The sequence below is a fragment of the Chaetodon trifascialis genome, chromosome 13, assembly GCF_039877785.1.
Source record: "Chaetodon trifascialis isolate fChaTrf1 chromosome 13, fChaTrf1.hap1, whole genome shotgun sequence".
Classification (NCBI taxonomy): domain Eukaryota; kingdom Metazoa; phylum Chordata; class Actinopteri; order Chaetodontiformes; family Chaetodontidae; genus Chaetodon; species Chaetodon trifascialis.
Window position 1 is genome coordinate 24,440,497 of NC_092068.1, and position 70,035 is coordinate 24,510,531.

General features: G+C 43.3%; 7 protein-coding genes across 10 annotated transcripts in view; 1 reads left to right on the forward strand and 6 right to left on the reverse strand.

Annotated features, from left to right (window-relative positions):
- The window catches only part of LOC139341694 (echinoderm microtubule-associated protein-like 4), a 22,170-nt gene extending 3,403 nt beyond the window's left edge, over positions 1-18,767 (reverse strand). Inside the window, exons 1-22 of one of the 3 annotated variants that reach the window (XM_070978329.1) lie at positions 18,337-18,767; positions 13,483-13,668; positions 12,170-12,290; positions 11,197-11,382; positions 8,364-8,504; positions 7,704-7,729; positions 6,745-6,780; positions 5,785-5,908; positions 5,432-5,581; positions 5,269-5,338; positions 5,045-5,155; positions 4,653-4,748; positions 4,403-4,537; positions 3,620-3,755; positions 2,219-2,367; positions 1,682-1,807; positions 1,439-1,570; positions 1,276-1,343; positions 940-1,028; positions 738-835; positions 344-431; positions 161-259 (exon numbers count right to left, since the gene is read on the reverse strand). In XM_070978329.1, the coding sequence (XP_070834430.1) occupies positions 161-259; positions 344-431; positions 738-835; positions 940-1,028; positions 1,276-1,343; positions 1,439-1,570; positions 1,682-1,807; positions 2,219-2,367; positions 3,620-3,755; positions 4,403-4,537; positions 4,653-4,748; positions 5,045-5,155; positions 5,269-5,338; positions 5,432-5,581; positions 5,785-5,908; positions 6,745-6,780; positions 7,704-7,729; positions 8,364-8,504; positions 11,197-11,382; positions 12,170-12,290; positions 13,483-13,668; positions 18,337-18,361 (2,392 nt within the window). In that variant the 5' untranslated portion in view covers positions 18,362-18,767. The remainder of the gene's footprint in view (positions 1-160; positions 260-343; positions 432-737; positions 836-939; positions 1,029-1,275; positions 1,344-1,438; positions 1,571-1,681; positions 1,808-2,218; positions 2,368-3,619; positions 3,756-4,402; positions 4,538-4,652; positions 4,749-5,044; positions 5,156-5,268; positions 5,339-5,431; positions 5,582-5,784; positions 5,909-6,744; positions 6,781-7,703; positions 7,730-8,363; positions 8,505-11,196; positions 11,383-12,169; positions 12,291-13,482; positions 13,669-18,336) is intronic. The other 2 variants (XM_070978330.1, XM_070978331.1) reach the window with 2 other exon arrangements.
- A 307-nt stretch (positions 18,768-19,074) lies between these two features.
- Positions 19,075-25,800, reverse strand: tspan14 (tetraspanin 14). The gene is made up of 9 exons (XM_070978389.1): positions 25,634-25,800; positions 23,994-24,074; positions 23,400-23,450; positions 23,025-23,171; positions 22,719-22,889; positions 22,089-22,214; positions 21,934-21,984; positions 21,645-21,758; positions 19,075-21,283 (listed from the first exon to the last, which is right to left on the reverse strand). Exons 2-9 carry the CDS (start codon positions 24,072-24,074, stop codon positions 21,218-21,220), a joined length of 807 nt encoding a protein of 268 aa, XP_070834490.1. The 5' UTR covers positions 25,634-25,800; the 3' UTR covers positions 19,075-21,217.
- A 4,049-nt stretch (positions 25,801-29,849) lies between these two features.
- Positions 29,850-31,833, reverse strand: LOC139341221 (cytochrome c oxidase subunit 7A2-like, mitochondrial). Its single transcript, XM_070977613.1, has 3 exons — positions 31,664-31,833; positions 30,912-31,040; positions 29,850-30,175 (listed from the first exon to the last, which is right to left on the reverse strand). The coding sequence occupies exons 1-3, from the start codon at positions 31,730-31,732 to the stop codon at positions 30,035-30,037; spliced, it is 339 nt and encodes a 112-aa protein (XP_070833714.1). The 5' UTR covers positions 31,733-31,833; the 3' UTR covers positions 29,850-30,034.
- A 1,189-nt stretch (positions 31,834-33,022) lies between these two features.
- On the reverse strand, positions 33,023-38,092 carry LOC139341258 (voltage-gated potassium channel regulatory subunit KCNG3-like). Its single transcript, XM_070977674.1, has 3 exons — positions 37,895-38,092; positions 36,574-37,628; positions 33,023-36,431 (listed from the first exon to the last, which is right to left on the reverse strand). Exons 2-3 carry the CDS (start codon positions 37,146-37,148, stop codon positions 35,786-35,788), a joined length of 1,221 nt encoding a protein of 406 aa, XP_070833775.1. The 5' UTR covers positions 37,149-37,628; positions 37,895-38,092; the 3' UTR covers positions 33,023-35,785.
- Positions 38,093-41,110: 3,018 nt separating this feature from the next.
- Positions 41,111-57,265, reverse strand: LOC139341696 (protein quaking-B-like). The gene is made up of 6 exons (XM_070978335.1): positions 56,776-57,265; positions 51,761-51,897; positions 50,635-50,751; positions 48,475-48,618; positions 45,892-45,979; positions 41,111-45,789 (listed from the first exon to the last, which is right to left on the reverse strand). Exons 1-6 carry the CDS (start codon positions 56,915-56,917, stop codon positions 45,386-45,388), a joined length of 1,032 nt encoding a protein of 343 aa, XP_070834436.1. The 5' UTR covers positions 56,918-57,265; the 3' UTR covers positions 41,111-45,385.
- Positions 57,266-64,990: 7,725 nt separating this feature from the next.
- On the reverse strand, positions 64,991-68,522 carry LOC139341314 (uncharacterized). The gene is made up of 5 exons (XM_070977791.1): positions 68,275-68,522; positions 66,439-66,595; positions 65,990-66,357; positions 65,344-65,572; positions 64,991-65,263 (listed from the first exon to the last, which is right to left on the reverse strand). The coding sequence occupies exons 1-5, from the start codon at positions 68,335-68,337 to the stop codon at positions 65,142-65,144; spliced, it is 939 nt and encodes a 312-aa protein (XP_070833892.1). The 5' UTR covers positions 68,338-68,522; the 3' UTR covers positions 64,991-65,141.
- Positions 68,523-68,570: 48 nt separating this feature from the next.
- The window catches only part of prkn (parkin RBR E3 ubiquitin protein ligase), a 5,072-nt gene continuing 3,607 nt past the window's right edge, over positions 68,571-70,035 (forward strand). Inside the window, exons 1-4 of one of the 2 annotated variants that reach the window (XM_070977514.1) lie at positions 68,571-68,663; positions 69,217-69,380; positions 69,506-69,767; positions 69,858-69,973. In XM_070977514.1, coding sequence (XP_070833615.1) covers positions 68,654-68,663; positions 69,217-69,380; positions 69,506-69,767; positions 69,858-69,973 — 552 coding nt within the window. In that variant the 5' untranslated portion in view covers positions 68,571-68,653. Of the gene's footprint in view, positions 68,664-69,216; positions 69,381-69,505; positions 69,777-69,857; positions 69,974-70,035 lie in introns of both variants that reach the window. The other variant, XM_070977513.1, reaches the window with a different exon arrangement.

The following is a 70,035-nucleotide window of genomic DNA, read 5'->3' on the forward strand; positions in this document are numbered from 1 at the left end:
CTGGAGCTAACCCAGGGGAAACATACAAAAGTCGACTGAAGTATGTGCACAGGCTGTCCACATACTTTTGGACATGTAGGGTTGGTCATGTTGTGAAAACACTGCATTTTCCAAAAACACACAATATCACACTGGTGCACAGGTGTGCAGATGTACTAACCGAACACGTGGTATCCCAGCACGCAGGTGTACGTCGCCCAGTCGATGTCTTTACACTCTGAACGATTTCTGATCAGCTTACAACCGTTTGGAACGTCCCCTGAAAAGACAAAACTGTTACTACACAAGTACACAACAGTACAAATACTCAGCAGTACCGTGGTCAAGTACTGTGAGTACTCACAGTAGAGGATCTCATAGTCTCCGGAGTTGGACATGATGAAGTTGTTGTCCGGTGACCAGTCCAGGTGTGTGATGTAGCTGGAATGTCCCTGTAGAGACAATCAGGTAACTCATGTAACTCACACATCTGACCGTCATCATCACCTGAACACACACTGCCTGTCAGCAGCAGTGCATTCTGGGACATGTAGGTGTCTATAGTTTCTATAGTGTGCGGTTGATGAGACCTAAAGACCTCTGACTCTGTTAGTTAACCCCGTCACCACACCTGGTTCTGCTATAACCACCAGCTGCAGATGGCAGCACAACATGACATCAGGAAGAACAATTAAAAACTGAAGAAGAAGAAATTCTGTTTCTGATGAATGACGAGTCCGAACAACAAACAGACTCACTGTGCACTTCCCGTATCGGCTGTACTTGCGTCCTCTGTCGGAGACGGTGTAGAGGTAAATAAAATTATCGTGAGATCCGACAGCCAACAGAGTTCCATCTGCAGACACAGAGAGGAGCATTCTGGGACATGTAGTTCACTTATCTCACAGCGTTTTTTTCAACTTGTTTATAAACAGGACCATTTAACGTGACTCCACCCACCAACAGAGAAGCGCATCACTGACAGCTGCTCGTTCCCGTCGGTGTGGATCGCCACCAGGTCGGTGGTCTCCGCGTCCAGAACGTACCACCTGAGACAGGTAAAGCAGTTAGACCATGAACTCGCATATAAATGCAGAATCTGTAGCCAAAGGACGAGTTTTTCATATTGGAAGCGTTCTTGTTTCTTAAAAAACACAGCTGGCAACGGACTCTGCCGATATATTCATCCAATCACCAAACTCTAGACCATGCTGTCCCTGCAGATCAATTAACTAAGAGCAGATTAGAACTGTGGAGCTGTGCGAGGTCATACATCTATAAATGATCTGTACTGACTTTCCTGAGTGTGTTCCAATGGCAACCACGGCTCCGCTGGGATGGAAGTCCGCACAGTGTCCATGTTCCTGAGGGACAGACAGAGGTGTCAATCATCTGTCAATGTGCCAAAAATAACAAACCCACCAATCAGCTGTCAGTCAGTGACCCCCCCCCGCCTCACCTCCAGCGTTCGGCTCCATTGAAGACTGTGATCCACCGAGTTCCAGAGGCAGACCAGCCGGTCCTGAGCGCAGGTCAGAAACATCTGTCTGGACGGATGAGACGCCAAGCCCCATAGCTCGTCTGTGTGACCCTGAACACATCACAAGGATAGTGAGAGCCTGAACACATCACAACACCAAGGTACTGAGAACCTGAACATATCGCATCATGATGATGTCATGATGACGTCACGTGGTCTCACCTGGACCTCCACCAGGAAGCCATCGTTGAAGGTTCCTCTCAGGATGAAGTTACGAGACGTCCCGACCAGAAACTCTTCCCCCTTCCCCTCAGACACAGCTCTGATGGTTCCGTACTGATCCGGGACCTGTAAACACAAACATGTGACCTCAGTCATGTGACCTCGCCTGATGTGCAACATGAAACCAATAACACTGGTGGGTAGATCTGCTTAAATACTGTAATTAAGCCTAAATTTGAGGTACCTGTACTTTCCTTGAGTAATTCATTGTATCCTACTGTATACTTCTAGTCCACTATATATTATATATTTACTTTACAAATTTGTTAATCCATAAAGAGAAGATAGAAGAGAAAAAACTCATGTTTACTGCAACATGAGTACTGCTGTTAAGTGTATTAGTACCCTTACTGGAGTAAAGGATCAACATACAACCTGACTGACTGACGACAGAAACTGAATATGGTTTGGTGTGTGTGTCTGTCTGCGTGCGTGTGTGTGTGTGTGTGTGTGTGTGTGTGTGTGTGCATGCGTGACCTCGATGTCACGGTCGGCTCGCAGCTCGTGGTCCCACAGGATTATTTTTCGGTCTTTTCCTCCTCCAGTCAGCAGAGTGCCGCTCCTCATCTCACACATACAGAACACGCTGCCCTCGTGACCTTTGACCTGTCGACTGATCTGAAATGCTGCACACACATGCGCACAAAGGTGAGTCACACCTGTCATCTGCCAAACCAAGCTGCTTGTACAGATGGGGGAATGAAAGGAAAGTTTCCCGACAGGAGAAAAGAACATTGATTTTAGCATTTTGTGATATTTTTATGACAACAAATGAAACAATGTTTAAAGTTAAAGTGTGTGTGGTTGCTGGAGATGCTCGAGTCCACTGAAGAGAAACTGAACATGGTATTCTACATGTTTCAGTGACGCTGTGTTTGGCGCCTTTGGACAGCTCTTAGAAGCACCGTGAGCTGACCGAGTGAGAAACTTCACACTAAAGTGGATCTTCAGGTGCACTTCCAGCAGCAGCCAGCAGGAGGCAGCAGATCACACAGAGAACACGGTGTTTCTTCAGGTTTCCTCTGAAAACACTTCTCCTTCCTGTTCAAACAAATCTGCTGCTGGACTCAGACTTTCGTTTGTTCGGTGTGTTTACGACATGAACTCTCTCACTTCTTTAAAGCTGTGTGCAACACTGATCTGATCTTTCTTTCTGTCAGACACTGAACATGAACAGATCTGCAGGCGTTTGGCTGAACCTGATCTGACTCCAGCGCAGAACTTCAGCAGAAAAACGTTTAATTTCTGGCATCGCTCCTCTTGAAACCAGTTTAACAGCATGTCTCTAAAACCATTACTGAAACTGGGCCAGCACACACACACACACACACACACACACACACACACACACACACACACACACACACACACACACACACACCTCCCTTCGTGTTCTCCTGTGGTTTTTCTTCACAGCGTTAAACTGATCTCAGGTCAGATCCTGCAGTTTATTCTGGCACAAAGAGTAATCGGGCGTGTTTGCAGGTACGCGCTGTGCAGCTTGTTTTTGTTTCTGTGACTACAAAAAACACATTAAATTTCCTGTGAGCATATTAAATGTTTGACAGCGGTGATGGAACAATTAAGAATCTGTCAGTCACTCCCAGTTTGTCACCTGCCTGAAGGTCAGGATAACAGCCATGACTGACGTACAGATACGTGGTTTCACTCACTGTGAGAAAGAGCCTTCATATAATTATATCCAGCTGATAAGCGAGTATTCCTTCATGTTGTCTTCACTCATAAATATCAGCAACAAGGCCAGCCCTAACTGACCAATCACAGCTATGTGATGTTTCTGACTAACCCCAGCTCTTACACACACATCAGCTACGATGTAACGTCCCACTGAAGAACTGTAAATCAGTCTTTCCTCACCTCTGGGTCCCTTCCCAGTGGGGGTCTCTGCGGAACTCCTGGTCCAGACCAGCAGGAATCCTCCAGAGTCTCCGGTCAGGATGTCCCCAGTACTCAGGAAGGCCAGACACTGAACAAACTTTGGCTTCTCGTATTTCTGAAAACACAAGAAACCGGATCAGAGGAAGACGAGGACAACTAAGACTTTAACTAAAGCCCCGTCAGACAGAGGCAGACAGGCAAAAATGGACATATTACTGTGTTTTATAGTATTAACACTGAACTAGCGTGACATTTAAGTGTCGCACTGTTCACCACACGTTCAGCTGAGCACTTTGTTTTTCACACTTCATTCTGCTGAAATCTGCTGGATCTGAAACAGTCTGACAGGCTGAAAACAAACTGCAGCTGTAGGTTTTTATAATCGCAGTACTTTGAGTGTAAAACTTCAGATCTCGGGGTTTGTTCCTTTGTGTTCAGCCAGGTGGAGCTTCCTGTTTGTCTGCAGATCAAATTCCTCACTTGACTTTGTTTCAGCCTCTGCTCCACCAAACTTCATTCATCTTTTTGTCTATTTAACCCTTCAGGTCAGATTTTTCAACAGAAGCCTTTATTTTCCCAGATGATCTGTAGTTTTTTGTCAGTGTGATGTTTTTCTACGTTTACTACAACTGATGTAAAAATTCAGACAGAAAGTCTCAAAGAACTGACAAAAATCATCAGCTGCATTGATCAGCTCCATCTTTTCATCTGTTTATTAAAAATCAAAATCAAAGAACCAGAAAAATAAAAGTGTCTCCTCACCCCAAAGATTCCCTGTTTACGAGCCAGTGAGTTCCCAGTCCAGAGCCAGAAGAAGATGTGGGACTTTCCACAGGTGACAATGGTGTTGGGGTCTGTGGGGTGGAACTCCACGACCAGGACCACCTCGTTAGTGGTCTGAAACGGTTTCACTCAGTCAGAACCAGTTAAAACACTGTTATAGATGTGATTCTAAAAACATGATTCTGAATTTAACACTGCACAACGTTTTTGGTGCAGAGTGAGAGTTCACCTTGATCTCTGCAATCTTTGACTTCTTCTGCCAATCCCAAACTGTCAACATGTGATCGTTACAGTCGTCAATGACACTCAGGTGCTGACCTGAGTCCTGAAAGACAGGCAGAGACGTGACGTGAGACAGATACAGAGACATGATGTGAGACAGATACAGAGACATGATGCGAGACAGATACAGAGACATGATGTGAGACAGAAACCAAGACATGATGTGGGACAGATAGAGAGACAGATGTGAGACAGATAGAGAGACATGATGTGAGACAGATACAGAGACAGGTGTGAGACAGATACATCGCAAAGTCCTTCAACAACAAAGATCTGAGCAGTGTGCTCCATGTGTTACATGGTACTACAGTTCCCATGATGCACCTGGGAGATACTCACAGCTTTGGAGAAAGCCAGAGAGCCGACGCCTCGCTCAAATGTTCCCAAACCGACAACCTGCAGAGTGGACAGACTGACGCTGTCCCAGATACGAACGTGAGGCTGCAGCGCCTGAAAGCAAACGGGACATTATCATCATCCTCATCATCCTCATCATCCTCATCATCATCACTGTCATCGTCAGCCGACAGATTCCGTTCAATCAGAAGTGTTTTTAACCTCACCCGTCCGTCTTTGTCCACTCCCGCAATCTGTCCCGTGGCGATCCGGATCTTATCAGGATGGATGGCCAAACTGACAGAGAGAGCAACACAGATGTTGTTACCTGTCACCACAAACCAGCCAATAGGAGAGCAGCAGATTATTTATACAAAAGTGTTTTCTCACCACTTGACACAGTCGGTGTGTCCGAGGTAATGTCTCTGAGTTCGTTCTTCGTAGTTAAACAAAGCAACAACGGAGGCGATGAAGTAAACGATCTCTCCCGTTGGAAGGAGGTAAATGTTAGCTCTGCAGTCTCTGCCGCGGTAACCGTACCTGCGGGGAGTCAAGGAAGCACCTGGAAAACACCTAGACATTCAGCCTGTGCATCATTTCTCATCATCTGAGAACACATTGTTTGTAATGCTATATGCAGATGACACTCATGTCTCTAGATCTGGTGATCCAGCGTCTGATCGTCATTATTTTGCATTACTACGACTCGTACTGGTGCCTGCTGTGCACAGACTGTAGGATACACCCATTCCAGCTTGAGTCTTTCTGAAGGAAGTTCAGTGCGAACGTCCTCGTAGTTTTCCACGTCTGAAGGGATGAACATGGTGATCGGTCGACCGCGCATGAACATCTTGATGTGGTTCCCCTCTGAAACAGCACACATGTGCAGAGAGATGACGACGTGTTGCAGGAGAAAGATTCATTCATTAGGAAACAAACACAAACACTGAACTGGGATTAGTTTGGAGTTAATCAATATTATAAGATGCAAGACTCTTAATAAAAGACTGTGATCAGGATGGCAACATGTCTTCTTTAACTGAGCTGAAATGTTACCATTCACTTAAAAAAACGTTTTAACACTGAACACATTAACATGTTTAATCAGGATCCTTAAACCCTAAAACCAGTGTCAGCGCTTCAAACTGAGTGCAGATCATCGAACAGCTTCTCATCTTGTGAAACGAGCTGAGGCCTCAAACATCAGTCAGACAGACAGGTGAGGGAACAGGTGAGGAAGCGCTGATGCCGTGCAGGTGACGCAGATCAGACAGAAACACCTGCTGTGTCGTCGATTACCTCCACAGAATGACGTCTAGAAACAAACACGAACGTCCCAGATAAAGTTCATCTTAAAGGATCTGTCAATCATTGTGAGGCTGACAGCAGCATCCAATGACATGCTTTACATTTAGGTGGGTGGGTGGGGTGGGGGGGGGCGGGGGGCGTTCTATAAATTTCAGGTGACAACTCTTCGACCTTCTATGGAGGTAAAAGAGAGCAGGGGTGAAGCCACAGACAGGTGTGCTATCACCTGGTTTGGCTGAAGGAGAGAGAGCAGGTAGGTGAGCACAGCTGATGACATAAAGCAGAGAGAGATATGCGATTGGTCCAGAGCAGACGCAGGAAGTGCTAATTCAACTACTGTTAGCATGTTAGCCTGTTGTCAGCCTGCTAGCTAACTCAAACTCACGAGGACTTACCAGCTTGGCTGTTTTTCTCTCGGGTCGACATTTTGGCTGGTTTGAGACAAAGACATTGTCACTCAACAACACAAACAACAAAAACAACAACACAAACAACACAAACCATGAGCAGCAGAGAGACTCGGGTCTGTAGCACGGAGCAGGTTTGACTTCCTGTCCTGACATCAATGAGTTTTCTAATCCATCGTCCATTCATGTGACAGGAGTCGTTAATTTTAAACATCATCAGAGCCACGAATGAAAACTCTCTGCACAATGAGATGAAATGTGATACCTGTGGGAGCGACAGGAAGTGTCAGGAAAACTCAAAGCTACAGAAACACAACAAATATTTTCCAACTAGTAAAAGTAAGACAAAGGCGTGAATTAGCAGAAATGTCTTTAGACCAGACGATGTTTTGATTTGCAGATTAGAAGTTAATGTAAAATGTTTCTACACAGGAAGAGCCATAGAAAATTCTATTTCTCTTCATTTTGTATCATTGTATTCTAATCTCTTTTGTCCCTGGCAGGCTCCGGTTGTCACTACATTTTCAGTTATCTGATGGATAAGTCGAGTCGAGCAGTCGAGCTGCTGATCCTCTGAAATTAACCTGCTACTGTGATCTATGCCGAGTTAGGTCAAAAGAGAGCCGGATAACAAACCAATCTGGCTTCGTGGTACAGACCACTGAGAGGCAACATCATCATCATCATCATCACCTTCATCATACCAGTCACCCTGAGTCGTTATAGGAAAAACAATACTTAAAAACTCCAGGAAACCAAAGAGGATTCCTGCTGAAATTCTTGAAAATGTCTTAGAAGCTGTGTTGCTGGCTTCCTATTGGCTGTTACACATGATGATGATGATGATGATGATGATGATGATGATGACCATGATGATGATGATGATGATGATGACCATGACGACCATGATGGTACCTTCATGATTAAGATGAAGGGAAAATATTTACCTTGACTGACCACCGGGTCTTTGTGTCTGAAAAGAAGCAGACAAAAACAAACCACAGTTTATATCTGTGTATACAGTATATATGTGTATATACCTCATCTATACCACAGTGTATATCTGTGTATACAGTATATTTGTGTATACCTCATCTATACCACAGTATATATGTGTGTGTATACTGTATATATGTGTTTATATAGTATATATGTGTATGTACCTCATCTATACCACAGTATATATGTGTGCATACAGTATATATGTGTATATACCTCATCTATACCACAGCGTATATGTGTGTGTATACAGTATATATGTGTGTGTGTACAGTATATATGTGTATATACCTCATCTATACCACTGTATATATGTGTGTGTATACTGTATATATGTGTGTGTACACAGTATATATTTGTGTGTATACAGTATATTTGTGTATATACCTCATCTATACCACAGTATACATATATAGTGTGTAAACACATTTTGTGTGTGTGTGTGTGTGTGTGTGTGTGTGTGTGTGTGTGTGTGTGTGTGTGTATACAGTATAATTGTGTATATACCTCATCTATACCACAGTATATATGTGTGTGTATACACTATGTGTGTGTGTGTGTGTGTGTGTGTGTGTGTGTGTGTGTATACAGTATATATGTGTATGTACCTCTCAGCGTTCTTGACCACTTTGGAGAGCAGTTTCGAGGTGGACGCCGCTTTCACCAGTTTGTTCCTGTTTTCCTCTGACGTGTCCCAGGTGCTGCTCTGAGAACGCTCCATACCTGAGGATCGCTTCACACTGGGTCCCCTGAACACACACGGACACACACACAGTATTACAGTACTGCAGTAATACCAGGAGGATAATGAGGAGGAGGAGGAGGAGGAAGTCACGGTGAGCCACTGAGATTCGTCCAGATTTATTTCCAGATCAGTTTAATGTGTTTGACCGAATCTTTGCTGAGTTTTTTTTTTTTTTATTGATTATAGATTGATGTGTAGTTTTGAAGCCTGTAAACATGATTGATGAACAGACTATCCTTTCAGTGTTTTGGGTGTTGATGACACTGGTAAGAATCAAACTCAGTAGTTGCTTGTCACGTCCTCAAAGGTCCCTGACAAACGAGTTCCTACATCATAGAGTTCAGCATCCTGACTGGACGAGCCACTTTGGGTCGGGTCATGAGTAAGTCCGACCGCTTTGCTGCGTAAAGCTTCAGGCTTGAGTAAGATTAGTTTCAAATGCAGCTCAATAAAAGAGTTCTGTCTCTTCCTCTCTCTCCCTGATTTAGCCAAGTGTCGGCGTTGATGTGCATCATGTGTTGCACATCGATGACAAATAACAGATTCTCGTCTGCCTGTTGTTGGACTGGAAAAGTCTGTCCTAAGGATGGCGTTAGAGATTTGAGCCATGTGGTCATTCAAATGTAGAGTTTTAAGGACATTTCAGGACAATGTGACTGGTGGTTTTTCACATATATCACTCTGGACCAAAGTGACCCTGAGTGCAGGAACCAGATCTGGGTCATCTGACGACCACCAAATGGCTTCTTATTGGTCCAGATGGAAATATCTCAGCAACTATTGGATGGATTGTGATTAAATGTGGTTCAGACGTTCATGTTCCACAAAGGGGATGAATTTAAATAACTTTCTCTGATTCTCTGACTTTTCATCTAGCGCCAACATCAGGTCAACATTTTAATTTGCCCAATACTCTGATTTATCCAACAGTCAGTTCCTAAATGAAGATGAGGACAGTTTTTTCAAACTAATTATGACTAGACCACGATATAATTAATGTGCTAATATTATGATGGATGATTATGTCTTTACGTCCATAGAAACCATCATTTCAACCACTATCCTGCTTTTACCAACAAATTGTCACATATATGTCATCAATTTAAAATGATGGTTTAGTTCAAAGAGGTGCAGATTCAGTTTGTGATTCTGTGGATAGAAATCTCAATGACTCAGAGTAAAACATGACCCAAGAAGAGGTTAGTGAGCTCAGACCTAAGCCACAGGCTGTGAAAGGCCTGCTGGAAGAGGAGGAGGTAGAGGATGAGGTCCTCAGGTGAAGCTGGGAGGAGAACATGTTAGTAGGTTTGATAAAACACACGCAGCCCAGCCTGAGCTTTCTACCAGCAAAGAGTAAGGAGAAGACAGAGAGGATGAGTCAGGAGGCTCCAGCATTCCCAAAAAGCCTCAGGAAGCTCTAGGATCTCAGTTCTCAGGAAAGTCCAGGCAGAGCAGATGAGGTCTACTGGAGGAGGAGGGGGTCCACAGAGGAAGTTTGGAGGAGAAAATGGCAGTAGTTTGGATAGAACACACACATCTCAGCCCAAGCTTTGCAACAGGAAACAGTAAGAGGATCTGTGGGAGGCCTCAGGAGACTCCCAGATCTCCAGGAAGCTTCAGATAGGTCCAGGAATCAGACCTTCCTGACACCTTCTGGAGAGCCAGGATGCCCCAGGAAGCTCCGGGATCTGTGCAAGATCTCAGGAGACTCCGGGAACTCTGTGAGGTCTCAGGAGACTCCAGGAAGTCTCAGACCTAAGATCTCAAAGAGATTACAAGAGTTAGCTGGATCTCCATGAGACAGCAGAATCCAGGAGACCTCAGAAGACTCAGGAGACTCCAGGAGCCCCCGTGATCTCCAAAAAGTCACTCAGACCATCTCCTGAGGAACCACAATCCTGCTTGCTTTCCTCCCGCTCCTGTTCTACCCAAAGCTGGATCAGGTGTGTTCAGCCTATCAGGAGCACCTCTACCTGAGTTGGTCAGGTACTCAGTAGTGGGCAGACTGCGAGTCCTCAGGTTGGGGTTAGTAAACATTAACAGAGTGATGTCAGAGCAGCATCAGCAAGAAGTGAGGTTAGATGCAGCCGACAGATTATAAATGCCGCGTTTCCACCAAACACTTTCAGTATAGTACTGCTAAAGCCTGTTCATAACCAATACCTTCATGTACCTGAACCCTCAATCTGTTTTGTGTTTCTACTGCAGAGTACTCTTAAATGCAGTTGGGGTTCTTACCGAGGCTTCGGGCCATTCCCTTTCACTTTTCCAGCAGTTGGGAAACAACAGACAAGATTTATCTTGATGTTGAGAAGCTACAGCATCTATGAAGTGACACTCTCTAACCTTTATTGTTCATCAAATGTTTTGTGTTCTTTCTTCATAATATGTGGCTGTTTATTACAATAACGAGACAAGCTTTGTTTGAGAAAAGGCTGCAGGCAGCAAGACCAAAACACTGCTGAAAAAAACAGAATTTGGAAATCCTACATCACAGTAAAGACGACCAGATGACTCTGGCTGATCTGAGCCTGGTACCCTGACGGGCACCTTAACAGAAGGGTAACGAAAGAAAATGAACACAATCGAGTGGTTTTATTTGTACATCCGCACCTTTCTAAAGTGGAAACGTGAACCGTTCTAATGTGTACCAAACTGAACTGGACTGCTTGGTGGAAACGGGGCTAAAGTAGAACCTTTTGGGAGGGGCGTGGCCTTTACTGCTGTCAGCGGACTGGGCCAGTCTCTGGGGGGTCTGAGGGGTCTGGGGAGGGTGGGGAGAAGAGGGAGAAGGGGACAGGTCCTTTGGGCGAGGAGGCTCCTCTCGCTCCTGGATCTCCTCCATCAGAGACCTCTGGCTGCTGGTCTTCTTGTCTGCTCCACTGTAGACAAAACCAGGACCATGAGAGACCACCAACTACTGATTCTACTGTTTCTACTGGTTCTACTCTACATCAACTGATTCTACTGTGTTTCTACTGACTCTACTGTGTTTACTGCAGTGATTCAAACCACCGAAATCCATCTGAGACCGCTGGCTGCTGACCGCCTTCTTCCTGTCTGCTCCACTGTGGACAAAACCAGGACTGTGAGAGACCAGAACACACTGATCCTACTAATGCTACTGTATTTCTACTGATTCTACTGTTTCTACTGTACTACTACTGATTCTTCTCCACTGTGGGACAAGACCCAGACTTTGATACACCAGAAACTACCCCTGCAGCTCCACTGGTTCTACTTAATAATCCCAGTGAATGAGAGCCAGTTGGCAGAGCTACTACTTATTACTGCACTGACTCAACCTAAGATGACTGACTCCACAGGTTTGTACTGGATAGGTAAGAGCACTCGGCTCATGTCCCAGACAACATGAGTCAGAACAGCAGTCATTGATAATATGAACTACATCAAGCAGATTTATCAGATCTGGTCTGCGGATACTCTGGAGGATGAAATCAAAGTGCTGTGAAGAAAAATCATCAGTGAGATGAGGAGCAGACATACAGATTTATACAGACGTCTTCCAAACAAGAAAACTGAAGCCAACCTAAAAATGACCCAGACATAACCCACAAACCCTTACAAGTAAAATCATTATCATCAGACTGATGCTCAGGGTTCCTGAGGGTGTGATGGAAAGAGTGAGTACGTCGCACGTGTTTTTACCTCTTGGCGGCGGACGACACTGTTTCCTTCCTGGTGACAGATGTTGAGTCTCTCTTTCGTCCAGATGTTCCTCCGTTAGCAATACAGGACATCGAATAGGCTTCACGTAGCGCAGCGCCGCCTGCAGGGGGCAGCACATTGCTGTTAACACTGCCCATAACCAGTTAGCACACGACACCATGCGCAGTTCAAGACTGAAAATGGCCAGCGAAAGACTGAATATAACCTGAAGATATGGACAGAGATGTAACAGAGGTCAAAGCGAAATGTTAATCTATTTAGTTGTGTATTGTCAGACAACACTGAGTAGATTTAGTCGAACTATTGGACCTTGTTTATCAGAAGCACAAGCATAATCAGAACCTTTATTGGTGAGCTACGTGAACACGTACAAGGAATTTGACTCTGCTTTGTTTGCTGTTCTCAGTGTTGCTGAGAAAGAATTTGAATAACCAGAAATAGACATACGAGGACAACAAAGCACAAAGATATGTCATTCAGCCCTTCAGAACCAATCAAATTCATCCATCGCTGACAGGACACCTCAAAATACAAAAGACTGTGTATCAAGTAACAAAGTTCTGTATCATCAGTCAGCATGGTTGGACTTGTCTGTGAGGACTCTTATTCATCCAGGTCAGGGTACTTCAATGTGCTTTCCAGAGGAAACTGGACTTGCTTGTGGTTCTAGAAGACGTTTATTCTGTCATCCGAGAGGCTTCTTCAGTTCTAACTGACTGGATATCATGAGAGTCGTCAAGGTCACATGAGTCATGGTGTTAATGGGTCAATGGGTGTTAATGGGTGAGTCATGGTGTGAATGGGTGGGTCGTTGATCCACCTGGCCATCGTGTGAGTCATTAAGGTCAGAGGAGTCATGGTGTGAATGGCGGTTAAACTGCCTGGGGAGGGATCTCAGGACTGCATTATAAGTGGCTGATAAGTGGTGTCGCAGACCACCTGCTCTGTTCAGGGATGGTTTTTCCAGTTTGACATGGACAGCTTCTTTCACCCCTCTTTCAAAGCATCGGTCTTCTCTGGCCAAAATATGTAAATTACTGTCTTCAAATGAGTGCCCCTCGTCCTTCAGGTGTTGGTGGACTGCTGAGTCTTGACCTGAGGTGTTCCTTGAGCTTGTGAAGCGGTTGTTCTATCTTATTTTATCATTTGCTTCCTTAACATACAAGTCTGTGCATTGCACTGCATACACTTCACTGCTCTGCCGTCTGGTTTTTCTCATGTTATAGCAACTTCTGGGTCCTGCAACATCAAACAGACTGACCAAGCGCAGAGCAGAAAGAAGCAAACATTACCTTTCCCTCCATGTTGTTTCTTGGTTGAGGAGGCAGCGGAGACTTCAGAGGCAGCAAGGCGGCGAAGAACGTCAGCTAGAGCTGCTTTCATCACCGTCAACTCATCCTCCTGCTGCTGAACACGAAGCTCCAGAGCAGAAAGACGATCGTTGACATCTGAGACACTGGCTCCAGACATACTGTCATCTACAGTGAGACAGAAACACTGGATCTGAAAATACTGTCACTTTTCTCATTCTCAGACGTGGGACGAAGTCAGGATTCAAACTGTTATGACCCGGACAATGCTCTTATGTGAACACCGCATCCAGTTTAGGGCTTATTAATGTACGCTGTTTGGTGTTAGCATGTTGCTCAGCTAATGTGGCTACTGCAACAGACTGGGAGCAATGTTGGGCAAGTGTTGTAATACTGAGGGACAGTCAAGAAGAAACTGAACAATAAACCTCATTTGAAGCCAACAAAACAACAACAGTAGTAGTTTGGACACTAGTGACTGTTACGTTACATACTGCAGCGCTGGCTCAGCTAGCGTTAGCTTTGTTGTTATGTGGAGGCCCGTTGTGCTTGTCACAACTGTGGCAATGTATTCCTCATGTTGTGGGGACATAAATCTGTTTACACAGTCACATTGTAGGAACTCACCTTCCTGATGGGAACAAAACACAAGTCCCGTAATGTAAAACATAAAATTTTAGGGTGGACTCTTGAGAAGTGGGTTAGGTTAAGGTCAGAGTAAGTCTCTTGGAAATTAATGTAAGTCAATGTAATGTTCAAAAAGATTATGCAAACACGACTGTGCCTGTGTGTGTGTGTGTGTGTGTGTGTGTGTGTGTGTGTTGCTGCTGCTTGAATTACTGGATAGACATGGCCTGAAGGTAGCGAAATAGCTACAGGAGACAAATAAAGGATCAAACAGCAGGATTTAATTTGCTTGGCAATGTTGTGTAACTTTAATTAGCACCCTACAGCTAGCTTCCTCAGTGGTCATGGGATCAGACACTCGTATGCAATGCATTGTGGTACATGTAGGCACTGCTGGCACGGCTCTGAGAGCAGAACTCAGCTATCTCGGTCAACATGGCACAAACTGAGGAATTTACTGCTTCAACTGACAACATTTAGCATCAACACTGGTCGGACGTCCACATGAAACGTGGTGAAACGTCCCTTTAGACACTGGACTAATTCTGAGGTTCAACCAACCCAAACACCAACATCTGCAGCTCCTTGTTAGAAAGGATTAAATCTGGGTGTTAAATCTGGGTGTTAGCAGAGTGCTAAATGATGCTAACTTAACCAATTTTAAACAAGTTCAGTCAGATTCACTCCCCCTTCAGACAAAATACCATCAGCTGAACCACAAAAGCCAGAAACCACAGAAACAAGTTGAGTATCATCACGAACCATCACTGAACTTCAACTCATGTTAATGTGCGTCGCTTCTGCTGTTGGGGTGTAACGTTCAGATCAGTGAGGGGGGTGTTACACACTGGCATATGTGTCATATTTCACAGCTGTCTCTCACATTCCTGAGCCCTATGCTCCGCCCCTTTACAACACACACACAGTAACACACACAGTGACACACACAGAAACACACACAGTAACACACACAGTGACACACACAGAAACACACATACAGAAACACACACACAGAAACATACATACAGAAACACACAGTGACACACACAGTAACATACACACAGAAACACACATACAGAAACACACACACAGAAACACACAGTGACACACACAGTAACATACACACAGAAACACACATACTCAAACACACACAGAGATACACACAGTGACACACACAGAAACACACATACAGAAACACACACTGTGACACACAGTAACAGACTTACTGCAGTAACACTCAGTGACATACTTATTGTTGGAATACACACAGTAACACACTCTTTGTAACACACACAGACACAGTAACACACATACTGCTTTAACACACACACAGTAATACATATACAGGAACGCACGCAGTGAAACACACACAGAAACACACACAGGGACACCCACTGTGAAACACACACAGTGACGCAGACAGTTAAACGCACACAGTGACAAACACACACACACACACACACACACACACAGGGTGACACACACAGACACAGTGACACCCACTGTGAAACACACACAAACAAACACACACACACACACACAGTGACACACTTCCACAGATGAAGCGTAAAAGCGAGCAGAACATCGAGTTTTTGGAAACGAGCTGAGTTTTCGGGGAATCTTCACGGATCATCTTGAGCGTCAGCGATGCAGAAACAGCAGAGAAAAACTGAGAGTTCAGTCATGCAGACGCTGCATGTGTCTGCATGTCTGCTTTACTACCACAGTACCACACACACACACACACACACACACACACACACACACACACACACACACACACACACACACACACACACACACACACACACACACACACACACACACACAGTAATTCAGTTCAGCTGACTCCAGCAGCAGCAGGGAGGGAAATCCACATTTTTCACTCAAACACACACAAATGCTTGTTTCTCTACACTCGTGAGGACCCTTATTGACATAATGCATTCCTGAGGTTCTAACCTGAACATGAACCTGAATCCAACCTGAACCTTAAACCAAGTTCGAAGCTTCGAGCAGCCCCCTGCAGACCATCTGCCACAATGCCCCGACAACACGTCCTCACTACAATGGTTGAGCTCTCTCTCTCTCTCTGCACTCCAGGACACAATCCAACGCCATTCAGAGTAAAGTCATCAGAATCAGGTGTAGAATCAGGTGGTGTCAGTTACTGGGATAACATGCCAGACACTTCACACATGCAGCTACGCTCAGGAACATTTCCATCTTGCACCTTTTCACTCCTGCAGGGGCAGCAGCAGAGCGCCCAGCAGGTGGCAGTAATGCATCGCGTATGGATGTCAATTACCGTAACACTTAGCAGAAGAAGGAGAAGGGGCTCGGCCAGGTGTAGGTGTTCGTGCTGGAGGTCGTCTCTTTTTCAGAGGCATGGCCGAGGAGCTGCTTTGTTTGTTCTGGGCCAGAGTTCTTACATTTTGTGTTTTTCCATGGGTCGCAGATTTACCAACATCATCGGCTGAGTCCTCTGATTGGTTCGCTCGCTGCTCATCAAAGCGTCTTCGGTCAGTAGCCTGTTGTTGCTCCCTGGAGCGTCACTGCTTTCGTTTAAAGGCAGTGGAACTAACACCTTCCCTGAAATGTTACTGGTCTTGAGGTGGAAAACTAGGACTCCAGATTTCCCTGAATATGGAGGAAAAGTTCAGGAAATGTTCCTGAACTTTTCAGGGAGACTGAACGTGTGAACGGAGCTTCAGCTGCACCGACTGAAGCTTCTGCAGCTTGAAGGTGTCGCCTCATCACAAACACACACCGCAAAGTCACACATAGACACACACACACCCGACACATATATGCACACACAGTGGTGTTTTCATCACTTTTAGGGATATTACATAGGCTTGCATTCATTTCCTGGAGACTGACCCAAACCATAACCACTACTCACCTTAACCTTAATCTTAACCTTAACCTTAACCCCAGTCTTCACCCTAAAATTGAATGATTTACAATATGGGACCTGCATTTCATCCCTGTTCCCCAACAAGATGACGAGCTGCTCTGACTGATGACAGCGAACATACGAAGTGATTGATTGATCGATCAGCCACTGACTGAAACACATTTCAAATGGTTACCAGTGTTTTAATGACGACAGCTTAAATAATTTCACTGTCTAAATGTGATGGAGCTCTTCTTCTTTCCTCCCAGTGCAGACCAGGTTCAGACCAGAGACTCTGTCAGTGCAGACCAGGTTCAGACCAGAGACTCTGTCAGTGCAGACCAGGTTCAGACCAGAGACTCTGTCAGTGCAGACCAGGTTCAGACCAGAGACTCTGTCAGTGCAGACCAGGTTCAGACCAGAGACTCTCTGGTTCAGGTCCAGGCTTGTATAGGAGGGTCTAATGAATTAACTATAAGTTTCAGTTTCTCTCAGCTGTTCTCACACTGAAGGTCTAACAGCACACTAAATATAATGATTATACATCACATACACGAGAGCCAATAAAAAGCCAGATCCCAGTGTCCGGTCAGACGATGCTGGATCAATGAAATAAGCAGCAGAGATGAAACACACAGACCTGCAACCAAGCAGCTCCCACATGTGCAAGTGATAAGGCTTTAAGTTTAACTTCTACTGATTGATTTTACATCAAGGAATTAAATCTGTGGTTATTTTTATTGATCTGCAGACGTCATTCAGCTCACTGTGGCGTCTGTTGATATCCTGCAGCCACAGGCTTTGACTACTTCCTGAAACAAACAGACGAGGTGTGAGCAGGCTGGATGAATAAATAAATCATTTCCTGAGTCTTTGTTCTGCAGATCAGAGTCCACACACGCACGCACGCACGCACACATACATACACACTGTGGAGTCCAACATGTGGTTCAAGGCCCTGCAACGTCTCAGGATGTGAATATTTTACAGAAACAATGAAAACTTCAGATGAGACTCTTCGTGCTTTCAGATCTAACTGCTCCCTTGAACGATCCTGATCTCCCTGCTGGTCTCTAACAGATCCAGGTCTTTATCTTTGGGGTGTCCAGGACTCTGCAGAAGCTTCTTCAGGAGGTAGCTGTTGGTTTTGTGGCCCTGCAGCCGCCGGAGGGGCGGTGCAGAGTATTTTTGATAAATACAGCAGTGACACGTGTAAAGCTGCCAGAGGCGCGTGGGACTCTTATCACCCCGCCGCTGCACGGACAGGTGACCGGGTGATCCTTAGCGTGCGAGCGGCGGCAGGGACTCACCTAAACTGCCGGTGAATCCGTCCATTTTCCGGGACAAAAGCGGGAGTCCGGGCCGGAGGCCTCCGTGAGGCTGAGCGCACACTGCGGGCCTCCGTCCGGGTTTTTCCACCGCAGCGAGGGGGGGGAGAGCCGCGCCGAGCCGAGCCGAGCCGGGTCTGTCCCCGCCGCGCCGCCCACCGGGTCCGTCCGTCCGTGAGGCTGAAGATCCGCCGCTTTCCTGCGGGTTGGAAGAGGACTCCGCACTCCAGAAGATCCGACAGCCGAGAGAGAGAGGCAGCCGAAGAGAGCGAAAAGCCGCGGAGCCGCAGACACGACGGACCGACGCTGCTGCGCGTTTCCGACTCCGCCTGCTCTGGCAGCGCGCGCTTCCCGCGGAGGAGGGGGGGCACAGAGAGAATAGGAGAGGGGGGAGGCCCGAGGGGGAGGAGGAGACAGGAGGAGGACCAGAGGGGAGGTGGAGGAGGAGAAACCAGGGGCACAGAATGTAAAGGTTCAGCAGCGCCGCCTGGTGGCTTGTTACCGTCATCACACAAACACCACGACGAGGAAATGACGCAAACAGTGTTCAGGAAAAAGTTTCGGTTGATTTCCGGTCTGAAAATTGGGTCAATATAAGTACTCAGAACAATTAACAATCAGTAGAAATGCAAATACAGGCACACTTTGTCCATATATTTCTGGTAATAATATATACATTTGTAACTGTTCAACAGGAAATGACACAGAGGTGAAAGAAATCAATTATTATGAAAAGCAGAGAAATCTGATTTATTGGTGTTCTTACACTTTATAACCAAAAATTAAAATTAGAAACGTCATCCAGTCTGTAATCAATACCTCTGTTCTGATGAATAATTTTTAAATAAAGGTTGTTTGAATCAAAGCTGGGTGGACGTGTAACTTTTTTCTGTGTTGTTTGAACAGAATATAAAACCCTGTTTAACATTTATTGGTCCACAAATGAACAAAAACAAATTTTTCAAATAAAAATATGAAACAAGAAACTCAGACCAAACTTTTTATTTTGTTGAATATAAAAAGACATAAAAATTCACTTTTATAAAAAAAAAAAAACAGAATCCCTTCAGAATAAAGTTTGTTTGTTTTACAAACTCAAACACAAAAACTGAAATCATTAAGTCATGAAAGAAACTCAGCTTTAAGCAGAAAATTTAAGGAATTGGGATTTTTCTGTAGGTTGATCTGATTGACTTAAACAACCTGAAATCTTCATTTTTACAAACATACAAAAAAAAAGAATCTTTATTTATTCAGAGCTCATTAACATGAATCCAGTGTCAATCAAGTTCTCATTCTTGGTCACGTGGTCACATGATCGTGTGATCATATGACCTGAAGCTGAGACACTTTAAAAGGAAGAGTTGCATTTTTAGTGATGTCTGTTTTAAAGTGACTTCGCTTCAGTTTGTTTCTGATTCTTCTTCTGTGGTTTCTGACAGCGCTCAGGCCTCGCTTCTAAAAACAAGATTTCCTGTTCGTTTCATTTTGTCGTGAAATAAAAGGAGTCAAGTGACTCACAGGTGTTTTCTACTGATATCTGAAAGTTTTAAAAAAAATAAATCTGCCTGATACTAATTTTCTTCATTCAACCTGTAACACAAATAAACATTTTTTATATCATTCATGATGCTTGTCAACATTTTGAGACTCCTACAAACTGGCCAGTCGCTTGTGTCCAGAGTAAAAACCTGAAAGTCAAACTCTGGGACAAAGTCGAGACGGCGACACCCTCAGCACTTCTTTGAGGACAGATATTATGATCGATACATGTCCGATTTATGTGGCGGGAGCTAAAATACTTTTCTCAACAGGATGAAACTGTCAGATCTCTGATCACACGCTGAACTTCACCTGGATGACATCACTAATAGTCCTTCCCTTATTGGACCACCTGGAGTCAGACTGTAAAGACCTGTTTTTCCATCAAAGGTTCCTGTTTTAAATCATAATAATGATGAGACCCAATTGAGATTTTGATAATCAATGGACCATTATCAAAACACAAATTCTTCTTCTCTGGTGTCAGTTTCTGCAGTGTGTCAGACATTGTATTCACAGTAAGTCTGTCTGAGCTTTGGACAAAACAAGACACCCGCAGACGTCAACAAGGACTCTGAGAAACAGGCATGAAACTTTATGATGTTTCATCAACTGAATGACTGATTAGTCAAGAAAATAAGTAGATTCATTCACATGACGTTCAGAGACTGATAGAAACAAAAGAAGACCTGAGTTCAGCTTGAAAATGATGATGATGATGATGATGATGATGATGATGATGAAGGAGGCACTGAACGGTAAACAGCCATCAGGTCAAAGGTCACACTGGTCCAGTAAACATTCAAAGAGGATTGAAAGAGTCCTGAAGCTGCAGCAAGAAACAGTTTGTGTTCATTCTTGCAAAAGTGAAGGCAGGCTGGTGCTGAGCAGGCGGGTCAGCGAAGCTCTCAGCGGCAAAACAACAAACACAAACAAAACAACAAACAAAACACACACACACACACACAAACAAAACAAATCATCAGGACGCCACACTCTCACACACCCCCAAAGTCCAGAAAGACACGCTTGATTTTTTAATAGACCATTATTGGACGCATCGCTCACACAGGAAGAATAAATATCTTCTTTCAGGACTCTGGGGGCTGAACGGCATGTTATCTGTTACCATAGCAACGCCATCATCAGAAGAGGACTGGACCAATGACATGAAATAAAGGCAGATACAGCAGTTACTGCAGAAGAAGTAGAAGAAGAAAGGGAAGAAGAAGGCACGCTGACGGAAGAAACTTGGTCCAGTAACGCCAGGTTGTGGCCCCGCCCCCTGTACGTGTAGGCCCCGCCTCCTGTCGGTGTGGCTTCAGTAGCTGAATTTGACCTTCTCGATGTCAGAGATAAGAGTCCTGGCCAGGTAGATCCCCACCATCTGATCACAGGTAAACAAACACATCAGCAGTAGAAACTATTATTGATCGACTGATTATTAGAAGCGGAGATTTATCAGAGAATTGTTGGTTCTCTGCAGATAAAAGAGCTTGGTCTGTACCAGCTCTATATGGAAAGTGTCCTGAGACAACTTCTGTTGTGATTTGGCGCTATACAAATAAAATTGAATTGAACTGAATTGAATTGAATTGAATCAGAGTAAACATGCTGTTTCCATAAAGTTTTCTCATTTAAAATTTGATTTCAAGTAGATCTCTATTAACTTGAGCACTTCAGTACCGCTGAAGTTACACAGTACACAGTACTGTCGCAGTACCAGTACAGTGATAGAGTATTTGTACCTGCAGCAGAGAGATGACGATGAAGACGATGGCCACAGTGTAGAGATTTCCAGGTAACCAGTCCTCCAATGCAACGATGCATCCTTTAGTGTAGATGTGATCACTCCAGTCCCTCTGCGCAGGAACAGCAAACAACATTAAAGAACACGTCCCTGATGGAACTTAAAGAACATGTTCCTGGATCAGACTTCATCATCCCACCTGTACCTGCAGAGACACGCCCACAACAACATGCTGACACCCCCCCCCCAACAGGAAGTTAGATTTAAAGAACAGGAAGTGGCCTCACCTTTGGTCTGTTCCTCACATCGTAGCCACACTGAGTGTTCACCACCGAGTCCTGAAACAAAGACAAACTGTCCTCATCTCAGACTTGTTATAGTGTTATCTAACCGGGGTGCCTAATCATGTGTATTGATCAGTACTGATCAGTGATCAACTCACCGCAGGATCAGTGATGCAGCAGGAGAAAGGAACTCCGCACTTCTCTCTGCTGCGATGAGTCCCGTTACAACTGAAATAAACATTCAGATCCCAGTCGTTCGGCTCCTGAGCTCCGCAGCAGTAGTTCTGTTAAAAGAACGAGATACTTAACAACAAACAGGACCAGAGGTGGTGAAGAAATTAGTGACATTTTGCAAGAATTCACCATTAAAAAAGTGTCTGTAGCTGTGGACGCTGCTGCAAACATGGATGTGATGGTACTTAATGAAACCTCTGAACTTTCAAGAGAAAAGTTTCACTATTGTCTCAGGTACTACGAATGTACGCAGTTAAGGACACCGAGTGTGTTTGAGACACTGACGAGTTGTGTTTTCATTTGTAATGCTGCCCGTAATGCTTAGAAAAAAGAATATAGATATTTAGATAAGATATTTTTCTTATCTAAATATTCAACCTCTAGTTGGAAGAAGTACTGAAATTGAAACTGTGAACTGATGAGAACATCAAATCATACCCAAACCTAAGTCCAATCAGCATGAAACAAGATCCTAAAGGTGTAGCTGTGGTTTCCTCAGCTCCATAATCATAGTTTTCAGTTTGACAACACAAGCACAGACAGCGCTCAGTTACCATCCTCTGCAGAGAATCGATGAGGTTCTGCAGGTCAATGTCGTCTCTGTACGCTTTGATGTTTGCCAGGAAGAAGTCGTTGATCCACTCTCTGACCTGACTCTGAAAAACCACCGCCAGCACCGCCGCCGTCAGTTCCAGCATGAAGATGAAGCCAATCACGCCTGAAAACTGACGGAAAGAACAGAGTTTAAGGTACCAGTTTGATGTACAACCTTGAATGGACGGACGTTTTTAAGCATACAAGCTTTAACCGACAGACAATTTCAACATACAAACTTTAATGGACAGATGTTTTTAACGTACAAACTTGAGCAGACAGATGTTTTCTCTCAAAGCTCCCACACAGCCAGCGAAGCCCAGCGTGAAGGTGACTCCGCCCACCACCAGGACCAACCAGACTGGGTCGAAGCCATGGAGCCGGGTCACCTGGGTCAGATCCAACAGGACCCCCTGTAAAACACAACAGACCGTCTCAGGACAGGTAAACCAGTAAGCAGTCCGCCCAGTACAAGAGCTCTTACTTTTAGACATCAATGTGATACGATGAAAATTTTCACTATATCTGACCTGAAATTGTGTAAAATGTGTGAACTCGTTTAACTTCTATTCTAAATAAGAGATGAATATGGTTTTATTAATGTAATGATTGATATTATTTTATTTACTGTGTTCATTCACCTTTTCGCTCCACGCCCAGAAACCAACTGCAATGAAGGCAGCTCCAGCCAGCTACAACACACACACGCGCACACACACGCACACACACGCACACACACGCACACACAGTTACAGATCCAACCAGCATTTCGACTGACTCAACAACAGACACAAGCACAACTGTCTCACTTAAAAATATATACATAATAATGATAATAAACTTTATTAAATGACATAATAACAGCTGTGGGATGAAAATAATAAACACTGTGAGTCTGACTCAAAATCCATCACCACTGGTTGATCTGAAATGCATGCTGGGATACTTGTCAGCTACTAAAGTCTTCAGGTGATTCAGACTGAGCTGTGACTGACGACATTTTACAGGAACACAAAGACAAATGACGAACACAGATTGAGAAAGATTTCACATTTCCTGCTCTCAACCGCACAGGATGTCAGGACATCCTGACTGCCAGACAGGAAAAAACTTTCAGTCTTATCGCTTAAAAAAGACACATTAACAGTTTAACATAGTAGCAGGTAGGCCTAAGCGTGTAAACATCAGATCTGGTAAACTGGTAACCAGGTACATATGTGAAAGCAGGAACTCACCCAGAAGATGATGTTGTAACTGAACATCAAGTATTTGTAGCAGCAGCTGACCTCAGCACTCTCATATCGGTAGTAGTACATCTGTTACAACACACTGCAGTTATATACTGTACATATACACTCTGTTGTATATGCTAAATATATACTGTTATACAGTATACTGCACATGCACGATATACTGTTATATACTGTATATATGTATCACTATATACTGTTATAAAATGTACATATAGTGTTAAATACAGTTTCACACTGTGATATTTTATATGATAGTGACTATTACATACCCTACACAAACACCCTGTTATATGCTGTGCATATATACTGTTAAATATTGTACATATAATGCTATATATTGATATACACTGTACATATGTACTGCAATACATTGAAAATATCTAAACTGTTCTATACTGTACATATAATCTGTTATATACTGTACATATATATAGTTACACCCTGTTATACGTTGTACACATATACTACTATATACTGTACATATATGCTGTCATATACTGTTCTATACAGTATATGACAGCATATACTGAACATATACTGTATTACTGTTAGACACTGTACATGTGTACTCTGTTCTATATGGTATGTAAACACTTTTATATAATGTTTTATGCTACACATATATACTATATACGTTATATACTGCACAAACACTGTTATATTCTTGACATACATGCACTGTTAGACACATACATACTCTTTATATATACAAATGACAAATGTGGTAGCACTTGCTTAAATAATTAGTAAACATGTAATATGTTTATAACAGATTATAATATAGTATGTAAACTGTTGTGACAATTTCATGTTTATTAATGATGAGTTTTTGTAAGTAATGCAGCAGTCAGTCCTGAAGAGCGTTTTTAACCGTTTATTAACTTTGTTTAACTTCATCTAATCTTCACCAACAACACAGTGTGTGGTTTAACACTGAGTACAGCGGTGGATCCTGTTACTGTTAGCAAGCTCATATGACACTGACTATTAGCATGTTAGCATGTTCACACAACACTGACTGTTAGCATGTCAGCGTGTTCACACAACACTAACTGATGGCAGGTTCAGACAGCACTGACTGTTAGCATGTTCACACAACACTGACAGTTAGCAGGTTCATAAAACACTGAGTGTTAAGTGGGTCATACAATAGCAGCTAACGCCTAGCTCCCTCCTTCACACAGTTGAACTGCTCTTCGACTTTAGTTAAAGGGCAGTTCAGCAGGATATAACGTTATCTCAACAGAAGCTAATCACTCTGGAACTCCGGGTGTTCCCACTTTTCTGTTGTTTTGAAAGCCGTTTTGGTTATAACTTTCTGTAAATTACCGACCAGCACACGAACCTTCCGGTCACTTTGTACTGTGCCGAATGATTGCCGTCAATGTGCCGTTATTAACTGCGAATGAAGAGCTGTGAGTTCTGAAAGAGTTTGTCTGTTCAGAGCTAAGAGCTAATGCTAACGCTAACTGTAAACTTGTAGCGTAAAGTGTGTGTGTGTGTGTGTGTGTGTGTGTGTGTGTGTGTGTGTGTGTGTGTGTGTGTGTGTGTGTGTGTGTGTGTATAAACAGAGAAGTTAACTATAACAGATTATCAAAGAGTTAATAAACAGTGCGTCTTACCTCGGATCAGTCTTTAGAAACACTTTCAGTTTCCTCCGACACTTTATCAAACTAGCACAAACACACCCTGCTGACGACGAACTTCAGCTGCTGCCGTTTCCGCCAAAAACAAAACAGAGAACTTCTTCTTCTTCTGTTTCTTCTTCTCCTCCTCCTCCTACTACTTCTTCTTCTTCTTGTCCTTCTTCGAGACATACCAGTTTACAGGCTACCGCCCCCTACTGGAGAGCAGACGAACTAATCTAATGTAATCTGATCTGATCTGATATAATCCACAGTTAATAACGGCACATTGACGGCAATAATTCGCACAGAACAAACTGATCGGAGGGTTAATGAGCTGGTCGGTAATTTACAGAAAGATTAAAACAAAAACGGCTTTTCAAAACAACCTATTATGTCTTTCCTTTATTCCTGATCCAGTTTCATTTGCAACAGTGGAAAAAGCACTCAGATCCTTCACTGATAGGAATGTGGCAATATCACAGTAGAAATACTCACAGATTAAAAAATACTCTTAAATGTTCTGCATTTTAACATTCGACTTTGGTAAAGGCACAAAAGTACGATCAGGAAAATATATAAAGTATCAAAAATCAAAGTATTTCTAATGCAGATTGACTCCTTTCAGAGGGCCAGGTTACAGCTGGAACATGACAAAAACCTTAACTGAGTCATTTATTCACGTTCAACATCACTTTATTCCAAACTGTGCAATATCAATACTTCCTATGTGCAATAATGTGACTTTTATTTATTATAGTGTTTAATTATTTATCAAAATCTGTTTTTTAATGATGCTTCTTACTCTTATTATTATTATAGTACATTGAATGAATGCAGGACTTTTTTAGAGTATTTTTACACTGTGGTATTTCTACTGTTACTTCATTATAGGATTTGAGTTGGTCTCTCAGCACTGATTTTTACTTTCTGTGGAAGTTGCTATCTTGTGTGTTTCACTGTAGCTGGTTGAGGTGGAGCTCATGAAACACTTTGATAAAAGAGTTTGGTGGTTCACATTAAAAGCTGTCCACTGGTGAACAGGCCTGCAGCTTTTATTTTGAAGAACCTGTAGGAAATGTAGCATGTAAGCGGGGAATGATGAAAAGTTCATCGTACAAAATTCTGATCATGATGTGTGAAATGTCTCTCTCGACAACGTGCCTGTATGTAATGATGTGAGGAGCTTGTTGAGGTCACGCCGCTGCGTTTAACAGCATCAGAGAAACAAACCGTTGATGCTTTTCTTCAGAATCGAACCTCAGTGGAACTTTTTTTAAGGATGGACGTTCGGACCGTCTCCATTGAGAACTTCTTTGCAGCCAACAGTGCACGACTGTGTTTGGCCTCACAAACTGTGAAACTGAATCAAAATCCCATTTAGTCTCTGCAGCCCAAATCCTGCAGTTACCATGGAGACGGTGACCTCATGTTCTCTGTCACCATGGTGATGGAAAAGAGAGGATTGTGGGTCAGACTCTGTTCGGCTGCAGTTTGTTAAAACAAACAAACAAACAGGATGTTTAGATACACGTTCATGGACGCAGCGTCTGAAGACGCCGTCACACCTCATCATTCATTTTTTCTCTATGTGAAACAAGGTTTATTTACTTCCTGTCGTGAGCTGACCGCCTCCTTCACCGTTTGAACTGACTGAACTTTGACCTGTGAATTGGCGTAACTCTCCGTAGTCCAGCCAGTCAGAGAGAGGAGACGCTGGGTGAGGGTCAGCTGATGACAAAGACCAAGTTTTTAGCATTTAGCTTCTCTATTTAAAGCTGATGAGCAGAGAAACCCAAAACACGCCGAACACGAATGAGTGTTTCTTTATTCTTTCACACCTTCAGTTCTGAGAAAACATCAACCTTCTTCCAAAACATGACTCTATCATGGCCGTGAATACATTAACATTTACTCAAACGTAACGTATGTTGATTTGAGTCGACCCTCGCTGGCACAGACAGAGCAGATGAAACGACTCAGCTCAACAAAGCGATGAAGCTCAGTTATTACACTTACTGCTGTGTGTGTGTAGCTCATCAGCTGTGTGTTTGTACACTGTGTGTGTGATGTGATGCGATCTGTTACCGTGACGCCTCGCCTCCAGTATCCCGTCACCGTCTCCATGGCAACAGGGCCAGCAATATGACATGTTACACAATATTTGGATCATCCTATTCATCAGTCTGAGCTGACAGCGTGTGTGCACCTGTATTGCTGTCTTTGTGAGGACATTTGGCCAAAAACAAGAAAACAGAGCAGAACTAAGGTACAAATGTGTGTATTCGCTTTGAACAGCAAACATATTGCTGAGCTTCCATAACAAACAAATGAAGTGGCAGTAAAAACAGCCCACACACACCAAACGATCACAAGATGGCACCTGCGGTACGTGAGAGAGCAGCTATGTATGAACTGCAGGCCGGTCAGTAACCCTGATTACCACAGAGGTGAACAACAGAGTCATGTCCAATCAAAGGTCCAGGTGTTACGGTGGGACGGTGCAAACACTCACAGCTAGAAGGTCCCGGGTTCGATTCCCGTCTGGGGCGCCATGCCTCCATCATGCCTTTGGTGCCTGCTGCTCAAGGAAAGGGGCCTTTCTTTTGTTGGTTTCTTTGTAGATAAAAGAGCTTGGTCTGTACCAGCTCTATATGGAAAGTGTCCTGAGACAACTTCTGTTGTGATTTGGCGCTATACAAATAAAATTGAATTGAATTGAATTGAAAATTGAATTTCTGTGTGGAGTCTGCATGCATGTTCTTCCCGTGTTCACCTGGAGTATCCTCCATAAAAATATACCCCCCCGACCAATGGTGACGAAAAGAACTGGGTCCCCAGGCACGCTCCTAGTCTGCCACGGAGGAAGGACGGACAAAGGATGGGTCAAATGCAGAGAAATAATTTCACGAAGCATGGCGTGCATGTAATATGTGTGATAAATAAAAGTATGTTTCTTCTTCAATAACACATGCTAGCAGCTAGCCTACTGCTCATTCAAAGCACTTGCTGTCCCCATTGAAATAATCCCATAATGACAAAAACATGAACCATTTTAACTGAAATAAACTTATATGACATCCAGGAAGGCTGAATGAAAAGCAGCTGGATTCCTCATCTCTCATCCAGAAGCTTCTCAGTGACTGGTGGGGAGTCCCAGGTGTTCATCCTGTGAGGGCTCCTTATCACCGACACCTCCTGGTTCATTAGCACTCCTGGCAGTCCGTAGTCGCTGGTGTTGCCACCTGTTTGAAATGGAGGGAAGTTGAGTTTGTTCTTCGTTTCTTCATCGCCTGCAGTGTTGTTCTTCGTGGATCTCATGGCTGTTTTCACAAAGGTCCAGTTGTGATCCACAAGCTTTAAGTGGATCCCTCAGATGATTGTGCTCCTTCTCTTAGGCCTGGACACTTGTTGGTACAGTATCAGCTCAGTGTGGAAAGCTTCTGATGACTAACTGATGCTGTGGTGGGCGGTGAGAAGCTTTTGGGAACTTAATAACAATGAATTTGTTTCAGTTGTGATACAGACATAAATCCACCTGTAGAGGTGTTCAGGACGAGCAGCAGGCTGAGTGGTGAGAGAGTTATATGCATCACTGAACACACACAGGGAACTTATTAACTGATCAGACACAAACTGTCCAGCTCCTGAACGAGTCTGCAAACTTTAATCAAGTGCAGTAAAGAAAACTGTTGCATCATCAGGGCTGAATCTAGTCCAAAAACAAGAGAACGATCTGCTTTGATTCACGCTGGTCTAAAAAATCTTTTATCTCACAGCCTTCAAACACTCTGAAAACACTGAATCCTCAAACACACATTTTATTTTCAAACATTTGTCCAACTTGTCCTTTTTGTTCACTGCTAAAAGACAAAATTACAAAGTGTCTTGTTTGTTTAATTTATACAAAAGCATGAATGTAAAGTGACTGCAGTTCAGGTGAAGCTGATCTGAGGTCTGTTGACGGTGTTATACAAGTGCTGAGAGAACAGGTAATCCTCAATAATCCTACTGAATCCAACAATATGGCATTGATGAGACGGAGGATCAGGACTCATAAAAACAGGATCAACTCACATCAGAGGAGGAACAAACAACTGATCCGTCAGCAGCTGATGTATCTGAGCTTTCCACAAACAAATTTACATATAAATCTAACAGGTAGTATGTTTAAGATATTTCATTAAAAGACATAAAAAACAGACAGTGACATTTTTAAAAACAAAATAGACTTTATTCTTTATTCTTCACTCTAAATAATGTTTTCTGTACAAAGTGTTAGTTTTCCGCAGAGCTCAGATAATGTTCAACCGTCCCTGAACACCTCCTCGTCCGTCCGCCACACCGAACAGCTCTCACAAATCTCTCCTCCAATCAGAGCACAGCAGCTGTGCAGCATCACTTGTTGCCGGGCTGGGCGGCGATGTAGAGTGCCACCAGGCAGTAGAGCGTACCCCCGACTGTCAGACCCATGGTGGTCCGGTAGAGTAGCTTGTCTATCACGCCCCTCTTCAGGTGGACAGGGATGCCGTCTGACATCTGACAGAGACATAGGTTACCTGTGAGGGGCGGGCTTATAACATCATCATAAAGGTCACATGATACGAGGCAAACCAACCCCTTAAACCTCTTCAAATACCACAGGAACCTCAAGGACTTATGACCCACCATCACTGTCACCCCATCAAGAACCACTCAACATATTTGACTTCAGGACCTCTTCACTGACCTCTCCAAACTCTGCAAAGCCTCATGGAACCTCTGGGAGTCTGAGTCTGAAACACTGTACAGGACCAATTCCCTCAGTGACTCCTTCAACATCCTGAAGAACCTCTGTGACCCACCAATGACCAAAACATTAAAGGAACACTGTACCCATGGTACCTTTTCCAGGACTGAGAGCTGGTACCTGCTCAGTTAGTCGCCTTCATTGCCTTAGGCATCGTGAGGAAACACTGACGTAGCTCTCATAAATCAAAGTACAATATCACTCAAATACACCAAGGACTTTGCACAATGTCCAACATCAAAAGACTGCACAGAAGTCACACAGGAAGATATTGCACATTCCCCCCCGAGAAACTTCCACACACTTTACAAACTGACACACTTTGACCGACTTAAACAAATCTGAAGTCACACCAGCAGAAATAATCATTACTGCTGGCTGTCAGCAGCCGCAGACCAGCCTGCAGGCAGCCATGACATCAGGACTTAAGCTTCAGGTGTCCCCACCCACACCTGAGAGCTGCTGCTGATGGCATCACAGAATTACCTGAAAGACCTTCTGCAGGTCAGGGACGCGATTGGCTCCCAGGTACTGACTTCCTGTTTCAGACGCCAATTTGGTCGGAGTTGCAAACGTGATGGGAGGACTGACAGGTGGGACTCCTGGACGCAGACCCTGCGGAGACAGACAGGTGGAGAGAGAGAAACAAGAGGAATGAGACAGGACCTGAATCAGACACTGACCAATCAATCAGCTTCTTCTTGATCTCAGCCATCATTAATATATTGACCTTTAAAAACCCACGACCAGTCGACCTCTGTTCGATAAGGAAATCATTGTTAGTTGTTGCTCTAACTGGATGTGATGGGTATTTAAAGACCGACTGATTACATGGAAATATGATCAGATGATTGATTGATGATAAAATTATCTTCAGCCCTGATGTCATTCATGAACATAAATGTTAAAATATTCAAAAGAAACTCTGCAGACTGTTAACCTGACACTTTATTTTGATTTAATAAATCAGGAAGTCTGTCAGCAGCTATTTGTCCTGACATCACTGATCATCAGTAACAAACAACAGGACAGAGGGGATCGATCAGTGAACAGATTAGCGGGGTTATCAGGAAAATAAAGACAGACCCATCAGTCCGCAGATCACATTTAAACTGCTTTTAACTGATTTATTGATAGACTGTTCGATAACTGGTCACCGTTATAGTCTTGCTGTTCCTGGTTAGCTTTAGCAGCTTTCCTCCAGGTGCTACCAAGGTCACGCGGTGTTCGGGTCTCACCTGCGGTCTGTAAGCGGTGGCGGGAGCTCCGGTGAGCCGCTGAGTCACTCCGTTCAGTTTGTAGTACATCTCTTAGTCAGATAACACACCTGGAACCAACAATATTTCAAGCGGTTACTCTGAACACACCGCGAAGCAGCTGCTCCGCGCCTCCTGATGACGACACTGATGACGTCCAAGTAGCACAGACGGACCTTTGTTTAGAGGGCGTCCGTGAACTGCCTGAATGGAAGTTAAAAAAATAAAAAATAAACAAATAAATAAATGCCAAGTAGTAGGTTTTGACATGTTTGAAATATGTGGGGCCTTTCTGTGTGAAGCTTGCATGTTCTTCCCGTGCATGCGTGGGTTCTCTCCAGGTACTCCGGCTTCCTCCCACAGACCAAATCTCCACCCATCTCCCAAGCAAGTCCTATCATACAATATGATAGAGAACAACATCTTCTTAGATTGTTGGTGGACAACATTTTTCACCATGGTCAACAAACCATTGGGGAATACTCATGAAAGGGTGAAAAAAGGACTACGAACTGTCACATTATGGTTTCTCCAGGATACTTGTCTTGACCCCTCAGTCCAGGACTAAACTCTTGTTCCAGAGGGACTCTCCATTTACCACTAGGACCAGACAATAGAATTGGAGAAGAGCATGGTGGAGGCATCTGCTTCGTGATCAACTACCAGTGGTGCTCAGATGTGGAGATCATTTCTATGTGCTGTTCCCCTAACCCTGGAACACCTTATGATCAGATGTCATCCTTACTTTTTTCCGAGGGTGCTTACGCCAGTTGTTGTCACAGTGGGTATATTCCATCACACCTACCAAGCTGGATGAGCTGTATGGAGTTATTGACTGGACTGAGACCTCATGGCCAGAGGCTGCTTTTATTATGGCCAGGAACTTTAACAACACGACCTGTGGAAAGTCCTGCCAAGATATCAACAATACATCAGCTGTCCTCTGTGTGGTGGTAGCACATGGAACCATTCTTACATTTCTTAATGGGATGGATATCAGGCCATCGCTCACCTTCCTTTTGGCAGATCAGATCACCTGTCAGTTCTGCCTCTGCCTGTCCATAGGTAGAAATTCAAAAGGGACAGTCTGGTCACATGGACCATTCAGTGCAGGGCCAAACAATCATAATCGGAATGTGTTTCAGGACAAAAACTTTGACGCGTACAGGGATGGGTAATTGGCTATATCAGCAAATGCATCGATGCCATTGTACCAAGGAGTACCGAGGACCGCCATACAGACATTCCTGAAACAGAAGGTCAGGGTTGACAATGAAGTAACATAGACTGATGCGTACAACTTGGGTGATTTGAAGGAACACATGAAATTCACATACATGTCCAGAGAGCTATTAGCAGTGCTAATACTGTATATTTATTTACAAGCTGTTTAACCATCACAGAATATATATTTATTAGTGCACCGCGTTTCTAAAATCCTGGTCTCACCTGTACATAACCCTCCTACATTACAGTTCATTCATTTCATCTCTACCATACACTTGCCAATCACAGTATTTTATGTTTTCTTTTATTGTAAATTTCATATAAATTACATTACAGAAAGAAGTGTGATTGGCTCAAGGTTAAAGGGATAGTACATGAAGTTGTGCTTTGGTTTGAACCCTGCAGTATTTTACACCAAGGAGGAAGAAGAAGATGAAGAAGAAGAAGTCTTCGTGAGATGATTCACACTTCAGCAGCTCCACCATCCTGACATTCAAAACCAAATGTTTCCAACACTTCAATTTCCTGTCTCTGAGTCTGTCGTTGCCGTGGGAACAGTGGATGGTGTCCATCGAGTCCCAACAGATCCAGTTACACCACAGACTGCTGATTTAACCCCTGACAGTCTAGAAAGGTGTGAGGAGGGGTGCTACAGGACACAGTGACATACAAAGAGTTCATCCTCTCAGGAACAGTAAGTAGATCTGCAGATGTTACTGTTTCCTGTGTCCAGGGGAGATCATGAAGATCCAAAGAAAAGTTCATCACTATCCGACCTGCAAGTGCTCACATACATACACAAGTTTGAGAACTGAAAAGAGAAAAAATATTTTACAGGACTTTGCTTTACTAAATATTTTTTTCAAAGAAACCAGAAAGATCCAGGAGGCATCAGTGTCATTTATTGACAATTAAAGGGAAGTTTGTCCTCTTTTAGGGAAGCAAAGAAGGATTTGAATATTATAATCAACTGATCATCTGATCACAAAATCTAATCACTACTGAATACTTAACATTGAAATCTAAATACCACTTTAATTATCGCACTGAACTACTTTACTTTGAAAACCATCATCTTCAAGCCAAATGGATCACAACTGTCAGAAAGTAACCATGGGTCCATCAGAAGAGCTGGACAGAGGACCTCAAATGTCGTCCAGTAACTGGAACTGCTGTCTGAGTGCATCAAGCTTGTGTCCCACTGCACATTCTCAGTGGTGTTTCTGCTGCTGGTGCTGGTGCCATCTAGCTAACCGTCATGTTTCTGCTAGTTTTGAGCAGAACTACTTTAATTCAGGATGTGTTGTAAACAGAGGGCATTTCATAACGCACAACAGAAGTACACTAGAAGAAAGATCACCTACGAGCTTTGTTCTGTTATTACAGATATTCATTTTCATCCTAAAAACAAGCATCAACTAACTATTAATGATAAGAAGACGCAGAGGACTATTACATGTAAGACAAATAGCCTTTTTTGGACATTCTTTCTTTCCAGGTGGGAGACTATGTGCTTAAAATGGTTCAAAATTAGGTGCACAAACCACAACAGAACCTGTTCTATGAGGGTGATAAAGGGTTATGAGTGGAGGTGCCATATCACACGTAATACATCGATCAGAGCATCTATTAAAACATGTATTAACATATCTATTAACACCTGCATGGATGTAACCTGATTGGTCCAAATGAGTCCAGCATGTTGTTTCAAAAACCTTTTCTTTACCTAAATTATTATAATTATTATTTGCTCTTCTTAACTGCTTTGACAAACAGCTTGTCTGTGCTGCACAATCTGGAGAATGAATAGTGCTAATGCGTCATTTTACAGCTCTCCGATTCCCTGATACAAATAAACTGAAATATGCCTCAACAGATGTAATTTGATGGGAAAACTTGTTTCCTGTTCACAGTGTTCAGTTTATCCACTTTCAAATCAGTTTCAGGTCATTTTACTTCTTTTTCTCAATTACAGACAATTCAACAAAGATGGATGATAACACTCCAACAAATAAATGAATATTTACATGAGTTTTAAGGATCTCTCAGACACAGCTGTCCGAGTATCTCTTTTTAAAACTCACATGAATGAGTGAAAACTCATTGTGTAAGACCGCATTTTCTGTTTACCAAGAACTTCAGATTACACAATCATGTCACTTCAGAAGAAATTGCAAGGAAAGTATGGACATTAAACATTTCCAACTGCTGGATAAAATGTACGTGAAAAACATAAAACAAACCTTCAACTCCTAAAAAACTTTGACTGAACTGAAGTGAGGCAGCTCGTCAGGTGTGACTCATAATAGTAAAAATGCGTAGTGCTTTCGTAGGACCTGGAGTTACAGTTTGTAATGTTTGATATTGACGTCTGTAGAATTTATTGCCTGGGTGGCGTTGGCAGCGTTGATAAATGCTGTGTTGTGGCGTCCACATCAGCAGCATTGGTGAGTCGACGAACTCAATAGTGTTGGTCATTGGCCAGTTGATGCACTCAATTGCATCGATCATTGGCCAGTTGATGTACTCGATAGCGTTGGTCATTGGTCAGTTGACGTACTCGATAGCGTTGGTCATTGGCCAGTTGATGTACTCGATAGCGTTGGTCATTGGTCAGTTGACGTACTCGATAGCGTTGGTCATTGGTCAGTTGACGTACTCGATAGCGTTGGTCATTGGCCAGTTGACGTACTCGATAGCGTTGGTCATTGGCCAGTTGACGTACTCGATAGCGTTGGTCATTGGCCAGTTGATGTACTCGATAGCGCTGGTCATTGATCAGTTGATGTACTCGATAGTGTTGGTCATTGGCCAGTTGACATACACGATAGCGTTGGTCATTGCCCAGTTTACGTACACGATAGCGCTGGTCATTGATCAGTTGATGAACTCGGCAGACAGGCTATGGGTGCAGCGGGTGGAGCGCACCTTGAGCTCATGGTAACACTGGACGAAACTGTGATAGATGAAAGTGATGGGCAGTGCCAGCAGCACAATGCCACTCACCACGCAGAGACCGCCCAGCACACGACCCGCCACCGTCACAGGGTACATGTCCCCATACCCAACTGTTGTCATGGAGATGATGACCCACCAGCAGGCAGCGGGGATGCTTGCGTAGTCCTGGTTTCCAGCCTCCAGATCCAGGCCGTGCTCCAGCAGCTGGGCCAGTGCGCTGAAGATCGCCATGGCGACACAGATGAAAACCAGCAGCATCATCATCTCGCGGTAGCAACGTCGTAGCGTCAGGCCAAGCGTCTGTAGGCCCAGGAAGTGACGTGCTAGTTTGATCACCCAGAAGATCCGCATAATACGTAGGACACGCAGTGTGACGCCGGCCCGCTGCAGCTGAGAGTTCTCCCCCGTCAGGATGGTCACGGTAACAGAGACGTAGTACGGTGTGATGGCCAGCAGGTCAATGATGTTGAGAGGACGACGGACAAACTCACATTTATCCCGAGACACAAGGAAACGGACGATACACTCCGCTGTGAACCAACCAATACACACGGCCTCGATGATCCTGCAAGGAGACAACCAATCGGAGAGAGGGGGGAGAGAGAGGGCCAGTCAGAAAGACAGAGTCACAACATGGAACAATGGCATTCTACATGAGCATGATGGTCCAATCAGACTCAGAAACAGTCTATGCCCTCCTGTCCTACCTGTGCTGGTCCAGGGTCTCTGCAGTCTTCCAGTCCGGTAAGGTGCTGGCGCACAACATCACCATTGAGATGACCACGAACAGCACCGACACCGAGGCAAGGATCTGAGCCGCCAGCGAGGACGTGGGCTCCTCAAACGTCCTCCTCATCCTCTCCAGCCAAGGGCTCTGTGGCTCCTCAGGGCCCCGTGGTTCCTCCTCAGGGAAGAAGTGGACGAAGCAGTCGGACATGCGGTCATCAAGGCGTCGCTGGCAGCACGGCTGCAGGTCAGCGCTTTCCAGGCCCCAATACAGCATCTCGTTATAGAAGGATAGCTCGCACATGTGTGGCACGAAACGCAGCTTCCCATGCTGCACATACAGCATAATGAAGCTGAAGGCCTCCGAGTGCCGGTCGAAGAAAAACTCATTTCTGTCACGGTCGTAGTCGTCGCAGAGCTCCAGCAGCTCGCTCTCTGACACGCAGCGATGCAGCCGGCTGAGTCTGCTGAGAGGAAGGTGCTTCATCAATTCCGCCGAGAAGGAAAACCTGCGACCGCCAACATTCAGGATGCAAAGACTGCTTCCAAACTTCATATTACTTTTCTTTAAAAACACAAACTGCTTCCAAACTTCATATTACTTTTCTTTAAAAACACAAACTGCTTCCAAACTTCATATTACTTTTCTTTAAAAACACAAACTGCTTCCAAACTTCATATTACTTTTCTTTAAAAACACATACTGCTTCCAAACTTCATATTACTTTTCTTTAAAAACGTTGCTGTTTTCCAAACTTGACACTTTTCTTTGTTAAAATGTTGCCTGCTTCCCAACTTTGTCTGTTTATTAAAAAGCTGAAGCTGCTTCCAAACTTTCTGTTTGTGCTCTGTTACTAAAAACATGTAGTGCTGCAGCCAAACTTCATCTTGTTGTAGTTAAAAAAAAAAGGCTTCCGAACTCCATCTTCTGTTAAGCTGTTTCATCGTCCATTTGTTGAAAAGCTGAAGCTTCTTCCCTCTCAAACAGAAGTTTTTCTGTCTCATCAGCTTCCGGTTTCCATCTTCTGAGAGAAACCTTGTCATCGTCAGTGCATGAATGAAATAAAAAATGTGTCAGTAATCAACAACAACACGAGCGTCATTTCTGTTTCAATGACCTGATTTTAAATGAGCTCAGCATCTCTCACACTCCATTATTGTACATTTTCTAGTGAACCACTGAATGTTGAAAATATATATTTTCCTTTGAGCTAATCTGTTTGATCTCTGACAGTTTTAGACGACCGAAGTGACTCAGAAGCAGCTGTGATTTAACGCCTCACATCAACATTAAAAACTCACCTGATCTCAGCGTTGAACCTGAAGCTTCATGCGTTTCAATTCTGCATCAAACACCTGAAGCAGGTGATAAGTGCACAGTAACAGTGGATCCTTTTTGACTTCTGGTTTGTTTCTTCTCATTGTGAAGCTGAAGAGCAGCAGCAGCAGCAGCAGCAGCAGCAGTACATCGTCCTCCTCCGCCTCCTCCTCCTCCTGTCTGAGAGGAGGAGGATCAGAGTCGATGATTCAAACACTAAGTCTGAGCTGCAGAGAATCTGAACCTCCACAAAACTACTTAGTGTCTGACAGACTGAAGGGAAATGCAGCTCCTCTTCATCTTCATCCTCCTGTTTTTATTGTTCTTTTTACTCATTGTCCTCTTCTTTTCTTCTCCCTCTCCTCCCTTTTCTCCTCCTGTTCTGCATTTCATGTTCCTCCTCGTCCCCTTCAGGTCTGATGATGTCCTTCATCACCCATAATTTAACATTTAATCCTCTTCATTTTAATTTCATGTTTCAATGAACATCAATGCAGACATAAGTAATGAGACTGTATGAATTAATTATTAACCTGCAGTTTATTGTGAAGAAATAGCTCCCCCTGCTGGGTGGTCAGCATGTTTTTCATCACTGATCTGAAGTTAAATCTCTAAACAGGAAGTTGATTCTGAGTACGAAATGGTAGAAACTCACGGAAAGACTCAAATGATCTTAATCTGTCACGTGTCATTACAGATGTACAATGTGTGAAGTGACATCCATCAAAAGGCTCACCTCAGAACAATTTACCTGTGGATTATTTACAACCTGCTCAAACTGTAACCATGGAAACAGACAACAGTCAGCTGGATGGAAGAAAAAGTCTGAATGTGATGATGATGAGAAGGAGCTTCTTTTCATGTGATTTCTAAACACATTGATAGACTTTTTTCTTGATATGATTGTGACAAGGTGTGCAAGCATGTGTGTGTGTGTGTGTGTGTGTGTTTACAATTGACAGTTTTTTATCTAAAAAACAGTTATTGTTACAGGCCAAATGTGTATTTCATCAGAATCTTCCAATGGAAAAATAGATTGAATATTTGCTTTATTTTGTCAAAGCCCAAAAATGAGTAGAGAAATTTCCAGATTTTGTTCCGCTGTGTTGAGTCTGCAGGTCCAGCTTCAGCCAATCAGAGGCCAAGCGGGACTCTAAGTTGTTTTGACAGACAACAATCAAACTAGTGTTTCACTGCAAGTGTGACGAGCAGAACTCAAAGATCCAAGTCCAAAGATTCCAAGAGTTTCATGAAGTCGAGGTAAAACAGAAAGTCAGCCAATATGGCAGATTGGTTTGTAGATGTGAGATTTCAGGCCTTCTTTAGAGACTCTCCATTCAGGGACAGTGAAGTCCAGGTTAGCAATAGCTTCCAGATAATAAGAACAAGAACGTAAATGAGAAGCAGCAGCAGGAGGCAAAGAAAACACTAAAGTCTTGATACTAAAGTAGTTTTCATAAGGAGGACAATCATCAAAATGTCGAGTCTTTCTCTTTTTTACTTCATAGCTTTTATTGCAATTCAAAAGGAACCATTTCTCTTTACGACAAACATGGAAATCTTGGCTGCGATGACACAAAGCAACATTACAGGACGGTTTGACACTAACAGCCCTCAGCTTAAAGACACTATCATTCATTGAAATTTGCATATAAACAGGGAAGCTCCCTTGTTTTGAAGAGCCCTAAAATAGAGTCAAAAATATACATTTCTAAAGAGGCACCATAAAGTCACTACACATCTTTTTTTTCTACAAACAGCCCTCTGGCCACCCAGTCGCCACAATGAATATCGGCCTTGTATGTTTCTGCAGAAACTTCACCTTTCGTGACATCTCAGTTTTCAGGTTTACGTTGTGAAAATGGTGTGGTTAAGTAGGCTCAGAAAAAGATCATGTTTTGGGTGAATTGCCCTGTTTAATCGCACAAACGGCACTGAAAAATGTCCTAACGTCTTATTTGAAATAAGTCACCACAAACATGACTCAAACAGGGCTCTCGTGTAGTTGTCAGACCACCACCGTCCCTCCTTCTCCTGAGAAACTCAGCTCATATACATGTACCACTAATCTGAACTACATCACTCTGATACCTATTGTTGAAACATCAATATGATATTTATGAAACCTGTAAATTTAACGAATCCTGGTTTGCAGAAATGCACAATACCGACATTTTATTCTGGTAACTGGGCTGTTACTGGATTTCTTTGCAAAATACAAGTCAATTCTTACATCTCATAAACATTCCTGCTTTATACTTTTCATATATATGTATATATATTTATAGAATTCAACAAGACACAAGAAAATACTACTTTCTTTGCAACAACAAAAAAATAACAAAAGTAAAAAACAGAGAAACATAAAAAATGTCTCAAGTGGAGTACGTTTTTTGTAAAATGCATTCATAGACTTCAGCTTGTTGTCCATGAAGTGACCTGAAGCTGCTCAGATCAAAGCATTTATTCTCTTTAAATCATCTTCTTTGAGGTTTGTCGGAGGTTTTTGAAATGTCTGCTGTGCTGGCGAAGGTGAAGGAGGAGCAGCAGGAGAACATCAAAGTTGTTCAGAGCAGATTATTCAATCTGTTTATGAAAAGAAGATAAAGCCAACAGACATGTGTATGTCATGTTTAAGGAAACAGAGATTCCTCACAGCTGTATTTCACTGCTGACGTCCTGAACAGAATTTCATTTCTAAAACAGCAGAGTTGGTTCGATGTTGAGAACTGAAGCTCCTCGTCCAGGTTTCATTCAGAAACGTGAATCTGACACTGTTTCTGTCATTTCTCTCTAAAAACTGAACCATGACACTGATGTTTTCCTCCCATAATAAATACTATATATTAGTCATTGTTCATAGTGTTTATAGCATAGCTGCATTCAGTGAAACTACATAATGTACATTCATTTATCTTTACATCTATGTGTACTTCATACTCTTTACTGGTCAAATGGTAAACTGCAGTTTGTTGCACTGGACAATAAAGTTTAATCTAATTTAATCTGAGGCAAACGGTAAATGGCTAATTGTATAACTATCTACAATGACAGCCATGATGAGTGAGGCCTTGTATCTCAAAAGTATCGCCGGTCCATGTTTTCATTTGGTTGTAGTGTCTCGAAAGTGCAGTTCACATTTGATTTTTTAAAGATATACATGGTAAGATTTTTAAAGCCCCATATTAAAAAAAAAATAAAAATTTAAAAGAGTGCATCATCAGCGTATGGTGATGATTGAATTTAATGCTTTTTTTTTCTCAATTAGAGGGAAATTCTATATATAAAAAAAGAAATATTTACAATTAACAAAGAGTACCAATTTTTTGACAAATATCCTTCAGAAGGATGATTCACATTAAACATATGTTTACTTTATATTGAAATGAAATGGGGGAAAATCTTGATATATTTTATATATTATTTGAACATTGTTTTGGATAAAAGCATCTGCCAGATGAATAAATGTAAATAAATGTAAACATGCTGAGCAGGGGGTTAGAATAAAGGTAACTGACAAAAAGTCAGTGCTGGTTACCTAAAATTATCAAACTTGAACAAAATTATAATCTCAATCTTAAATAAATCAATCAAAATAAATGCAATACACTGAACAAAAATATCATGTGTGACACTTTGGAGATACAAGGTTTCAAGTCATATTCTGTCTCCTAAAAGCAAAGTACCATCAGATAAAAAACCTGTAACTAATACTTAAATGAGGATGATGTTCTGCTCAGGGAAAAAAAGTTGGTTTTGTTTATGGACCCACTCAAAAAAACACAAATATTTGCACCAACAGTTGACATCTTGTGTTTTGTAGTGACATCATGGTCCGCGTCCCTGAATGCTACATCAAACTATTGTTTTGTATTGCAAAAACACAGGTTTACCAATTGCACCTGAACGCCACCCACCGCAGACAGACAACATCCAACCCGATGCTGTCACCAATGGCAAGTGAATAAATACTGTCCGGTCGATGCAGATCTACAAGTTTTAACCAGCAGTCGAATTAGAGTGTGTTGAGTTTAGACAAGTGAAGTCTGTTAATGTGATGGATGAATCAGGCGTCTCCACAGCAGGTTTATACCAGGACTGAGCAGCTTCATCACATCTATATAATTCATTTTATCAGTGTTGCCTATTTGTTACTTTGTTTTGTGATCAATAAAGATTACAGTTCAACAGTTTTAGTGGCAAAACTCCTCATGAAAATGCACGTTTTTTGAGAAATATTACACGATTTTGTCTGGAAATATGAGTTTTCTGTAGAAATGTTCTGACTGATCACGGATGGCACGTTTACTTGCTGTGACCACCTTCATTATTCTGTATCAGGGCTGGCTACTCAGTATTTATACAGTCTTATTTATTGCTGGACTCACTGTCTTGTATATTGGAGGTAAATAAACTTGAATCAACAACAGAAACATTAGCTTTCCATCAAACTTCAACTGATTTTACAGATCTGAGCACAGTTCAATTACCCTGTTTCTCAGACAACTTCAGTGTCTTGGACTAAAGATGGATGAAAAAAGTTTTTACAGGTCTGTCAGTTCTGAGAAACCTTCATGTCTATATTCAAACCACCTCTCTGACCAGTTTGAAAATCCAGTTCAACAAGGAAACACTTGGTTTGTGCAAACAGATAAATACTTCAGGGCAAACACTGTTAGCTAACGTCACACTGATTTCACGCTGAGAACTTTATAAAACATCTCGGTCTGCATCTCCAGAATCTGATATCTATTTTTAATCGGTTTCATCTTTGTGTGTCCAGGGGGCTACAGAGACAAGTCCATGGTGTGTTTAGCCTAACGCAGCACAAAGACTTGAAGCAACTGTTAGCCGAGCTCCATCAAAACAAAAAAGTCCTCCAAGTCTATCAGCAGTTACCATTCGAGCTAGTTTGTGGGCAGAGGCTCGCTTCCCCCTGCCTCCAGCCTTTGTGCTAAGATAGGCTCAATCCGTCCCAGTCGTCTCTCTGTAGTGGACACACTGAGATGAAACTGATATCTGACTCTGGAAGGTACAGAGAATAAAGTGGATTTATGAAATCAGTCTCTAATACTTAGGTTGTCAATAAAGTGTCACTTTTTCTTTCAACTAAAAGAACAAATTATTTAAAGTGTTTGGTCCATTATTTGTCATCAGCATCATGGTGGATCCATAAAGTCCTCAAAATAATGGAGCAGGAAGTCATTTTAAACACGTCTGTGAGTTTCTAACAAACATCATCACTCTGTGACTCTCAGACTGTTGTGGTTTGCTGTCAGATCACATCCCGACAGGCTGACGTGGCTCATGTGGTGAACAGGGAAGCGCCACCATCACACATCAGGACTGCATTTCCTGGAAACCACCTGTTTCTTCACACCTTGTAGAATTTCAAATGATTCCTCTTTTTGGTCAGTTACTGTTGTCACTACACATGCTGCCACTGGTTGGCATCATTAGAGAGCACAGTGTGTGTTTCTATGCAGATGACACACAACTGTACATCTGCACTGAACCAAATGATGCTGGAGCTACTAGATTCAAATCTAGGATTCAAGTCCCAATTATTATTATCATTATTATTATTATCAACACAGACTCAGCCAGGTTTTGGCAGACTATGTTAGACTATGTTGGTTGTTGGTGTGGAAACACCCTGAACGGTCGCCAGTTGAGCAGTGGATTGTGGGAAAGGCACACACCATCATGGGAGACATCTGTCCACAGCGTCACACAACAGTCCATACAGGTACACACAGGTACATCAACACATCATCATATCATCACAGCTACACAAAGACAGAAATCATTACAAATATAAGTTAAGACACAAAAGTAAATAGATTCTGGTTACAAGTGAGACCTGAGAGGCTTTTAGGAGACAACAGACAAGTCTGAACTGTGATTTAATTGTGAGTATTAGAAGAAAGAAATAACCAAAAATGTAGAGAATAAAATCATAATATTACATGATAAAAAGAGGCAATTGTCGTAATACAAGAAAAAGATGTGATGTTTAAAAATTGTGACGTGAAAAAAATCTTAATGTTCTGAGAAAAAGGTTGTAATCTTACAAGATTGTATTACTACCTCACAGTGAACTCCTAATATTACATCTGTTTTCTCATAACGTTATGGCTCTTTTCGAAATAGTTTCACTATTTTGGCAGAATATTTTCATCAAAATCTTAAAACATTTTTTCCAAAACTACTACTGTTTCTAAAAATTACTTTTTTAACCAAAATATAATCATTTTGTCTTAATATTATGACTTTATTTCCAAAATATTGTAACTTTTTTGTTAAAATATCCGGACTTTATTTCTAACTTTGGCCCTAACACACTTTGTATTTACCTGATCATAATATCAACCAATAGGTGTCTATTAGTCAAGTGATTTAAATTCAAGGACTGTATTCAAGGAATGGTTTTAAGTACAACAAAAAGTTTATTTTATGCCCTAAATTCGGCTTCATGCCTCTTGGTCTTCTGGTTAGAAGTCTTTGTTTGCTGACTTATTATTAAGTATTTTGAAATTGTTAATTATAATTCATCTAAGTTCTAAAAACATCTTTAAAACAACATTTTTGAAACATTAAAACGCGATTAAAATTTGCAAATGCTGCTCAGAACAGAGAGATCATCTGTTGTTTAGCACAATTAGCAGTTAGCGTCAACCTGAAAACCGCTGTTAGCATCTGAACATGGAGCATCAGAACACGTGTTTGTTGGTGGTGTACCGGAGGAATGTTGGAGGCATCCTGGACGTGTGTTGAAGGGGCGATAGAGGTGTGTTGGAGGCAGGTTGGTGGCGCTTCAGTTCAGATTCATAGGCTACATGTTTCAGTGCAGGAAGCTGTGGCCACAGGACATTAGACTGAGAAGCTGTGGTCACGTCAGGGCAACCGTGATGAAGATAATTTCTGACATCAGTTTTTGTTAAATAAAACTCTGTGAGGTTCTCTGTGCAACCGGAAGCTCTGAGGCACATCAACAGTAGTACAAACATCTTCAGCCAATCAGACAATGGTAAAGGTAGAGTGAACACAGCCGTACCTGAACGCCTCGTTCACAGCCGACACCGCGTCACCTGACAGCAGAAGTTAAATTAAAAACATTTTGTTGGAGCAACATCAGCCCCTGTGGACAGAGTGAGAAGAAATCCTTTAACGTTTTCTCTCTTTTTAAACTAGAACACATATTTCTTCTTGGATTTTTATAGATTTCTCATTTTATTGACACCAGAACACCAGAAGTCACGATTCCCAAAAATATTAGAACAAAATCTTTTCTGTCATTGTTTGCCTTCCACTTTTTAACGTTTAACTGCTGCTAATGAAGTCGCCCCTTCCCTCCTTTAAATTGAATGTTTTGGACTCTGTCCAGCGGGGGGCGACACTGCAGGTTCCAGCTGTCAAAGAGGCGTGTGTGTATGTGTGGCTGTGTGTGTAGAAGAGCACTTGTTTTCCATCTTTTAGGAGGCGTGCCTGAGGAGCAGTGTTGGGGCGGGGCTCCACTGGCCATGGGGGTGATGATGGGGCGTGGGGGAGCAGTCGCAGGAGCACGGGGCAGGAGGCTTACCTAACACCCCACCAGAGTCCAGCGGGTACTCCAAAATGGAGGCTGGCGCTAGAGTGTAGGGGTAGTCGTATGGAGCCGCATAGATCAGACCAGACTCAGGCCCCGCCCCCGGCACCAGAGTCGCTGGGTGAGGCGTCCCATTGGGCAGCACCGTCTGGATCTGACGAAGCAGAGGCATGAGGGCGGGGCCTGTGGGTGCAGGTGTACGCAGAGCTGTGGGCGGGGCCACAACAGGGGCGGGGCCCGAGAGGAAACGAGGTGTCTGAGAGGAGGCTGCAAGGGAGAAGGCAAGGGAGGCTGGGGGGGGGGGATGGAGAGGAGGATTAGTCAGACAGTATTCTGATTGGTCTCTGATTGGTTAGATGTCTCTAATTGGTCTCTGATTGGTCAATCTCTTACAGGGTTTGATGTTAGCGTCCCTGTACGTCCCATTCAGGATGGCTAACTCCATCAGCTGCATCTTCTTCAGACTGTCCTCCCCCTCCGCCTGAAACACACAGTAACAACCATCATGTACTTTTCCTGCACTGTAGTACACGTGTACACAGGGCTGGAATGAACCCAGGCACTGTACTAATTGAGTATTCTAATTTAACATGACTTTATACTTTTACTCCACTACTTTTTCTTGACAGCTATAGCTCCTGGATACTTTGTTGAGTAAGATTTTACATACACTGTTTGATTTATAGTTGATCTATAGTCTCTTAACCACATGTGGAAATTAATTAATTTGATTTGTGGGAGACATGGCATCAACAGCTGTGAACTCGACTCGACTCTCTGATCGTCTCAAACATGCTACATGCTTATTGTCTCGAAGCCACAGGGGGCGCAAGAGTAACACACACACACACACACACACACACACACACACACACACACAGACTGACACTAACACATGATGATGAATGAGAGAAGAACAATGGAGCGGAAGCAGGAAGTCTCTGTTATCTAACACAGTGTGTTTCTAATGATCCTGCAGGTTATTCTGGACAGCAGCTTCCTGTCACCACAGGACTATAGGAAGTGTGTCTGGTACTGAGTCCTCAAACCTAAAACTTTCTCTGTGGAGTCTCTGGCCACAGGAGGTGCTACAGAGCAAAGCTTACACTTTATACTCACACAACACATGTACTACCCTCAAATACACTACCCCTGAAGAACTACATGAAAAAATGCAACTGCATGAAAATGTACCACTCTGGATCTTCAGATACTTAAACCTTAATGACTACCCACAAAAATATAGTAACTCCTCAAAATGCACAGTGGATGCAGCAGTCTGTTGCTGCCCCATGCTGTCTCATGCTGGGGGCGAGAGGGGTTGTCCATGATTGATGTCAGCTTGGCTAGCATCCTCCTCTCACCCACCTCCTCGATGCTGTCCAGAGGGCAATCCAGGACAGAGCCAGATCTCCTGACCAGTTTGTTAAGTCTTTTCCATCCCTCTCGGAGCTTCCACAGCCCCAGCAGACCACTGCATAGAAGACTGCGATGCCACCCCAGCCATAAAATGTTTTTAACAGTGTCCTACAAACTCCAAAGGACCTCAGCTTTCTTAGCAGATGGAGACGACTTTGGTCCTTCTTGTATGAACATGAAAATGTACAAGTATCTAAGAATGAAAGAGTACCTGAAAATGCATAATAACATCTTCAAAATATATGAATACCTGTTGAAACTCACCTGAGCTCCAGAGGACACAGAAGAAAAAAGGGACATGGCTTTTCTAACTAACTAACTAACTAACTAACTAACTAACTAACAAGTTTATCATTATCGTTGTTTTCCTCCAAACCAACTACAAACTAACTTCTGAAGAAAAAAACTTTTTATGTCAGTCCAACATTTGATCAATTTCCTGTCCAACTTCCTGTCAGATTTGAGCACATGACACACTCAAACACACAGGGAAGGTTCTGAGGTTCTATTCCTGTTTTCTCACCCAGCAACTGAGTTTTCCTGACTCCTCATTGGTTGGATGAAATCAAGGAAGTGAGAGTGAAGATCAGCAGAATCACTGCACTTCCTGTTTCAATGTCTGACAGACACACACACACAAATATATATACATGATTGTATCACTATCCTTGTGGAGACACTCCATAGACATAATGCATTCCCTAACCATCACAACTGAATGCTAACCCTTACCTGGACCTAATTCTAACCCTAAAACTAAGTCATAACACTCAAAATACGGTGTGAACCTGTGGGTACTTCAGGTTGGTCCCCAGTCTACGGTAGAGCTTTTCTAGTCTCACTGAGCACTCAAAGCGCTTTTACAAAATTAGCCTGTATTCACCCATTCACACACATACATTCATACACTCGTAGCGAGAAGCCACCTGCTCATCATGAGCACATATCATTTGTACACATTGGAAGAGATTTGGGGTTCAAGGATACTTTGACATGTTGACTGCAGGGGTCAGGATCGAACCACGACCTTCTGATTGGTGGACAATGCACCCTACCTCCTACACACATGCACACACACACACACACGCACACATAATTAATATAATTCATAATAATATTAATACTGATAACACTTGCCGTATTTCAAGTCAGAGTCATCAAACTCTCTTAACTGAACATACATGTCATAAACCTGCCACTTCACCTGAATGATGTCACCTGTTCATGAAATTTCCTCATTTACATCATTGATGCCCCTAAAAGCTGCCGCTGTGTTTGCTTCACAAAAGCATCACAGAAGAGTAAAAAAGAAGAAGTTCACACTGCAGAGTTTCAAATCCTGAAATGATGAGACAGAAAAATACTTTTAAAAGGAGCAGAGAGTTGAGAGTACAACAGCAGCCATAACTGAGGTGAAAGTGAAAAATCACAGCCAGGTGAGCTCCAGGTGAGATTAAATCACTGACCAGTGCAGGTAATCAAGAATCATCAATAAACTTGTATGTATAATAGAGGTCAGAGGCCACTGGATCAGAGATCAGAGGTCAGGGGACTCACAGCAGGCACCAGCAGCTTGTTGACTTCCTCCACGGCTCGTTTAAGCTTGATCTCGGCTCGATTCTGAGCATCTTCCACCGTAATGAGGACATGCAGATCCTCGTTCAGGTGCTCCCAGTTAGGCTTCCCTCGATTCTGCTCCTCCTGCTCACAGACAGGTAGAGACAGAGAGACAGACTCTGAATCAGTCTGAAAGTGGAAAAAATCACTCACTAAATCACACAATTCAACTTAAAAGCCTAAGCCTTGAAACAAATTTCAAGGACTGCCTTTTCCACCTACATACCACTGTAAAAATCAGGCACATCTGGTCTAAAACTGGTCCATGAATTTGTTACTTCCTGGCTGGATAATTGTAATTGCTTTTTATCAGGATGCCCCAGTAAGTCTCTAAAGACTCTCCAGCTGATCCAGAACACTGTGGCACATGTTCTGATAAACACTAGGAAAAGACCCCACTAGAACACAGCGCTCCCAGAGTGCAGGCTTAGTTGTGGTTCCAGTAGTCTCCAAAAGCAGAACTGGAGTCAGCTATCCTCTCCTCTGGAACCATCTTCAAGCCTCGGCCCAGGAGGCAGACACCCTCTCTATGTTTAAGAGTAGGCTTAAAACGTTCTTCTTTGATAAAGCCTACAGTTAGGACTGGCTCAGGCTTGCCTTGGAACAGCCTCTAGTTATGCTGCTATAGGCTTAGACTGCCAGGGGACTAAATACAGGAAAGGGGGAAATACTAGCCTGGCTGTGTGATGATGTGCATGGAATCTAGTTAACTAAATTTCCTGTTTTATTTTGTAGCAGCTCTGCTTCATGCATTCCAGTGTGTTTCATGTCCTGTCATTGTTCACTGTGATCAGTATACTGAACCACTGAGAATTAATCTGCCCAGCAACCTGAGGACCTGCAGCTGATTGGACGATCATTACACACATGCACGCACACACTTGCAGATGAACTACAACAATAAACAAGTCATCTGTGTTTCAGCAGGACGTCCAGAAACAACAAATCACACCAACACTCATATTTCTGTTTTTATTTCCTCTCCTTCTCTCCTCCTCTGCTCCTCTCCTCCTCCATGTGGTCCACCTCCTGCTGCTCTTTCTGTCTCATATATCTCTGTTAGCGTAGCAGGTGGCTAACCTTGTTATCGTCTCACACACACACAGAAAGATGTTTTCGCAGCAGTTTGGCCTGAAATGTTTGAAATTGTTTCCATCTTTTCTTTCTTCTTCCTCTTCACTCACTAAATTTTCATTTATTTTCATTTCAGTAACTTTTAGTGACAGGTGAAAACACATTTTGAGCACTGATGCTAACCACATTTTGATGCACACTGTTTTGTGTGTTGGCAGTGTGAATTTAACAAAATTAAAAGGTACACAGAAAAGTTTTAGGTTGTTTTGTAGGATTTTGTGTGTGTGTGTGTGTGTGTGTGTGTGTGTGTGTGTGTGTGTGTGTGTGTGTGTGTGTGTGTGTGTGTGTGTGTGTGTGTGTGTGTATGTGTTAAAGACACTGCCTACACCATGAAGAAGAATTGTCGGTCAACTCATAACAACAAGAAAAACACTGATAAACACATCATCAACCCTGCTATTACCTCAGTGATCAACTTGTCAATCAACTTAACACTTCTTAAAGTTGATGTAGAGACAAGTAAATGGCATGTACAGATGCTTTAGTCCCATTTCATAGTGTTCAATTACAAAAGAAACTATTTTATTTTCTCCACATAAAAGCTAGACATTCTGTTCTCTGAACCCCAAAAATATCTGTGAAACATCTGTGACGTAACCTGAAAAACTCCACGCCGAAATCCGTCAGGTGACATCAGGTCAGATCATAAATCTGACACAAGCAGTCGGCTTTGTTTACAGCCTGGTCTCATTTCCAGGACATCAAATGCAAATGCCATGTCACGCCATGTCACGCCATGTCACGCCATGTCACGCCATGTCACGCCACTCGGTGTCTCACACAGACAAATTCACTCATTAGCAGCAGAATAAAAAGGAGACAACAGAACAAATAGAACAAATAGACAATAAGAAGGTACAAAATAAAATCACACACTGTGCAACACTGTGTGTTACAGTGTGTGTGTGTGTGCGTGTCACTGTGTGTTACAATGTGTGTGACTGTGTGTTACAGTGCGTGTGTTACCTTCTTCCTGTCTCTCATGGAGCCCCTCCCTCTCACCATGATCTTACATCCTGTCTCCGCCTCCAGCTGCTTCGCCGTCAGACCACGAGGACCCAGAATCCTCCCGACAAAGTTAAACTGACAGACACACAGAAACAGAAATCATGATTTGGTTACCATGACGACCACCCAATCAATCACCCAATAATCATCTTCCTCAGCACCGAGATCCCAGCTAGCTAAACATGGCTCCAAAAAAGTTCTGGGAGCCTTATTTCTTTTGGTTGTGGGAATGTTTATTGAACGTTCCTACGATGCTAAAACAACGTTTTTCAGAGGTAAAATCAACGTTATTGTTACGTTCCCTGAACGTTCTGGGAGGATTACCTGAACGTTTGCCGTAACGTTCTCTCGATGTTAAAATGAAGGTTTTTCAATGTAGAACTAACATGAGGCTACATTCTCAGAACCTCATGCTACCATTTTAACATGAAGACGTTAAGGGGAACATTCCACTAACCTTCTCAGAACGTTCTGGGAACATAACAATAACAATAATAATGTTGTCTCACAACCAAAAATATGTTAGCAGAACATGTTGGGAATCAAATGTTGCTCGCTGTTATCTCCGTCTTTAGCTGCCATGTGTTCACATTAAAAAAGAGTATCTGAATCCCTACTAGAGCTCATCCACACTCCACCACTCTGTGTTCACCACACAAACCAGCGTTTCTCTGCGAGCGTGATGAGCAGAACTCAAAGAGACTCAGATACACAAAAATCCAAGTCCAAACATTTCAGCAGTTTCATGAAGTCGAGGTAAAACAGAAAGTCAGCCAGGAGACAATCTGAATTCACACAACAGCAGAGATAAAACACAACTAAACAATAACGGGAATAATAAAGGCTGAACGCTCATCTGCAGGAGAACAAAGAAAACCTGGCAAACAGGTGGAGATAGTGAGGACTGGGAGGTCTGATTGGATAATCGAGAACAGGTGATGATTAAACTGTGGAAACTGAACAATGACAGGACATGAAACATATTGGAATGCATAACGCAGAGTTACTACAAAATAAAACAGGAAATGCAGTTAACACACACAGTGACACACAATGACACACCATGACAGTCAGACACACTCACGTCAGGATGCTCCTTCGTGGGCACGTAGAGTTTCTCCTGCAGTTGGACGTTTGGACCGACGGCGTCCGGCAGCTCGCTGATCCTCTCTGAACCGTTCAGGGTGTCGATGTACATGTCCTTCCTCACACGGCTGATCTCTGAAACACAAACACGTTAAATGATGTAAAAAGTGTTCACAGATTCCTCTCTTCAGGTAAATGTGATGAGTGTGCCTCTGATCACCAAGAAAAACATCTTCAGAATCAGAAATGACACTTTAATATCCCACTGAGGTGACTCTATCCTTTCTGTCCCTCTACATCAGCACCAGCCTGATGAAGAAGATTTCGAGACTTTCTGTTGGCTTCCACGAATCAGTTCTTGGTCCACTGCCGTTCAGCCCATACATGCTCATACCATCACACCTGTACAGTGAACACGTCACTGGCTGCTGGTACAAGAGAGAACTTATTTACAGCTGGTTTATAAGGCCCTGCATGGTATGGCTCCTAACTGTTGTAGCCCCATCAGATCCCTCAGATCATCAGGCCTGCACCGAGAATGAAAACGCAGTCAGGTGCATTTCGTTCCCATGGTGCTGTTCTCTGGAACAAACTGCAGACGACCTGAGATCTGCTGCAGCTACGTCTTCTTTAAACACTGTTTTCTCTCAGGCTTCAGGGAGCTAATGTGTGTGTGTGTGTGTGTGTGTGTGTGTGTGTGTGTGTGTGTGTGTGTGTGTGTGTGTGTGTGTGTGTGTGTGTGTGTGTGTGTGTGTGTGTGTTTGTGTGTGTGTCAGTGCAACAGTCAGAACATCAGTAAGAAATCAGGATGTGATACAGAGCTGAAGAAGACTGAACGGTTGAGTTACACATTATTTTTACTTGTGCATGAAATGTGCTACACAAATATCACCGGCCCTGACATTGGACGATTTCTGACAACAACTAACCAATGGGAGACCCAGAGGCAGACCAAGAAGACGCTGGACAGACTATATCTCATCTGGCTTTGGAACACCTCAGGATGCTGGAAAACGTTGCTGAAAGGGACGTCCAGACTACCTTTCCTAGCCTGCTGCCACCGGGCCCAGATGAGGCAGAAAAGGGATGGATGGATGGATGGATGGATGGATGGATGGATGGATGGATGGATGGATGGATGGATGGATGGATGGATGGATGATGATGTTCATGGAAGAATGTCAGAGCTGAAGTGTTTAGACTTTCACTTGTGTAGTTTTATTGTGAAGGACTGTCTCTGTGGCTTCCTCTTATTGTTGGGAGATTTGTTTCAGCAGAGCATCAGACTGAAAGGTGGCAGGAACTGCAGGTTCATCCAGTTCACCTTAATAACAGCATTTTCAGAGCAGAATGGAGCTACAGGTAACTCGATTATGAAGATTTTTATTGTCTGTCTTCAGAACTGAAACCATTACAGTTGGGACACCAGCCAAAGGGAATTATAGGTAAAAATGACTTTGCTTTGCTTAATAAATTAATTAGACCAATTAAGTGATGAATAGCTGCACTTAGTGTAATTGAGAGAGAGACAGTGGCTGCATTGGAAACCTCCCACCATGCTAACAGTAAATACTGATTTGACCAAACTGTAGCACATAGCATGCAAACAAAAGCAAAGTCTGCAGTCTGCATCAGGCCAGTCTGTCTTACCTACTGTGTCCCACAATGCAAAGCGCTGATAGGATCACAACAACCAGCTGAGTCAACAACAGGAAGTCCATCACTAAATTCACTGTGTAAGTTTTGGATATTGGCACTTTTACATAAATTATGAAAAAGTGCTCCAACATTTGCAGAGTCGAGAAGCTCCAGAAGCTCCTGCGGGGGCAGCTAGCTAACCAGCCATCCGCGACCATCACAGACCTGCTGAGCCCACAGTCCCCCAGACCACTGCAGAAGAGAGCCAGACCCACAGCTGAAAGAGAGTTTTATCTTCATGCCGCTGTTATTCTGTCAGAACATGAAATGTTCACAATATGACCAAACCAGCATGAACATTAACACCAACAAAAACACCATCAATCAACCAGTTTGATGAAAACACTCCCAGTTTGATTGAGGAAGGATAACAAGGATAACGTTACGCTTCCAAAGCAACAGAAACAGTGGGAGGACGCGCTCCAGCTGACGTTACATCTGCAATGAAGTAATGAGACAAAACACAGGTGAATCTGGTTCCTTCCTGTCAGTTAACCATCTCTCAGGTAACACCTGTATGACCCACTAGAAACCAGCTACGCTTGGCCAAGCATACTACGAAATACACCAGTTATACTGCAAACCACTATCAATAACAGTGTGCAGTATGTACTACATACTACTATGACAGTGTGCAGTATGTACTACATACTACTATGACAGTGTGCAGTATGTACTACATAATACTATGACAGTGTGCAGTATGTACAACATAATACTATGACAGTGTGCAGTATGTACTGCAGTATGTACTACATAATACTATGACAGTGTGCAGTATGTACTGCAGTATGTACTACATAATACTATGACAGTGTGCAGTATGTACTACGTTTGTTGGTAGTATGCAGTAGGTGCTTCCTGATGCAGCCACAGTAAATGAAGACAGAGGTCAGAAAAAGGAAAGAGGTCAAGAAGAAGAAGTTGAACGTAACCTGATGTGTTCAGGTGCTGCTGGAAAACTTCTCAGATGAATCCCCCTCACACACACACTGAACCACATTAACCAAACTCTGGAATTTTCACAGCATTTTCTATTGAACTTTCGTCTCTCTGTAAAATAAACAAGCAGTTCCAGATGTTTTCAGTCTATGTGGCCTCTTCTCTATCAGCTCCAGATGTCTTTGACATCCACCCCATAGTGTCTCCACCTGTTTCCTGATCAGCAGGTCAAGTGACCTCAGAGTTATTATAAATACATGATGGCACCTGGAGATTTCAGTAAAAACGATTACGGAGTTCAGTCTGCTGCAGGAGCTGCTGAACACATTCAGTCCATACAGCGTAGAACAGAAGATGCAGAGCAGGACAGATTGTTTGGGGGCCCAGCCACTGGGGGCGCTGCCGCGGACTTGGTAAATGTGGGCTGTGACGTTGCAGCCCTGTTAGATGTTTGTTCATACGCCTCACAGTTTGAGAGTTCTGTAGATGATGACAGTGTTTCTGAATACTACAGAACTTTCTGGTGAGCACAGACATGACAGCCTACTGTGACTAGCATGCTGTTAGCTCGTTAGCTTGCGTGTAGGCTACTGCATATCTGTGGCTATTTTCTGCTGCTGCCTTTGTCATCACACACACCGTGCTGCATTCACGAGCAGGAAACTGATAAGCTGTCTGAGGAGTCAAGATTTGCATGGAGTGTTGGTGGAGTGCATCCTATCAGACGCACACTGCGATCATAAGCATGTCATTACTGAGCGCCCCCTTCAGGCGGACTGGAAATATAACACCAAACATGAATTATAGGCGTGGGAGTTCATGTGACGCTTCAGGGATAAAAGATGAGCTTTGGTTCATGGTGATGACACAACAAGATCAAATATAAAGAAAATGTTCTCAAACTTTCAGTTCATTTCAGAACAAACTGATGACAAACTTCATTTCAGTTGAATCTGTTTCAGGTAAAAGTTTCACATTAACAGATATTTTTCTTTCCAATGACTCAACACGCCTCTATTTTCACTAACTCGAGTTATTCAGATCATTTGTAGCTATAAAACTCACATTAAAGCATCTGTGATGATAACACTATCAATCACAGCTGCAACGATTAGTCAATTAATTGATCAGTTGATCAAGAGAAAAATAATCAGCAGCTATTCTCACAATTGATTCATTCATTGTCTCATTTTTTAAACAAAAAAATTATCATGTTCATCTCAAAGAGTTTGTTGTTTTTATCTTATAACAAAGTAAACTCAATACTGATAAAGACTTGAAGATGTCATTTTAGAACAATAAATCAATGAATGATGAAAAAATCAGCACATTATTCAATAATGAAAAATAGTCATTAACTTCTATAATATACATACAGTTTGTAACATTCTGCACATCGAGTACTTTTACTTTTAATACTTCAAGGACACTGGAGCTGCAACAAGCGATTGTTTTCATTATCAATTAAACTGCTGATTTTCTTCTTAATTAATTGTTTGTGTTGTCACAAAATCAAACAATAAATAATATAAATAAATAGAATAGAATGACATAACAAGAAAATATTAAAAAGGTACAACTTTCTCACGTGATGTCTTTTTATAATGATGATGTCTGTTTTATATTCATATTTAATTTGCTGCAAAATAAAATAATTTTTTAAAAAAAAACAGAATTTACGAACATGAGAATTGTTTTTTTGCTGAAGAAATGGCTCTCAGGGAAACTTTCTGTCAATCAACTTATTGGTTAATTGACTAATCAATGAGCTGTAAAGTGAAAAAAAAAACCAAACAATATTTCTTGTGAAATGTAACAAAGATTCAAACATTTTCAGTTCATGCAATAAAATCATTGATTTGAACTTCCTGTTTTATTGATCTGTTGTCTTAATATTTGAACTTGTTCTTCTTCTACTGATTTTTTTGTATTAATTTCTTTTACTTCCTGTTTCTTATTGTTTTTATTGCTGTTGTGTATTTTTAATTGTTTTACTGACAGATGAGTACATCTATCCCATACAAGACAATAAGACCGAACTAAGTACAAGTATACTGCAGCTTGGACCGAGTACTTCAAATACAAATACCACAATACCTCAAAATTGTGTGCAAGTGCAGTACTGCAGCAAATGTGAGCAGGTCGCAGTTTCCATCAGTGAAACATTAAACAGATGCTTTTACTCCTGAAGAACCTCTGCTGATAAAACTTTTGTACTTTTGCTACAGTAAAACTATAATTGTAGGACTTTTACACTGGTACTTTTACTGAAGTAAAGGATGTGAAAACTTCTTCCAGCAGCGTTTCATGAGAAAGATGAACTTCTCTCCTCAAACAGACTCAGACAGACAGACAGACGGGTCCGGGTCTCACCCTCGTCCAGGAGTCTCTCCAGGTGCTGGAAGATCCCGCAGAAGTTCGGCAGACTGCTCATCAGCTTCTTGTCGTTCATGAGCTGCATCAGATAATCCGGACCGGGTCTCGGCCTCTCCTTCCCCTCCATCTCCCCCACCATGGCCCAACTAAATATCAGATATGCAGAGAAAATAACACGGCGGAGTCGGATCACAGCGAACCTCCTGTGAGTGTGCTGAGCATGAAGATAAATCCAAACCCGGACCCAGACCCGGTCCCGGAGCTGCTTTCTGTCTCCTCTTGTTCTGCTTTTAATCCCACAAAATGAAAATCCACAAAACTCTCTGAACTGTCCTCAGGCTTGTGATCTGATCCAGATCAGAGGAGAATCCGGTGTGAATCCGGTGTGACTCCGGAACCTCCAGCTCTGCCCCCGGCTCTCTCCAGCGGAGCTCCCCGGCGCTCAGCGGCTGGCAGTGGGCGATCAGCGGCTCCGTCCTCCGGTGTGTCCGGTCCTCCAGACACACACACACACACACACACACACACACACACACACACACACACACACACACACACACACACACACACACACACTGAAACTGACAGACGACCGCAGGGCAGACAAGTTCAACGACGGCAAGTACACAGCTTCCGGCCTCAGCCTTCAACATAAAAGCACGCAGACATAGTTTGAGTTCAGAATAATATTGTTTATTTATATATTAACAACAACAACATCTATGATATATCTATTTAATATGATTTTCAATAAAAGGCTTCAATGATATCAATTAAATTGTTGTTTTTTTGGATTCAGAGTAACAGGTGGAATCCCCTTCCCCCCCAACAGAAAAAAATTTCACATAAACATTAAACATTTTTAAAGAGAACCAAATATCATATAGACATTAAATGAATGCACAAAAATATAGATGCAACACTTTTGCTTTTCTCCCATTTTTCAAAGAAAAGACTGAAGACTGTTGTTTCTGCTCTGAAAGGCTTATTTCTTTCACATTTTGTTTGTTTGATCTGTTAGTGAGCATTTCTCATCTGAAAAGACCATCCATCCACCTGACACGTGTATCACCTAGACTCTCATTAACCAGGTTTTTCTGACATTTTAATGCTTGTATTTTGAAGTTACCATCACATAATTTCCTGTCAAACTTTTTCCTGACTTGACAAATCTCTCTCACGCACACACACACACACACTTAAACACACACGCAGGTTGGGTTTCATCACTTTTCTGGACATTGCAGAGACTTACATTCATTTCCTGGAGACTTAGCCTAACCTTAACCTAAACCTCACCTTAACCCCAGTCTTCACCTTTAAATTTAACGATTTCCATTATGGGGACTTGTATTTTGTCCTCACAAGTTTAGCAAGTCCCCACAGTGTGACTGTGTAAACAGATTCGTGTCCACACAATAATACATGGTCACACACTCAGCTCTACACTCACCTGTCGCACTACCTCACTGATCTGTGATTGGCTGTTCAGCCTGGGACACACATCACACCTGTCAGTCACAGTGATTCACCAACCATCCAATCAGAGAGCAGGTGATGCTGGGTGGGTCACAGGTCACTTCACAGTGACCAAAATCTGAACCAGAAAAATTACATCACCACTCAGGAGAGTTTTGTTTGTTTATTTGTTATTATTGGAAATCAGAGGAGCTGCTTTGTTCAGAAAAATCAATCAAAATTATTCTTTTCACCGAAATAAGCAGAAATGTGAAGACAGAGGAAAGAGAGAGAGAGACAGTCGGTGTCTCTCGCTCGTTTCCAGGCGTCAGTGTGAATAAAGCTTCTTAGTTTGAATCTGTCGCTTTAAATTCTTTAATTGGCTTAATGGTTTTGCTTCTTTTTCATATGGAAACGAGTCTCCCCCTCCTCCCCCGCCTGGGAGCCACAGAGGAGAAGAAAAGGCATGAAAGGAGAGGAAAGGCAGAGGGGTGAGGAGGGGGGAGGAGAGGAAGAATAAAACAACAACACTTCTTCTTCTTGTGTTTGTGATGTCAGCTTGGCCGAAAACTCATCTGCTTTAGTCCAGGACCGGAGTCCTTGTTTGCCCCGTGTTTCATCTGTCAGGCTACAAAGACGCTACTGCTCAACCCTCTGATTGGTGGCGGTCATACCTTGAACCTGTGGGGAGGCCTGCAGCCAAGACCCGGGGACGGACCCCCCTCCGCCTTTTGGAGCCACATTGCACCAATCAGCCCACTTGACTGGACCCATTGCCACAGCGATGACTTATATACAATATGTCGACTGTTTCCTGACGTAAACCTGAACCCAGCCAGCTATCTGTGCTACACCGAACCATGACCTGACCAGGACCATGTCGCACCAGCGTAAATCCATCACTAACATTTTGTCTGTGAAGGTTCTCAGTCCTCCAGGTCTTGGTTATCCAGGCAGGGTTGGATCAAGGGCAGCTGGACTTGAAAACATTTCGCTTCTCATCAAAGAGGCTTTGACTCAGTTCTGACTGAGTGGTGGGGAAAATCTTCACAGACAACCATTATTCCCATATTCCTGTTAGGATTGTCAGTCATCCAAGTTATTTAACAGCTAGTCACAGGTGGCCTCATGTGACGACTGCCAGAGGGTTAAGACCTGGGACTCCCCACCAGTCAGTTAGAACTGAAGAAACCTCTTGGATGAAAGACCAGTTGCCCTCAAGTCAACCCTCATCACTAAGTTTGTGTTTAAAGTCTTTCTTAAGTTCTCATTGACTAACAAGTTTCAAATAATCCATCAATCCATCCATCCATCTATCACCGCTTATAGGGTGAAGGAGCAGGAGCTGATCCAGGCTGACAGTGGGCGAGAGGAAGGGTCCACCCTGGACAGGTCACCAGTCCATCACAGGCTGACACATAGAGTCAGACAACCATTCACACACATGTTCACACCTCCGGGTTGTCACCAGTTAACCTGCATGTGTTTGCACTGATGGAGGAAGCTGGTGCACCTGAAGGAAACTCCCACAGTCATGGAGGTAACATCAACAGAAAGACCCCAGAGGGTCCAAACCCTCAGCCTTCCTGCTGGGAGGTGACAGTGTAAACCATTGTAGCTTCAAACTGGTGAGTTAATAAAGCAGGATTCACCAGTCAAACACAAGAGAGGTCTGAGCTTGTTTCAGAACTAGTTCACGATGTACAAGCTGTTTCAATTCAATGATGATAAAATTCCACTTATGTTACAACACGTTTCCCTCTGAACTTACAATCAGCTGCTGCAACCGACTGCTGAGCCTGAGCTCCAACCACTGAAGGAGGAAAATACTTTTCAAAGGGGCGTCTCCAACACTCATACCATATTCAGGCGCACTTCAGAGACAACCAAGACATCATCCAGCAACAAGCTGCGTTGGACAATCACATACATGCAAACACTCTGTAACCTCAGTTCTGTAAGCAATGAGGCCGATAAAAGGATCATTATCTTCTGTGCTACGTTTTGGTGTCTCATAGTCAAACGGGACCAACTGGATCATGTCTTAGCTGGACCAGAACCAACACAACAACATCAACAGCTCAGTCTGCATCCGTGTTTAAAGACGGTTCAACTCAGAGTTCAGCGTTTGTTAAACTGATGAAACTGCAGACTGATGACGAATCAGAGCTGAAGCCTGATCAGTTTGTTACACAGAGGTTTTTTTAAGTGTTGAGTCAGAAACAATGGAGCTGTTCTTCTTAACAGAACAAAACGTCTGCTGTTCAACACACAAATACACACACACACACACACACACACACACACACACAGTGAGCAGTGTGTGTAATGTAGGAGGGTTTATTGTGCCGTTCTGCTGATTGAAAACATTTTTCAGATTGTTAAAAATCCTCTTTGGATTTACTGGACGGAAAAGTCATAAAAGTGTCTGATAAACTTGTTTCATTCTCTTCTCCTGAAATGCTAACATTAGCCATGTTAGCTACATTAGCGACATTTGCTCCCGCGGTGGAAGAAGTAATCGTGAAGCTGCCCATGTCAGTGTCATAACATATATCTTTCTAGTATATCATTAGCGGTCAAGGTGCAGCAGGATGTAGTTCAGTCCATGTTGACTACACCCTCCACCGACCTCAAACGAACGTCGACTATGAACATAATCCAGCTAGTGATCATGTTTGCCAGCGCCACGTAATTATGAGCCCAAGTAGGTGTACATGAACATCATTTCTAGGACACAATGTTGTCCATACTTAAAGCCATGTGAAACCGGCTGTCAGGCAACGGGCAAAGAATGTGGGACATGTCAGCAGCAGGTTAGCTAAGAACAACAACACAATGAGCAATGGGCCATGTAAATTAGGAATGTTCACATATCTGGATTTTTACAAGCTAGGCCTTAAGACTTTGTGGTGGTAAGATAAGATAAGATAAGATAAGATAAGATAAGATAAGATCAAGTTTGTAGTCTCAGGCACAAACTGATGACCCTCCTGATTTTGGACTGTCTGGCGCTCGAATCTGAACTTGTGGTGAACTCTGTGCTGAAAAAGCTCCAGTTATTTATGGTGGACTATAAAAGCCAAGTGTTACACTGGAGCAGTATTTATTGTACTGCATCTTATTATATGTAAATGTAGTATATCAATGCTCAGTGTTACTTATTTTTTTTAAAGACAGAGTTGTCTTGAATAAGTAAAATCTGCCAAACATAAGCAGAAACCTGCTCCACCTCACGACCTCATGCACCTGTTAACCTGATCCTTGTTGCTTGACAGATGGGTTGTCTTTAAACTGGTTTCGATCCAACATGACTGGCTGAGATGTCGGTTAGTCTGGGTGATCATGTATGTGTTATTGTTAGTATTATCATAACTGTTACTATGTTGTAAGATATTAGTGGTTCGATTCAACATAAGCTTAAAATAAGCATTAAATAATTAAACACTTTTCTGTTTCACATTCAGACAGCTGAGAGTCCTGATGGGCAAGTAAAACATACTTTCTGTTAAAACATGCGTTTGTTCAGTTTCCTTCTCTCCCCGAGGTTCTAAACTGTCAAATCACTACAAGAAAAGAGCTGCTGAATGAACAGTGTGTGTGTGTGTGTGTGTGTGTGTGTGTGTGTGTGTGTGTGTGTGTGTGTGTGTGTGTGTGTGTGTGTGTGTGTGTGTGCGCTCAGATCAGCTGACTGTGTGTTGGATAATTGTTTCCATCAGACAAAAGAACAAAAGGAAACAAATGTCCGTCTGTCTGCTGAGATTTCCACATCAGAGTGATGAAACGTCCAGTTTTTATAGAATCATCGGTGATGTTACAGATCAGACTGACTAACAGAGTTTCACTGTTTCACTGTGAAACTATTCCCGACATTCAGGGAGAGGTTGTTATTTCTGCACCACGTGGGAATCGGGTTCACCTCGTTCCTGTTGTCAGTCTTATCGTTGTTGCTGATGAGACCCACCACAGTCGTGTCGTCCATAGATTTTATGAGGCGACTGGTGCTGTGGGTGGGGGCACGGTCGTCCCTGTGCTCAGTGTGATGGTGCTCGATGTGTTGCTGCTCATGTACAGCTTGTGATCTTTCTGTGAGAAAGTCCAGCAACCATTCACAGAGAGAGGTGCTCAGACTCACACACCGTGTGTCTGTAGGTGTATTTCTATGTGTGTGTGTCCTTTTTGTGTGGTGCTGTGTGAATGTTGTGATTGTGACCTGCCCACAGACTGCAGGCTGAAATTAGCTTTAAGCTAACTCGAAAGCTAACATTTATGTTACATATTGCTTGTGTTTTCTTACAAAAGCGACAGATAGATGAATGGATGTTCTCTGCTGTCCTCTGGCAGGTTGTGAGCTAACAAAAGGATGTTATCAGACTGAATGTTCTACTGATTCTGGACCAGTCCTGATCTGAACTTCCTGTTTCTACCTGTGGACAAACACAGGTGGGCGGGCGAGGTAGAGACAACACTGACAGCCTCCTCTCTCTCTCTCTCTCTCTCTCTCTCTCCTCTGCTGAAACACAAGCAAAGGCTTTAAATATGCAAACATTCAGATACCATCATCTCCTCTGCAGGAGGAACAAGTACTTTGCTTTACTTCAATATTTCTACATCAAGTTACTTCATATTACTACTGTACTTCATTTCACAAGAAAATACTTTAAACTGAATGAAGATGATAATGCATGTGTACTTTTACTTAATGCGGGTCAGACTTTGAACATTTTAAGACTGTGGTATTTGTACTTTTCCTTCAGTGCAGGCTCAGAGTACTACCTCCTCATGTGTGATGGATGGAGGAGGTCCTGGGAAAGGTCCTGGCTGGTCTTGGTCCAGGTTTTGGACTGAGCCAGACTAATGAACCAGCACAGACTCCACAAATCAACCTGAGACACAAAGACCAGAAGAAGAAGCTTTTATTGTGAAGATTTAATTAAAGGTGTAGTTCACCCAAAACGAAGGTTGTGTCACTGAGGAGGAGCTCCTCCTGCTCAGCACTGATGTCTGAAACACTGTTCTCAGATCAGTTTGGACATCTGAGGATGCACAATGATGAGAATCATACCGGACTTCCGGTTCATTTAACAACTTTCACCTTTTACTCTTTCCTGCTCCTCCTCACCCTATCACCTCTTCTTCTCTTCCTCCTCACTCTCCTCCCTCCCCCTCTCATTCTCCCACAGTCTCTCCTCCAGTCTTTGAGGAGATCTTGATGTGTTGTAGGATGATTGGGTTGAGTCCAGACCTCCATGTTGTCTGAAAGGAGAGGTCTGACCCCTCTACCCTCCTCCCTCTGCGCTTCGTCCTCCCCCCGCTGCCGCCTCCTCCCCCCGCCTGGTGTCTTTGTCTCTGTCCTTGGCAGTCTCAGCGAGTCCTCAGAGCGTCTTTCAGGAGCAAAGAAAAGCAGATTGTCTTCATTAAGGGGGACGCCTTGTTTCAGGAAGTCCAGGCCGGGAGGAGGGGAGGAGGGGGGAGGCACAGAGAGGGAGGTGAAGCAGAATTTCAAGGCGAACGTCTTTGTGTCGGGTGTTTTCCGCCCGGCGACAGCTGATTCATATTCAAATGGAGCTTCTGAATGGAGGGTTCACACACATTCCAACACACACACACACACACACACACACACACAGAAACACACACAAAGACACAGAAACACACACACATAGAGAGGCACACATGAACACACAAAGACACACACAGACACAGAGGTATAGGAGGAGAGGAGGACGTAGAGAAGGAGAGGAGGAGGTATAGAAGGAGGGTAGGAGGTAGAGAAGGAGAGGAGGAGGTATAGAAGAAGGGTAGGAGGTAGAGAAGGAGAGGAGGAGGTATAGAAGGAGGGTAGGAGGTAGAGAAGGAGAGGAGGAGGTATAGAAGGAGGGTAGGAGGTAGAGAAGGAGGGGAGGAGGTAAAGAAGGAGAGGAGGTAGAGAGGGAGGGTGGGAGGCAGAGAAGGAGGGGAGGAGGTAAAGAAGGAGGGGAGGAGACAGAGAGGGAGGGTAGGAGGTAGAGAAGGAGAGGAGGAGGCATAGAGGGAGGGGTGGAAATAGAGAGGGAGAGGAGGAGATAGAGAAGGAGGGGAGGAGATAGAGAAGGAGGGGAGGAGGTAGAGAAGGAAATGAACAGAATTCTCATCCAATCTGACGTTCTGACTTTTATTAGTACTGCCTGGTGATGTCACGTCCACCTGTGTTGAAATGTTACCTGGATGCTCAGGTGTGAACTTGTGTTTTCACCTGCTGGTTTTGAGGTTGTCCTCATTGAGATCTTACTGCTTTTCATTCCTTCCCACACACACTGCTTTCTTCTCACGCACTTCTGTTCAATAACATAAGTTTTGGTGCTTTCACGGCGTCATGGCAGAAGATTCGCTGCATTTACACCTGGCCAACATCCGAACGACGAGAACCAGACCACCTGCAGCTGCAGTCGGGCAGATCCAATCACAATGCATTTACACCTTGCATCAACATGCATTATTCCTCAGCCTGACGACATGGCCTGACACACATCGCATTTTAAAACCGGGGTGTACACGGGGTCGAACAGAAGCAGCAGGATGAAGAGTACAGCTCAAACCACGTGACGTCACACATGTCTGCAACACATGAAAATACAAAATCAACATAAAAATCAAAGACCACGAGAAGCTGAAGGCTCACAATGACACGGAAATGACTACATTTAGAGTTTCTTCATGGTGGTTTGAGTCCCTTTGTGGTCATTCTGCGTCTCTGACATAGTGACACGAGAACCACCTGACCTGATACTGATCAGATGTTGAAATAAAACTGTCTTTCTGGGAACTTCTCATTGGTCCAGCTGCTCCAGACTGCTGTGTTGTCATTGGACGATTGTCTGGATTTTTTTTTTTTTGTGAGGTAGGAGGAGCTGCCTATCTGTCTGTCAGAGGAATCGGGGGTCCCGATTGGCTCTCCGAGAGTGGAAGCGGATCTCAGACAGTTTAGAGTTGATCCCGGAGCCGATGACTCCTTTCTTGGCGAGAGGAAATCGAGCCAAGATGGCATCTGAGAAACAGAGAGAGGAAGACCGTCAGATAGAAGATAAACAGATTAAAGGAACGTTTCCATGAACTGTCTGAACCTACTGAAGATGGCGTTGATCTTGTGTGGGTCGAGCGCGCTGCGCTGCGGTTGGAAAGCGGGCCGGCGGCTCCGTCCGCCTCGCAGGTTACTGTTCATCAGTGTGTTCATATCAAACACACCCATCAGTAGTGTCCGGGCCATCGCCGTGGGAGACTGCGCCTGATTGGCTGCCTGCCATGAACGGACTTCACAGAGAACACCAGAGCCCGGATACACCTCGACCTGGCTCATCTGGACAGAAGGACACAGTGACACCAGTTTAAAACCAGGACTGATTAAATCCAATCTGATAAGTTCAAACCAGATCAAGGTCATTTAAACTATGTCAAATCAAACCAGGTCAGATGAAACCAAATCAGATGGTTTAAAACAGTGAAGCTGGAGTGCTTCAGTAGTCGATCAGATTAAAACCATTACAGTGTAACCAGAGCAGATCCAGGCCTACTGGATCCAATCCAGTGTAAACAGATCTTGTTTATATAGATCAGATCAGGTGAAAACCTGATCAGATCCAGTGTAAGCAGATTTGATTAAACTAGTTCCAGTGTAACCAACCAGATCTAATGCAACCAGATCCAATCCAGGGTAAACTGGATCAGATCCAATGTAAACCATTTATTAGTAAACCAGTTCCATTGGTGTTCTCACATGTCCATTCACGTGTCCAGAAGTACACTGGCTCTCAGAGCAGCTCCTCCTCAGCTCCTCCATGTCGGTCTGGCTGCAGAGCGGTGCCTCCTCCCCCATGTGGCTCCCCAGGCCCGGGTCGGCTCCTCCTGGCACCTCCTTATCCTCAGAGCCCAGCGGGCCCCAGGACTCCAACATATCCCCACTCAGCTCCTCCTGGAACTGCTGGAGGTAGACCTGGGGGCTGAGGTCTCCGTCCTGATTGGTTGCATTGTGGTGGTGCGAGTATGAGGCATAACTGTCGTTCCTGCCCGTTGCCATGGAGACCGAGTGATGACTGTTGGCCTGGCCCAATGTCTGCCACATGGTGGACAGAAGCCCCGGGATTTCTGGGAAATGTAGTCACATTGTGTCATAAAAACAAAACAGTTAAAATCAAAATAGATCAGTTTAATTCAGAAGGGACTCACCGTGGACCAGCATGTTCTTCAGTCTCTGGTTCTCCGCTGACAGCTCGGCTTTCTCTCTCTCCAGCTCTTGAACCCGCGAACGCAGGAAGTGAAGCTCAGTGGTCTGTGACTGGGTCAGGCCCAACACACCTGACTCACCTGACTCCACCTTCACCACCTGTAGGAGGGAGGGGGGAGGTAACAGTGCGTCTCACTGTCGATCAACACATTAATAAACCTGATACCAGTGAAATAAGCCAAAACTTTTCCTCACATCTTGTTTGTGCACTCAGTTCTCTAGAACTACGATGAAGTTATTTTCTATTGTAAAATAAAACTTTTACTCTTTTCTACATGTTTGTTTCGACATTTGATATGGGTCTTTGAGCAATTTTCAATTAAAGATGGAGTTTCAAGCACAGTAACACAAGGTGGAAATACTCACAGACAAGTACTCCAAAATGTTACGTAAGTAAATGTATCAGGATATCAAACAGGTGACAAAACCGATAAACTAGAGAGAATGAGACATTCAAACATAAAATAAACTCCTGCTCAGACTTCACACAAACAATTCAGGTTGATCAGAATCAGCCTGCAGCGCCTCCCACAGGTCAGAGTGCCAAACTGCACCAACGGAAATAAGCAGCTGAGCAGATGATGGCTGACTAAAACACGGAAAATAAAACCTTTACTTTTCTTATTTCTACTTCACAGCTTTTTGTCTGTTTCTCTTTGTATTTCATCTTATCATATATCTTATTCTCACACATCGTTCTTCAGACAGATTCGTGTTTTATCAAGATTAGCTGCTGTTTCATATGTTTCTACTTGTTTTAATACGTCCATTGCTGTGACTCAAGCTGACTCATTTTTCAGGAGCCAAAGAATTACACTGAATTTATCATTAAATATGGTGTTTGTGAAATATTCATTGAAAAGTTTCTGTTTATTACAAACTGCATGAATTCAACTCATTTACAGCATTAAGGAGTAAACGGACTGTGGATTACAGCTACGCCTCCTGCCTGACACCCACTAACACTTCAACATCTGTTGTGAATTGGCGCTATACAAATAAAACTGAATTGAATTAAATTACGTTGACTGAATACTCTGAAACACAAGTCAAAAACCTGATTAAAATTCAAGCGGTTTGATTAAAAGCAACAGATTGGAAAACAAATTCATTGCTTGTTCAAATAGTCTTATGATCAAGTGTTCCTAATTAATCTTAGTTAATTAGTTATTTGATTTTTATGTCACGTCTCTCCTGCACGGTGTCATTTCTGTCAGCTAATTATATGAAATATAAACTGCTGTATAACAGCATGTATGGACATATTTACACATTAAATCATCTTACTATCAAACAATAAACGGACAAATCATGAGTGTTCAGTGTTTTGAACCAATGATTGATTGATTGATTGATTGATTGATTGATTGATTGATTGATTGATTGATTGATTGATTGATTGATTGATTGATAGCAAATTGGACTAAAATCTGTTCAGACTATAAATAATCTTCATTTATTTGACGATAAAGACAGGATTCAGATTTTTAAAACTAAAGTTTAGATTCTTGTGAAATCATTATTTTAGCGGAAGCTTTTTAATTCTTTATTGGTCAGCAGCTCACTCCGACGTCAGCTTTTAAAAGTGACATCATGACCACAGCTGAGCACCAATCAATACATCTGATTATTGACCCGCAGACGTTCGTCGATACCGTTCTAACAGCTGTAGTGATCGGCAGCAGTGCAGAGTGTTTTTCTCGGTAAACTGAGAATAAAGTGAATCACAGCACACACTGCAGTATGTCCGACATGTCTCTGGATGACCGGGGTCTCACCGTCGGTCCGTTGCCGCCGCTGTGTGTCCGCGGCAGGACGTTGCTGTCCGGACTGTCCGTCATCTGCACACACGAACCGGAGACACGAGCGGGACTCAAATGTCCGAGAGAACCCGGTAATGTGCCGGGACTTTGACCGCCGGCCGCCGCTCACAAAAGCACACAAAGAAGAAGAAGAAAAAAAATGAAAAACAAGTTTATTAAAATTCATAGGTACCTCCATTTCCGGTGCTGCTTCGTGACGTCATGTCTGTGCGACCGCGGTGCAGTTTTAATAAAGGGACGATGGCAGCGTTTGAGCGTGTGTGAGACTACAGTACCCAGAAGGCACCGCGGCCGGTCAACTGTAAACATGAAGGGAGACTGAAGGACGAGGTGAATGATGATCGGTGAGTTCTGCTCGCTCCTACTGCGTTCTGCTGACTGGTACTGTGGTTCTACTGCGTTCTGCTGACTGGTACTGTGGTTCTACTGCGTTCTGCTGACTGGTACTGTGGTTCTACTGCGTTCTGCTAAATGGTTCCATGGTTCGAACTGTGTTCTGTTCGCATGTGTTCAGCTGTGCTTCCTCACTATCACCAACTGATCGATCATCTGATCAATACGTCATATCTGAACTTATGGGTGATAACATATTCAGTGTTGGAAAAAGGACAGTACACAAGCAACTGCATATATTAAAGTATTAGCGGTAAAGGTTTGCAAGTTTTCACAACTTCATGTATTGTAGTTTCAGTGATAACAGTACACTAGTATTGTGGGTATTAATGTATTAGCAGTAATTCTTGCCGATAATCAGAGTTGGTTTCTCAGTGGGTCACTGAGAGGGCTGAACAGGAAGTGGTTAATGGTGGTTCGTAGGATTCAGTCTGACATGTCACCTGTCACCTGACATGTCACCTGACCTGTCATCTGACCTGTTGCCTGCGCGTGTCTCTCCAGTGTTTGTACGGTATAACCTAGGGCCAGGTGTGGCGGTGGAGCTGCAGGAGGAGGCGAGTGTGGCCGAGCTGAAGGAGGTGGTGGGGAGTCAGCAGGGAGTCCGACCAGAGCACCTCAGGGTTCTTTTCGCTGGGAAGGAGCTGAAGAGTACCGTCACACTTCAGGTGAAGGCAGTTTAAGAGCTAAAATGAGTGCATGAGGAAGGGTTACTAGATGGAGGAGTCCTCACCTCCTCTTGGTTGCTCCATCCTTTATTGCCCTGTCCTTCCTCTTCTCCTCCTCCTCTCAGGACTATGACCTCCCGGAACAGAGCACAGTCCACGTCGTCCTCTCTCTAACAGGTCCCTCCTCCTCCCGGTTACTCTCCCTGGCTGAAGCAGGGGAGGAGGAGCAGAACAGCCTGACCAGGCTGGACCTCAGCTCCTCACGCCTCCCCTCCACCTACTCCAGCCTGCCGGTGGTCCTCGAGAGGAACGATGGAGGAGAAGGAATAGGTGACGAAGGAGCAGAGGAAGTGAGAGAGAGGGCGAGACAGGAGGCACAGGCTACAGGTGTGAAAGGTCAGAGCGGGTAACCACAGTGTCTGTTCTCCCGTAGTCTGTCAGCAGTAGTACTCTGACTGTGTGTACTTGTGTGTACAGGTGTGCGTACCTGCAGTACTTTCTTTGTGTACTGTAAGACCTGCAGGTCTGTCCAACCAGGAAAACTGAGAGTACGCTGCAGAAGCTGCAGACAGACGACACTGACACTCAGCAGGGTGAGAGCAGTATTTATACTGCAGTAACACAGTATTTATACTGTAGTAACTCAGTATTTATA

Excerpts from the sequence above, each read along its gene's own strand:
- tspan14 (XM_070978389.1), bottom strand. The coding sequence starts at position 24,074 with ATGTACTACTACCGATATGAGAGTGCTGAGGTCAGCTGCTGCTACAAA. Across the intron at positions 23,172-23,399 it reads TCTGGGCGTGGAGCGAAAAG|GGGGTCCTGTTGGATCTGAC; the intron begins GTGAATGAACAC and ends TGTGTTTTACAG. Across the intron at positions 21,985-22,088 it reads GCTGCATCACTGATCCTGCG|GACTCGGTGGTGAACACTCA; the intron begins GTGAGTTGATCA and ends TCTTTGTTTCAG.
- LOC139341221 (XM_070977613.1), bottom strand. The coding sequence starts at position 31,732 with ATGTACTACAAACTGAACGGAGTGACTCAGCGGCTCACCGGAGCTCCC. Across the intron at positions 31,041-31,663 it reads CCACCGCTTACAGACCGCAG|GGTCTGCGTCCAGGAGTCCC; the intron begins GTGAGACCCGAA and ends CTGTCTCCGCAG. Across the intron at positions 30,176-30,911 it reads ACCTGCAGAAGGTCTTTCAG|ATGTCAGACGGCATCCCTGT; the intron begins GTAATTCTGTGA and ends TGTCTCTGTCAG.
- LOC139341258 (XM_070977674.1), bottom strand. The coding sequence starts at position 37,148 with ATGAAGTTTGGAAGCAGTCTTTGCATCCTGAATGTTGGCGGTCGCAGG. Across the intron at positions 36,432-36,573 it reads GAGACCCTGGACCAGCACAG|GATCATCGAGGCCGTGTGTA; the intron begins GTAGGACAGGAG and ends GTCTCCTTGCAG.
- LOC139341696 (XM_070978335.1), bottom strand. The coding sequence starts at position 56,917 with ATGGTGGGGGAGATGGAGGGGAAGGAGAGGCCGAGACCCGGTCCGGAT. Across the intron at positions 51,898-56,775 it reads GGAGAGACTCCTGGACGAGG|AGATCAGCCGTGTGAGGAAG; the intron begins GTGAGACCCGGA and ends TTTGTGTTTCAG. Across the intron at positions 45,980-48,474 it reads ACAAGCTGCTGGTGCCTGCT|GCGGAGGGGGAGGACAGTCT; the intron begins GTGAGTCCCCTG and ends TGTGTGTTTCAG.
- LOC139341314 (XM_070977791.1), bottom strand. The coding sequence starts at position 68,337 with ATGACGGACAGTCCGGACAGCAACGTCCTGCCGCGGACACACAGCGGC. Across the intron at positions 66,358-66,438 it reads GAAGAACATGCTGGTCCACG|AAATCCCGGGGCTTCTGTCC; the intron begins GTGAGTCCCTTC and ends TACATTTCCCAG. Across the intron at positions 65,264-65,343 it reads CAAGATCAACGCCATCTTCA|ATGCCATCTTGGCTCGATTT; the intron begins GTAGGTTCAGAC and ends TCTGTTTCTCAG.